Here is a 72,089-nt window from a genome sequence, read left to right as displayed (position 1 = left end):
AGGCATTATTGTCACTGGTAATGTCGGTTTATTCATTTTGTCTGTCATAAGTCCTTGTGATGATGTTTGATATTCTTGATAATTTGCTGCTGCTGTCGATTTAGCTGTGTTTTCGTTGTATTTTACTGCATGGTATAATTCGTCTATGTCTGTCTGTGATAGTCCTTGTGATCCTAAGTACGTCCGTGTAAATTCTGGATTTATTTGACCTGTTGCTGGTTCTGCCGCTGTTGAGTTTATTTGTACTACTGGGTCTGTGTTGTCTGTCAGTTTAGTGTCTGCTACCGTGTAATTGTGATCCTCTAATGCTTTTTTAACCTTAGATTGTAGGCATTTGCCTTTTTCTGTTGCTAATGTCTTAGTATTTAATTGTACTCCTGTCTTTTGTTGTTTTCTAGTGTCTTCAATTATGTAACTCGTCATTGGCATTACAAAGTCTTCGGCGTGTACACCGAAATTGTATCGTTCAATGTCTGCTGCTGCATTGTCAAAAGGATCGTCATATGGAAAATTAATTCGTTCACCTTGTTTACCCCACATGAACATATTTATTCCACAGTCTGGGCTATAATGAAATTCTAATGTAGTTTTGTAAGTACATTTAAATTGACCTCGTCTTTGTGCCCTACCCTTAGCTGTCCAATATGGCGCAAATCTCATGAATACCATATTTGCTGGCTTTATTGGATATCCATTTGTTTGTGTTGCCATATTTGCTTGAATTCCCCATACTGTATCTAGTAATTTATTTGCTAATACTAATGCATTTCTATTACATTGTACATCAGTCATATCTGCAAATGCACCTACTGGTATTCTACCTGAATTAATGTGATGTGCTACATTAAATGTTCCTCCTGAATGCCAATTTGATACTGTAAATAATCCATTATATAAATCAAATGCTGAATATTTACAGTCTTTTATTTTTTCTTGTTTTGTTGATATGTACATTTCTGCTGGAAATTGAATTTTTGCTCTAGGTAATAACCCCTCTTCCATTGTTTCAGGTTCTACAGTTCTAAACCCTTTATTTATTTCAAACAATGACCTTGTTCCTACTGGTATTATATTATGTGGTCTAAATTTACCATTAGTATCTTTGAATATTTCCATTGTATCTGGTTGTATTGTACTTACAATTCTACCATCAGCTTGAATTTCATCGCTACTACAGACTAAGTCAAAACATGTTGCTTCATGACTATGAATCTTATAACTATTTGCATATTGCATATATTTTGCTAAATTTCTTGGCTTAATTGCTGCTCTACATATATTATATGGTAATATACTTCCTCCAAAATCATAGCTATTACATAGTCTATTCTGATCATTTGTTTCAATTGTTGCTCCTGCATATTCTGTTCCTGGTCCGAGAAAATGAATATAAGTTCGATCAAATGTTACATTTACAGTTGTTCCTCCGTCTTCTTCTCTAGTATAATTAGTTGTTATTCCAATATTACTTGATACTCCTGCACCTACACCTAACTGCTCTTGTTGTTGAGTATTTTCTATTATTGTATTTAAATTTGCATTTAAATTCTTATTTTGATCATCTGCCATATTTAAAAAATTTATTTAGAGCGCCGTCGGGTATTTCCGGATACTTAATGTCTTCAAAGACATATTTGGGAAAACAAGTAGAATTTCGCGCCGCCATATATCCGAAAAATAAAAGGAGCTTCTTACCGGCCTTTGACTCTAGTTTCCAATATGCTATATAAACGGAACGCATCTGTAAACAGGGAACCATGCGCCAGTTTAATTTCGGGTAAAGTCGGATAGTGCGGGTAATCTCGGATACTAAAATTATTTTTAAACAAGAGCACCGCCTTGCGGGTGCTGACGCTCATCTGATTTTTTTTGTGTAATAGAAATATTGTCCTACCCATGATTTTCTAAGTCTAAAAAGGGCCATCATTCTTGCAAAAAGCAGGATAGAGTTATGTTTCTTGATGTACAGCGTCCACTTATGATGGTGAAAAACTGTTGCAAGTTTTAAAGCAATAGCTTTGATAGTTTATGAGAAAAGTTGACTTAAACATAATACTCAACCAAGAAAATGATTTTCTAAGTCCAAAAGGGGCAATAATTATTGCAAAAATCAGGATGGAGTTACGCTGCTTGCTGTACAGGGTCAGCTTATGATGGTGAACAAGTGTTGCAAGTTTCAAAGCAATAGCTTTGATAGTTTAAGAGAAAAAGTTGACCTAAACATAAAACTTAACCAAGAAATCTGATATTTTCTAAGTCCAAAGGGGCCATAAATCTTGCAAAAAGCAGGATGGAGTTATGTTTCTTGCTGTACAGGGTCAACTTATGATGGTGAACAAGTGTTGCAAGTTTTAAAGCAATAGCTTTGATAGTTTAGGATAAAAGCTGACCTAAACATAAAACTTAACCAAGAAAACTGACTTTCTAAGTCCAAAAGGGGCAATAAATCTTGCAAAAAGCAAGATGGAGTTATGTTTCTTGCTGTACAGGGTCAGCTTATGATGGTGAACAAGTATTCCAAGTTTCAAAGCAATAGCTTTGACAGTTTGGGAGAAAAGTTGACCTAAACATAAAACTTAACCAAGAAATCTGATATTTTCTAAGTACAAAAGGGGCCATAAATCTTGCAAAAAGCAAGATGGAGTTATGTTTCTTGCTATACAGGGTCAGCTTATGATGGTGAACAAGTATTCCAAGTTTCAAAGCAATAGCTTTGATAGTTTAGGAGAAAAGCTGACCTAAACATAAAACTTAACCAGGCAACGCCGACGCCGACGCCGACGCCGACAACCGCTCAAGTGATGACAATAACTCATCATTTTTTTTTCAAAAAATCAGATGAGCTAAAAATAATGTAACAAGTGTCTTTTAGAAACAGTGCAAGTATTCTATTTCTTAGTTAAACAGAAACATGATTTATGACAATAAACTTATACATTTCGTAGCTAAACAGAAACATGATTTATGACAATGAACTCTTACATTTCGTAGCTTAACAGAAATAAGATATGACAATAAACTTTCAATTTCGTAGCTTAACAGAAACCTAATTTATGACAATATTTTGTTCATTGTCCTAAGTCAACAGAAATCAGACTTATGACAACATTTCGTAGTTTAACAGAAACATATTTTAATGAAAATATTATTTTTCCATTTCGTTGCTTCATAGAAACATGATTTATGACATTTTTTTTTTCATTTTCGTATGTTAACAGAAACCCGATTTATGACAATACACTTTTAACGAGTTTCAGATATTCATTGCATAACACGGCTGCAGTATTTAACAGTAGAGACATTCAAAAGGAAACCCTTGAATCTCCTCCTCTGACATTATTTCAAACTCAATATCTGTACATTTTCTATGAAAGAAACGGAAACAACGCTGACAACCAATCCACCCAGAATCATCATCAGTACCATCGCATCTGTAACACTTGTTTGGGTCAATCGGCATGTTATCATCAGAGTCGTCCTGCACGGAGAAATCACTACCTTCGTCATCAGAATATACGACCTCGGCCTTTTTTATTTTTTTAATGATACTTTTCATTTTGGCCAATTTTTCCTTTTCCTCCTCCTTCTGTTTTTTCTTCAGAAGACGCTGCTCGGCCTTAATTTGTTTCTCCTTTTCCCTTTCAAGACGTTTTTGTTCCCTTTGCACTTTGCGCCTTTGCTTTTCAGCCTCCTCTTCCTCCTTCTTTCTCTTTTTTTCACTCAGTATTTTACGAAATTCTTCCCCTGTGATTGCTTTTGGCAATATTTCTCTTTTGAAACTTCTCTTCTTTGTTGTTTTAGGCTTCGGAATATTCAGGATCTTGCTCATTGGCGATGCAGCCCCCGATGTTGAAGGTTGCGGACTTAAACTATTATTAGTGGTGACTTTTACGTTTACTGTAATTATCGACTTTGGGTCAATATTCTCCTTCTCCTTCGATGCTTCATCTTGCTTTTCATTCTCAGTCTGTTTCTCTTTATTAACCATCTGACGGGTTTCATTCTGTTTTGCAACTGTTTGTTCTACTTGTCTCATCTGAGTGTCTGGTCTGCTTTCCTCATCTTGGGCTGTTTCTGTCTGTTCAGTTGTTCTATTATCTTCTGTTTCATTTGATTTACTTTCTTTTTGTCTGAACAGAATGCTTGTTTGAAACTTGTCAGTCTTTAATACTTTGTCTTTATCTAATGGAAAAAGGCCTGCGTCTCTGAATCCATTCACAGCATTCTCAACCTTTGATGCATTTACCCATGCCTTTTTGAATATCGCAGCAAATTCAAACTTTGTCACATACTGACCTACATGATCTATCTGCCATTCACGTAAAGAAGATTTCCATGTTTCCTTTAGGGACGAAAATAGTCTTAGATCACATGGCTGCATTAGATGACTAGCATGTTCCAGTAGGCAATATAATATGATCCCATTATCTTTACATACATCAGATGCTTCAATAGTCATATGTGTTTTATGTCCATCAACAAACAGAATTACTGGCTTTTTCACCTGCCTTTCTTTTATATCTGGGATGAAAACGGTTTTCAGCCACATGACAAACAATTCACTATCCATCCATCCGTTTTCTGACCTCCCCAATACTGCATCATCAAACCCCTCTAACATATTTCTGGTAAATCTCTGCCCAGCAAACACTATCATCGGGCGCAGATAATGAGCAGCGGCGCTCATTCCAGCCATAACTGTTATCTGTGATCTATCTGACGCAGTTATATTATAAACCGATTTTGCACCTCTTAGACCCAGAACATGCCCCGTTTTTGGACACATACTGAACCCTGTCTCATCGGCGTTGTACAGCCGCGTTGGGTCTAGAAGTATGACTGGATCAGGGACAGTATCCTTAATGAAAGACTCGAAATCTGTGAACCACTTTTCAACATGTTCAGGTTTAATGACTGCCCTTTCTTTACCTAACTGTCTCGGCGATCTTAACGAAATTTCAGGATGCCTGTTCATAAAACTGTAGTACCAATCTTTACCTGGTCTGTCATCTTTACAACGATTTGGTCTACCATCTGCCCGGATTATTTTTTGCACAACGTCCAGTAGCTCTTGTTTACTACGTCCATACCCTATTTTTGACATGTCTGTTAACCACTTAACGATCCGGGATTCCTCTTCCGAAGATAAAAGAGTTGGAGATCCCTGAAAGCTCTCAACGGATGATTTACCAACAACCTTATCATAGATAGTTGTTCTTGGGACACCGTACAATTTTGATGCCTTTAAATAGCCCATCGATTTTGACTTAACAGCATGCACTGCATTTTGCAGAGCTACTTTGTCGTATTGTTTCCCTTTCAATTGCCTACTCATCCTGTCGGAATAAAAAAGATAAATGTTAGCTAGAGAATCTAGCCGTATCTTACTTTAAATTACACATGTCTATATCTACTAGATCAAAATTATAGTACGTATCTAATATGTGCAAAAAAAATCACTTTTTATTATTATTATTTGTTTTGCAACAGTCAGGATGAAGATTTAATATCATTTTCAGTTTTGAAAAACAGGTATCCGGCAATACCCGAAACATATTACATTGTGTCGGGTCTCCGGATACCTACACTATTGTGCTTAAATGACCTTCAAACATTCCAGAATCTGGTGGAATCACCTGTTTACAAATAATCAATACACACTTTAAACTCTGATACACTGTAATCGTAGAAGTTGAATCAAACTGAAAAAATCAATACATGCAGTACGCTTAGCGGACGGTTTAAATTCGATGTAAAATATTACTGTACCTGTAACACTGGACCTTTCCGTTCCTTGTTTTTAAAAACTCCCGCTCGTAAAACTTTTAAACCGGAAAAGGAAAGCTATATTCTCTGCTCATGCGCACTGCAGGTTTCAAGTATGATTAAAATTAACGGAAACGCCGATTGGTTAAAACTATCCGAGTTAAAACTATATCCGAGATTACCCGACGGCGCTCTACCTTGTTTATCCTCCTTTTGAATAATTTTTATTAAATTTATCTCCACTTTTTTGATAGAAATTGAAAACACGTCTGCTCTCTGTGAAATCAGATCGTAGAATGAATCAAAACAACGGAAATTACGTGTAATTCACGTGAAAAAACAAGCTTTGGGCAGATGTTACGTCACATATCACATCTATTACGTCAAATGGTACTTTCATTACTTTTACCCGCCTTTTCCTATAATTTGGCGGGAAATTTTGTTAACTTATTGAGAGGACAATCTATATTTAGCGTCAGCATTGGGTGCCTAAACCCGAAGGGTACCCCTACGGGGTTAACGTACGTTAAGGGCTCCCGACGCTGACGCCGGGTTAGATTGTCCTCTCACTAATCTGGCCAAAATTTTTCCCGCCAAAAAAAATAAGGGTAAAAAAAACTAAGTATTTTCAATTTTAATCAATTTTATTTACAATTTATTTTACAAATAATTTCATTTTTTCTCTTGCTTTCATTATTTCTTCTTCTGTATATCCTTGTGGGTTCTCTGTAAATCCTGGGTACATCAGTTCTATATGTTTGCTTTTTCCTCGTGTCCTTCTAAGAATATTTGTATCACCTGTTATTTAGTTCGTTTCGTAAAACATTTATATAATGTAGGCGCCAAATGATAATAATATTGTTAGCCGCCTCGTCTGCTGGAACTAAAACATATTTAGAATGGAATTCTTGGATTTCTTTTTTCAGATGTCTTAAAGTGAACTTGGGTTAAGGTGGAAGTAGGTGCTCATTTGTTTTATAGAATTCAATACGGGAATCGACAATATTAAAGATATTACGTTTTTATGACGATAAATTATTTGGATCAGCATTTTCACGTCGGCACCATTTAACACAAAAACTTTCGATGGATTCTGCAATCTGACCACGACATATTTGACCAATATTTGAAGGAATTCTATATTAGGCCCTTTAAAAAATAAATTACGAATACGTTTGTCTTTGATAATATCAAAATTACCAGTGATGACATGGCCTGCATCTGAATAGCAAAATTTTGAGTGTTTACATTCACAGGAAGTTGGGAGTATTTGTATATACATCTAAGTCTGATACAATTTTACTGTAATTGTTTTTTTCTGTTACAGGTGTTTTATATTTATAACAGATAATCGGAACTTCAGAGTTTCTGAAATATTTAGGCACAGAATCGATGACACGTTCATCCCGAAATATATTAGGTACATCGATGAAGTCAATGCCTTTGTTTATAAAACATATTTTAAGGAAATATCTGTCATGGTCAGATTGAGTGTCGATATGTGGACGGAGAATATGTTGTGTATAACTTTGAATAAGATATGATACAGCGTAAAAAGGATATGTTTGTATAACATACTGGTCCGCTTCCTCGTCTAGTTTTTTAAGAAACTGAACAGATAAAGATATGAAAGGAGAAAGCATCGAGTGTTTACCGAGTTTGAAAGAATTAAATCAAGGTCTGCAACAGACATATTGACTTTAGATTTGCGCTCAATATTACCATTGCGTCTTATTCCATGAGATCTAGATTTACGATTTCTAATGTTTAAAATAGAAAAGATGTCAATATCAGGGTTTTCAGAGATATTACCGTCTTGATATATATTATCATTCAAGCCCAACGGAAACGGTGACTACATTTTTGATCCATTTGAATTCTGCTAACATTGTGTCTTCTTTTGCCACAATGTGTTCAAATGTCTGCTGCAACAGACGTCAAAACGCGTAAATACGAGGGATTGGGTCTTTGTCATAGTCACCTAGTTTTGACCCAACATGACTCAGATTCTAACTTGAACTAGAGATCAGTAAGACAAACAATGGTTAAGTTTCACACTGGAGGATTAATAACTGAAGTGTGGACATCCGCAGGATGCCGGACATATCGACCTGCGCAAGGATGACACGCAAATTCGTGGAACTTTCCATATTTTTTACATTCACAGATAGTGAAAAATTTGTTTTTATTTTCTCCAACGATGATATTGTCAAGGTCACTGCAAACCCCTGTTATAATATACTGCAATTAAGATCAAATATTCTGTACCCGTAGGTATTTTAGGTGTTTTTTATCATAGGCTTTTTAGGATTCTGTGTTTTACTTAACTTTTAATGGTAATTTTACTTAGTATTCTGTAGCCACTGATAATTTCTTTTATCTCCCAGTTTTATTTAAGAAATATATTTCATTTAGTAATATGTTGTCGGATCACTGTTTGGAGTTTTGATGCATAAGGATTGTTTCCTGAAGGCGTAGCCCGAGGAATGTAATGGTGTGCATCTGAACGACAGACAGTTATTTTGTCCGGGGGCAGATCACTGTTTTAGATAATACGTTTTTTTCTTTTTTTTTAACAGGTTAATAATAATTGTTAGCTTGACTATTCAAAGAATGGATAGGGCTATTGGACTCGCCCATGCGAAGGCGGTAGGCGTCGGCATCCCGATTTGTCAAGTCTTTGTATGTAAGCTGGTATGTCAGCAACCATTTGTGGGAATGGAATGAAACTTGACACACTTATTCACTGTGATAAATTGACTTACACTGCACAGGTTCCATAACTCCATAACCATTTTGCTTTTTTTAAAGCTGCTTTTGGTTAGGTTTGTGTATGTAAGCTGGTATCTCAGTACCCACTGATGGGAGTGGATTGAAATTTCACACACTGGATCATTATAATGATCTGACATGCAGTGCACAGGTTCCATAACTCGACTTGGCATATTTTACAGACTTATGCCCGTTTTTTGACTTAGATGTTTTTGGTTAAGTTTTAGCATGTAAGCTTGTATCTCAGTACCTGCTAATGGGAATTGATTGAATCTTCACACAATTGTCAATTGAGTCCTGTTTTACAATTTTACAAAATTATGCCAATTCATTCAGTTGACAAGACCGTCGAATAGTCGAGCGTTGCTGTCCATCGGCAGCTCTTGTTTAGATTTATAGCTAACATGTAATATAGTCAGGTTATTAACCTTTCAGCATTTTAGATATAATGTTGAAATTTCAGGAATGTGTGATAGAGTATTTTAATGTTTTACTTAATAATCTCTCATAATTCAATATTATGAATGGCATTGTACTTTTTATGACCTTTATATTTGTATGTAAATGAGACTCAAATAAACTATATATTATTCGGAAAAGCTCATCGTGTGCCATTGGCTTAAGTGAGCTAAGCAATTATAATGAATGACAAGTAACAGAATAAAATGAAGCACATTTTAACTTTCTGCTAACTTAAAACTTAATATAAGATAGAAAAAGTGGAAACTCCACAGGTCGCTCAACAAAAACTAATATGTTACAGGCTCGGTTTGATTGAGCTTGTTCATGGTAAGGTATATTGAATTATTTTCCAACTCTTTAAATCAAACAAATGTGGCTCATAGTGTTAAGAAGTTAAAATAAAGAAGACTTAACTACATAGCTGCCAGAAGGCTTCAAAACTTAATCATCTTATGTTTAATCACTGTTTAATATGTATCACTTGAATCCACCGACTTGCTTGAACACACCCTTGAATCCGTCGACTCGTTACTCTTCTGACTTGAACTTGGAAAACTCGAATTACCCTTGACTAAAACATAACACATAGACTTAAAGTACAATGTGTTCCCATGCATCACAGAATTATGTTCAAAGAGCCAAAATGCAGAACTATCTGAGAGTGAAATGGAATGTGCATAAACAGAAATTAGATATTTTACATGTGTTCTTGTAAGTAGGGCTGTAGTGATCAATATGATACGTGTCATGATACAAAATGACGAATACAAATATTAATTGGATTTAAACAAAAATTGTCGACTAAGAACTAGATATTACGGTGGTATGGTTTTAGGACACGTATTTATTTTTTTTTAAGATAAAATTATCTCGTGCGCACTACATCTTATCTCGAGCATACGACATCTTATCTTGAGAGATCAACATCTTTTCTCGTGCGCACGACATCTTATCTCGAGCGACCAACATCTTATCTCGTGCGAACGACATCTTATCTTGAGCGATCAACATTTTATCTCGTGCGCACGACATTTTATCTCAGGCGATCAACATCTTATCTAACATGCGCATGACATCTTACCTCGAGCGATCAACATCTTATCTCGAGCGATCAACATCTTGTCTCGTAAGCACACATTTTATTTCGAGCGATAAACATCTTATTTCGTGCGCACAATATCTTATCTTGAGCAATCAACATTTTATTTCGAGCCACCAACATCTTACCTCGTGCGTACGACATCTTATTTCGAGCGATCAACATCTTATTTCGTGCGCGACACATCTTATCTCGAGCGATCAACATCTTATCTCGTGCGCACGACATCTTATCTTGAGCGATCAACATCTTATCTCGTGCGTACGACATCTTATCTCGAGCGATCAACATCTTATCTCGAGCGATCAACATCTTATTTCATACTCGGTTAACTCATTCGTATCTTTTGAACAATGAAGATCAACCCGAATGTGTACCATGTCAAACACCGCTTTCTATTAAACATATTTTAATCAACTGTGTTGACTTCGATCAACAGCGCAATTCATATTATAATGTAGAATCGTTAAAGGAGTTGTTTGAACAAGTTCCTGCCGACAAAATTTTGCAATTTTTGAAACAAATAGGCATATATCATAAAATCTGAACTTTATTTGATTTTTATTTACATGTTTTACATTTTTATGTTTGCAATTGTCTTTTTACGCTATATATGTATATACCTTTTACTTTAATAGTTTTATAGATGCTTTACAATTAACGTAATTCATTTAACTTTTTTTCTCGGCGATATATGACCTTTTTGTGTCGATTCGCCGTAAAACCCAACTCACTCACTCTTATTTCGTGCGCACGACATCTTATCTTGAGCGGTCAACATCTTATCTCGTGCGCACGACATCTTATCTTGAGCGATCAACGTCTTTTCTCGAGCGCACGACATCTTATCAATATATATCAAGGCCCTTTATGTGAATTCAGATCATGCCACCGCTTTTGTTTTTGTTTCGGTTATACTTGTAACCGTTTCACGTGTTTGTAGGGTTATAATTTAAATACGCAAACTGATATAAAAAAGGCAGCAAACATTCAGTGATGATGCGAAGAAATAAATTTAAGTCCTTCACAAAAAAAAAAAAAATTAGTATGTAGGCTTCGCCCATATATTAAAGAATTTCCTTGTTTTCCCTTAATTCGTGCATGCAATTTTATAACTTTTCTGCGCGAATATATCGGTCGAACTCCAATTTATTGCTATTCTAACATTCAGAAAGCATTATTGGTTATGTTCATTTGATTTCGAAGATAGGATGACCAATTATGTGCACTGCTCTCCCAAATGATGTGATAACTTTGTACATGTACTTGTGGGAAGTTAAAATAACGTCAGAATAGGCGGGACCCTAATTAACAACTTGTCCGTATGTTTTACTGATGACCTAAATACACCCACAAAGGGCCTTAATATATATAGATAAGATGTCGTGCGCTCGAGATAACATGTTGATCGCTGTGTTGTACGCACAAGATAAGATGTTGATAGCTCGAGATAAGATGTCGTGCGCACGAGATAAGATGTTGATCGCTCGAGATAAGATGTCGTGCGCACGAGACAAGCTGTTGATCGCTCGAGATGAGATGTCGTGCGCATGAGATGAGATGTTGATCGCTCAAGATAAGATGTTGATCACTCAAGATAAGATGTCGTGCGCACGAGATAAGATGTTGATCGCTCGAGCTAAGATGACGTGCGTACGAGAAAAGATGTTGATCGCTCGAGATAAGATGTCGTGTGCTCGAGATAATTTAATCTTAAAAAAATAATTGTATGTCCTAAACATACCACCGTAAGATCTATACCCTTTACCTCGGGTTATAAACAGTAAAAAAATCTCTTTGTTTGGCTGAAAAAAAATGGCAGATATTCATTTGAGCCGTGTCACGGGAAAATGGGCCTTCGGAGATTTTCGTGAATTTCCGGAAAGTGTATATTTAGACTGTCCTCTGCATTTATGCATCTGAATTAGGATTAGAAAATTGCACCTTTAGGTAGAATAAGCCTTCTTTGACATTGCAGGGAACAGTATGGGCCCTGATCAGAATGCAGAGATGCGCAGGCTGATTTGAGTCCACTCTGTTCGCGAGGCCTTGAAGAAAGATTCCCGAATGCACATTTTCCCATGACGCGACTTATTTATTTAAACTGTTACTTAACAGAATGAACAGGCCAGTGTGGAAGAGAATTTGCAAAGTACACACACAACTGTTTGATTTCTGTCGAAAGGGGAATCAAAACTGTTAGTGTAACCTATCAAACCTACTCTAGGGGAATGGCACCAAGGGAACAGATCTGTTCGCGGGGAGGAAGTTGTTCTTTCTCGCTGTCGAATAGGTCATACACGTTTGACTCATTCGTATCTTTTGAATAAAGAAGATCAACCCGAATATGTACCATGTCAAACACTGCTAACTATTAAACATATTTTAATCGACTGTGTGGACTTTGCTACACAACGCAGTACATATTAAAACGTTCAATCTTTGAAAGAGTTATGGCTTCTCGGCGATATATGACCATTTTGTGTCCATTGGCCGTAACCCCCCCCCCCAATAGAATAATTATTTACCTCACGATTCAGCCCAGTGTCAGTGTCGAGGTTTCCTATATCGGAGAAAACAGCTAAGATTTTCTTTAAAAAATAGCAATTTCCTAGCAGAAGCAGCTCTGTGCTAGCTAGCATAAATAAACGAACCAGTTTCACGTAATCGCTATCACGCTATCATCTGTAGAATATAATACCAGCAGGAAGACCTCCCCTGTTGTCTACTTTCGGTTTCACGTGTAAGTATTTTTATACATTTGTTTAATTTGAAAATTCATCTGCTCCACCGCAGTGGTTAAGGTCGCCGACTTCAAATCACTTGCCTCTCATCGATGTTGGTTCAGGCCTCACTCGGGACGTTGAATTCTTCATGTGAAGAAGCCATCCAGCTGACTTACGGAAGGTCGGCGGTTCTACCCAGGTGCCCGCTCGTGATGAAATTACACACGGAGGGGCACTTGGGGTTGTAATGTAATACTTAGGTTTATAATTTTTTATTTTGGTATTTCTTTCGGATAATTAAGATTTGAACTGTACATTTCAAAAGTCAGACAAAACTTATCAACTCTACAGTAGCTTCAGGGTGTAAAACATCCGTTAATTAGTTTAATTACCAGGTGGACAGGAAATGAAATAATGTGTCTGCTGTGTTTTCCTGTATAATCCTTTATAAACTCAATATACTCTGTGATCGGAGAGAGGTGCCCAGGTGCGGGCTAAGGGACTTGTTCCCGCTCTCACGAGCTGAAACTTAATAAGCATTGTTAAGAGCTAGGCTGAAGTACATTTATAATTAAGAACTTACGTTTATAGAGTTGTTAACAGAACTGATTTAAAAAGCTTATTGAACATTGATTATATCTGTGAAATTAGACTGAACATTTGTAACTAACTGTGCATTGCTGTCCGTAAGAAATAAAAATGTTAGAACTGGCAGAATAGTGTTGTGTTTCAAGACAAGCTTCAATCAGGTACACAGACCAAGTGGTATGTTACAGGGTCTTCCTCTACCATCAAAGCTTGAAAGTCGTCATATGACCTATAATTGTGTCGGTGCGAAGTTAAACGCAACAAAAACAAGTTTTAATCGACTGTGTGGACTTTGCTCCACAGCGCACTACATACTATTACGTTCAAACTTTCAAAGAATTATTTGAAAACCCAACTCAATCACTCACTCCTTCAGGAATAATACAACATAAGATAATATACGAATGTGAAATACTGCTACTGTATCATGCAATTTACTGTCATTCAATGTAAAAAGCATGCGAGACAATACTGTCCGTCACTTCGTAACGCTGTAGTACGTCTAGTATAATTTTGAAGTACAAAATAGCTCAGTTAAACATCTAATTATCAAATCGTTTCATATGTGGTTCGAATCCTCATGAAGATTTTCTTTTCAGATCATTTGATTTTTTGCTTTCCTTTCTCTTACCGTATATCTTTCTTACAACTTGATGATTTGTATTTACCTTGTTTTTGTACATGTATATAAACTTTTATCATTCGCAATATCTGTTTCCGTTGTGTTTGTACAGAGAAAATGTTGAACACTAAAGTGAAGATAAAAATTAAAAAGAAAAGAAAATTAACTGCTGTCGTTGTGTTTCAAACTCACAGAGAAAATATTTGTTGAGCATAACCCGAAGCTTTACCACTAGCTAATTTGTAATGGTTACGAAATACAGAAATGTTTAGATTTTGATAGGTTAAAAAATGTCTTCATTTAAACATATCTATAGTATATTCGTAAACACCACATTATCGTTGGGGCATAGTATAATCTCTATTGAATGAGCGCTTGGTGGGTCTATTGTCATCATTTTTTACAGGTCTAATATTACTCTAATCCAAAACCTAATAACTGCGATCCACTTGCGGTAAACACATTGTAACCATTCGATTTTGCCACATGTGCGACAAACGAAATGTAACATTTTAAATAGGTAATGTTACAAACTAGATATATAGTATCATTATTATACCAGATATACACTGTAGATGTAACAAGTATTTCAGCGAATTTAGATATAAAGTACAAATTCGGATAATATATTAACTACACAGATACTGCAGTGATTCATGTAAGTATAATGCTACACTATGCGTTAACTTAAATGAAGAAAGATGATGTAGATTCTATTAGTTCAGTTGTACAAAAAAAAACATGTTCAGTTTTGTGTTGTATCATCAGTGTTTGTTTTGGATTTAGAATATTTTAAGTATCCACTACGGGACGGAATGGACAGATAGGTTGTGTTTAAAGACGTTGCTAGTTTTCTAAAACTATCTGTGGTTTTGTGATATACTGCTAAACCTTAACGCCGTTTTTCAACAGTATTTCAGTTACGTAATGGTGGGCAGCTAACCTAACCAGTGTTCCTGGATTCTGTACCCGTACACACCTTTTCTCCGCAAGTAACTGCCAGCGTCCCCACTTGAATGTGAGGTGGAGGACGAATGATATCAGACACAATGCCCTTTATCAAATTGTCACGGAGAACATACGCCCCGCCAGGGGATTGAACTCGATACTTCGCGATCCGTAGATCTGCGCTTTCGCTATTTAGCTAAGCGAGCGGGCACTGTATACTCAAAGTTGCATGGTTTGTTTTCATATAATCAGTTTACAGCTTAACACAAAACAAGACAAATAAATAAAAAATATTAAAATATTCATTTCTTACTTACAAGTGCAAATACCGTCATCTCAAAAGTAACCACAATATGCACCGGTGCAGATGCTGCGTGCAATAATTGAAAAATCGACTAAACGCTCCAAAACTCATGTGGCAGTAGGGATTAGGCTTTGCTCATTATTCGTACGATTATAGTTATTACACAATGTTTCTAATCAACCAGATATGTTTTCTTCTTATTGCACACTGGAATGAAAGCACTTAATGTTATGTTTATTTTTATTTCTTTTACATGCATATTCTTTTATGCTATTAGAGTGATAACATTTTACCATGAGAAATGTATTATATTGATATTTTGAATATAATCATTTTGCACAAAAAGATCTGATAATAACCTTAAACAAACGTACAATTATATAAAGAGAAAGGTAATAGGGAATGGTTCATAACACATGAATGAAAAGTAAAAATATTATCTACGTTGTTGTTTATATGACTTCACATATACACACAATAATAAGTCTTTACTTTCACTCCTTTTACTCTACATACGCGTTTTGTAGCATTAACACTTTTAGAGAAACAAAATCACTGTTGGATCAAAGTTCGAAAAATATGCCCTGTCTTATAAAAGTGTTTGTTTTTTGTTTGTTGGTTTAACGTCACACCGACACAATTATAGGTCATGCTTTGATGTGGGAGGAAGATCCCAGGTGCCACTCCTTACATTATTTCATCACGAGCAGGCACCTGGGTAGAACCACTGACCTTCCGTAGGCCAGCTGGATGGCTTCATCACATGAGGAATTCAGTGCCCAGAGGGAGGCTCGAACCCAGATCGATGAGGGGGGGGGGGGGGGGGGCAAGTAATTTGAAGACAGTGACCTTAACAACTCGGCCACGGAAACCCCAAAACTGTTTACATGTTTACGGGTAACTTGTCCTATATTTTCGTGTAATGTCATCTACAATGACTTACAATTATTTTTTTACTTTGATAAAATATTTGTTATGAAATTAAAATATGTATATAAAGTCGAGCTGCAATTTAACTTACTAGTGGGCATGTTAATCAGATATGTTAATCAGATATGTCAGAATATTTTGTCGGGCAATAATTGCCGGATTTCTTTACGCCGTTATGTGGTTAGAGTGGCACCTGCGGCATTGACCGGGCGATTTAAATATGAAGAAAAAGTGCTTTGATGAGTTTTGGTCAGTACTAAGTATAGTGAACACCTCTTAAACTTATACATATACAAAAAAAGTGCTGTTTTCTGTGTTGTTACGCAGTAAAGTTTTGAGTGAGTGAGTTCGGTTTTACAACACAGAATGGTTATATGTCGCCGAGGGTAAAGTTTTGAAGTAAATAGAAATAAATTTGCTTAATCACGTATTATATAGGCGTCATTTTCTAATAATTTTTATTATTATACCTCATATAAATGAACCATTGTAAAATCCTATAGGGTTTCATGGCATATTAATTGCTATATCCATGAAGTTTTATATGCAAGGGTGATATTATGCCGAACATGCGTATAACGATGCGCAGTGAATTTTATATCACCCTGAGGGTGATATAAGATAAAAATATCACATGCGCGAATTTTATGCGCGTAAGATAGATTGACAGAAGTCAGCTGAATTCTCCAGTCACGAGTCTAAAAATAGATAAACATGTTTATTGCAATCGAGTTTGAATCTAAAAATAGAAAATCATGTAAATTTTACAGTAAATTGTTTGTTTATGCATCTTTTCACGTTTTACAAGCATTATATTTAATGGTTTTAGATTAATTTCTTTGTGAGGATTTTTTCGGTATAATAAAATAAATATTGCAATCATGAGAGGGTGACATGAAAAACGTTCACCCCTCTGAACAAAAATATCAGCCTCGGCTATCGCCTCGGTTAATATTCTTGTTCTCGGGGTGAACATTTTTCATGTCACCCTCTCATGAATGCAATATTTATATAATATTATGGTGTACATGTTTTTGGGGCTTGCTATATGATGATAAAGCTCTATATAAATGACGAATATTTAAGTCATTGCATCTGCTGATTACACGGTTTCAGAGCAGTGTCATAGTGAACACTTTGACTCTAATCAAGTTGATTAATTTCAAAAAGGAATTGTATCAAGATTTTCAGCAACTGTTTGCCTAGAGAAACTTTTAATAATTTGGGGCCTATATAAATGCACACTTACACTATCTTATAATGTAGCATTTACTGAAGTTAATAGTTTTCCAAGTGAAAGGGGCTTATCAATTCCCATATTAATAAAACGTATTAACTTATTGAACCTGAAAAAAGAACCTACGCTTTTCAAATACAATTGTTCTTTTTTTCAAACCGTGGAATTCAAACCGAAGGCACATTTATATTTTCTGTCTACCAAAATATGAAGTATGTTTTCCAGACAAATTGACTGTACACATACACTCATAGACTTTTATAATCGGTCACTGTTGTAATGTAATTGCCATAACCTTTTTCTTTCGTGCCTTACTGAAATGCGACCCCATTTATTTGCCTCGTCAAATGACTAGTAAGGGTCGAAGCACATCCCCTAGTAGTCTTACAGATTACAAGGTATTTTAACATTATTACAATAATAGGTACATGTTATGTGCAAATACATTTTTGTAATAGGGGTTTTATTTCTTGCTTGAATAGAAAGCAATAGAGCCCAATTTACTTTTTTCCAGTGGTGATAGAAAAGAAAATTTAAACATTCAAAAACACTAAGTTAATTTCTTTTCTTAAAGATATGTTTATGTAAAATAATAATTATAAAAAACCTCTCACTCTTGTCTGCTTTATTTCTATTTATATATTAGCCCCTACCCTGCAAAATTTCTGTAACGAACTTGTCCATTCTCCAATTTAGACAGACCCATTAACTATTTGAAGGGGTGATTACCCAAAAAAATACTAACTGAATGGTGAAAAATGCAGATCTCGATCAGATGTGCAGGTTGATCATGATCCACACTGGTCCCGTAGGCAGATCTTATCGTGTCTAACATAAGGGTTAATCTGGTACCCTCTGTCCCTCCTTACCTTTACAAGGCTACATAATATCTTGTTTCATTTACATCAATAAATTGGCTGTATGGAATAGAAAAAAAAAAGATATTTAGAAAATCTAAAATAATAATAAAAAAACATCTCTTATATGAATTATTTTGTTATATTGGAGTTTATTTTACTTTTTCTTTCAGTCTTAATCAGCACAGCTTCGGCAAAAGATTTTTCATAGATTTCCATGTGTTTTTAAAATTTTTGATATTTTTATTTAGTGTTGCCGTGTCTTTTTCAATATTAAAATTGAATAATATGTAGTTCTTGACTCCTATTACTGTAGATGACGAATTACGCATTTTGCATTGATAAATGTAGATTTTGAAAAAAGATCAGTACTAGATTTTTGGCTGCTGACGATTCATCATTTTTGCTGGATCCAGATACCATTATATTTTCATTAAGGAAGAAAATAGGTGAGTTGTTGGTTTCAAGAGCTGATTTATAAGATTTTTGGTTTTGTCACATTTCCAGAACAAGTGTTCGATTGTTTCGTTTTCCTGTTTGCAAAAAGAGCACAACGGACTATCTTTATATTTCATCTTGTACAACAGATCATTTGTTCCTATAATTCTATGTAGAATTCGAATTTGAAACCATTGTATCTTTCTGTTTTTCGTGATTTCAAAAGGTAATTCGTAGATACATTTCCATTCGTTTTCGTCAAAGTCCAGATTTAACTTTTCTATCCATTTTTCTTGACTCGTTGGCTTTGATGTGTTTGCATTTAAAAAGTCATACATTATTTTTGACCCCTGGTTATGTTTTATTATAAATCTAATATATGGTGGTAACTTTGGTTCATAACTAGCACTTATGTTATTTACAGTAAAACCATATTTTTTTTTTAAAACAGTGTTTAATTGTATTTTGCATTCCTTGAAAAGCTAGGTATTTTTCGTTGAATTCTTCCACTGATAAAAAGGAACCATCACTGTTCAAAAGAACTTCTATGTAATGTACACCAGCGTTAAACCATGATTTTAGAAAAACACTTTTTGTACCTTTTAACAAATTATTGTTATAAAATAATGGAAGTTTTGTTTTCCAATGGAGTTTGCATCAATAAGAATTGATCCGATAAATGTAGAATTACCACAACTTGGTTAATGTTTAAATTACACGACTGAAATTTTCTCGATCACCTTTGTTCCAATATGCTATTTATTCCTGAGAGTTATTTTCCATTGAAATGGCTTAAATCAACCATGCATGATATACTTTATCGTTTTATTTTCAGTTTAGTCTTAATGAAAGGTATGAAAATCGTAGGGGACCGATCTTTAATGTCTACGAGTATATATCATAGTTTTCTCAAAATGTTTTTACGGAAAGAATACATTCAACAAGCCCGCCCGCTTAGCTCAGTAGGTAGAGCGTCGGTCTACGGATCGCGGGGTCGTGAGTTCGATCCTCGGGCGGGGCGTATGTTCTCCGTGACTATTTGATAAACGACATTGTGTCTGAAATCATTAGTCCTCCACCTCTGATTCATGTGGGGAAGTTGGCAGTTACTTGCGGAGAACAGGTTTGTACTGGTACAGAATCCAGGAACACTGGTTAGGTTAACTGCCCGCCGTTACATGACTGAAATACTGTTGAAAAACGGCGTTAAACCCAAAACAAAAAAAAAAAAAAAAAAAAAAAAAAAAAAAAAAACATTCAACAATAATGTTTGTCTCCTATAACCATCCAATTTATTCGGAGTACTTTTACATTTGCCAATACACAACCTACTCGTTCGGATGACTTTTGGTGGATTTAGCGTTCCATCGATGGATAATAAGATTAGAGACGATATCGAAATGTTTGAAAATAAAAAAGAACGACTATAAGTAATACAGTAATTTTAATTTGCAGGCGATGTTTGGTGTATTGTTTATCAATCATAGACACAGTTTCAAACTTTCTTTTTCAAGGATTCGCCTGAATATACAGTGACGGCCTGAAAATAGAGTATTGCATTATCATCACTGATGGATCGGACTTTAAAAACAGTCACTAATGGGCCTGTGGCACAAAAGGTATTCATTTAGTTCGAACACAGGATTTAGCTTTTGCAGGCAGATGTTGCTAAATTATTTGTTTAATACCTTGCATTTTCAATGTTAAAGCATTATATCATTGTTTTATCTTGCACTTAATTATTGTAAGTTCTTCGACTTACATTTTTATTGTGTATATTTCTTTCTGTTTGTATTGGTTCCTTACGAATTAAGAACAAGGATCTTCAAATTGAAACAAAAAGAAAAAGACATGTACTCAGATTGATCATAATAAGTAAACATAACCATATTTTTGACATTCAGCAAAGAAACACAATCTGACAATGGACATTTTACGACGTATCGCCTTTACTTGTATCGAAATGATTTATACATGTATGAAATATTTGTTGTTTAAGGTCGTCTTATTGCTATGGTTACTCTGCGTGATTTCCATCTTAATCGTGTATCAAGTGTCAAATGGAAAAAGAAATTTGTCACCAATTAGCAACCCACAGCCAGTCAGTTGGATTAACCACCGCAGCAACAGGAGGTAAGATAACTGCAACTGTACGAGCTGATAATATGCTGGTAAATGTAGAAGAACATTTGTAAAAAATTCTTTGGAAGCATAGAAATCAGCCAAGCAAAAAATAGCAGACTCGGTTCGAGTGAGTCTGTTCATGAGAAGCAATGGGAAGTGCAACGCCTCTCGCATTGCACATGTTGCACAAATGATTGATACGCGTATATAAAATAATTCATTTTTATTTCAACACATGTCTTAAGAAAACTACAAGTTATTTACATAAATTAACTATACACATTTAAAACATACTTTTTGTAAAATGAAATTGTTAACTAGTAGATGTAGAGAAAGGCCAGATTTGATTTATAGACAACTTTTTATGTAGATAGATATTAACTTAAAGTACACGTACATGTACACGAGGAAACCTCTCATTTATCTTCAGACGTACAATTAGCAGCGAATTGCTAATTCATAAAGTATTGACTATTGCATAGAAATAAAAGGAAGGCAAAAAGAATTTTACAAATAAATTTCATGAACTCATTTACAATGGTATTTATCAATATTATAATAGTGTAAAAACAAGGATAAATAACCAACAGAGAATGTGCCGAGTTCTAAAACCGCAGCCCCCTCCCTCCCCCACCCCACCACCCTCAAAACAAAAACGCACCTCACCGCATAAAAACTTGCACACGACCAACAAACACACGTACATACCAAAACGAAAAAATAAAGGAACACAGTCCGGCACCGTCATGAAACTGTCGGTTGCACAAACACCGCTGGGGGGGGGGGGGGGGGGGGGGCTTAAACCAGTTTATGGTGCGCACATAACCCCACTCTTCAGTCCCGGAATAGTGTAAATAAAAGTAACCCCGTCAAGTGAAACCTAACACGCGCTATGACAACCTGAGGCATATGGCATAAAAAACACAAAAATGATCTTGCATAGTTATATGAAAACACCCTTATAAAAGTGCCCGAAGTGTAAAACTGGTCAGAAGACAGAAATTAAAACAGTTCAGTTCCGATGGGAATTAGAAATTGCCTATCATAGATCCATCTTCCTCTTCCGTCAGGAACATATCGTCAACCTAAAAAAATTACTAAACAGAGTTAAAAATTACCAAGGCAAAAAAGTCTACGAAGTTTGTTAACTACATCTCCATAAAAATCGGATTCTGGAATGCATTTTGCAGAAGAATTTTAAGTTATTTTTAAATTTCGAAGGTAAATTAGCAACATATGTACGTAATTTGTAATAACACCTTGCTGAAGAAGAGTTTTTGTTACATATTGATTATTTTCATTGAAGTCCTCGACACGACTACCGATTTAAATAACTGAATATTCATATCCCATTAGATGTAGCCTTGCTGCCCATGAACAGACTCAATCTAACCGAGTCTGCAATTTTCGCTATTTGCCTTGTTCTCGGTGCTTCCGAGGGCTCTACTTTCCAGATTTTATTATTGGATACAAATGGGGGAAATTTACAATACTTAACAGCTTATCAGAAAACTGCATTCCCAAACTTGACGTTAATATTGTTATAATAATAACATTATTTTAAGAGTATATTATTTTGCTGAAGCCAGTCCAACATGGTTAGTCTGGCTAATCTGTAATAACGTAAAAATCATCCTAGTTATGTAATGAATACAGTGAAGTGAAAGGCATTAACCGAAATAACGTTTTATGAACTGGCATAAACAGTATGTTGTACATGTATAATGAAAACAGTAAACAAGAGGACCATGATGGTCCTGAATCGCTCACCTTTTCCCACATGACCCAGTTTTGAGTATGACGTCGTTTTTTCTATTATTTGACATAGTGACCTAGTTTTAAACTTGACCTAGGTATTATCAAGATAAAAATTCTGAACAATTTTCATGAAGATCCATTGAAAAATATGGTCTCTAGAGAGGTAACAAGGTTTTTCTATTATTTGACCTATTGACCTAGTTTTCGAAGGTACGTGACCCTGTTTTGAACTTTACCTAGATATCATCAAGGTGAACATTCTCACTAATTTTCATGAAGATCTCATGAAAAATATGGCCTCTAGAGAGGTCACAAGGTTTTTCTATTTTTATACCTACTGGCCTAGGTTTTGACCGCACATGACCCGGTTTCGAAATTGACCTAGATATCATCAAGGTGAACATTCAGATCAATTTTCATGAAGATCCATTGAAAAATATGGCCTCTAGAGAGGTCAAAAGATTTTAATAATTTTAGACCTACTGACCTAGTTTTTTACCGCACGTGACCCAGTTTCAAACTTGACCTAGATATCATCAAGATGAACATTCAGACCAACTTTCATACAGATCCATTCAAAAGTATGGCCTCTAGAGAGATCACAAGGTTTTTCTATTTTTAGACCTACTGACCTACTTTTTGATAGCAGTTGACCCAGTTTCGAATCTGACCTTAATATCATCAAGATGAACATTCAGACCAATTTTCATACAGATCCCATGAAAAATACGGCCTTTAGAGAGGTCACAAGGTTTTTCTATTATTTGACCTACTGACCTAGTTTTTGAAGGCATGTGACCCACTTTCGAACTTGACCTAGATATCATCAAGATGAACATTCAGACCAACTTTCATACAGATCCCATAAAAAATATGGCCTCTAGAGAGGTCACAAGGTTTTTCTATTATTTGACCTACTGACCTAGTTTTTGATGGCACGTGACCCACTTTCGAATTTGACCTAGACATCATCAAGATAAACATTCAGACCAATTTTCATGAAGATCTCATGAAATATATGGCCTCTAGAGAGGTCACAAGGTTTTTCTATTATTTGACCTACTGACCTAGTTTCTGATGGCACGTGACCCACTTTCGAACTTGACCTAGATATCATCAAGCTGAACATTCTGACCAATTTTCATGAAGATCTCATGAAATATATGGCCTCTAGAGAGGTCACATGGTTTTTCTATTTTTAGACCTACTGACCTAGTTTTTGACCGCACGTGACCCAGTTTCGAACTTGACCTAGACATCATCAAGATGAACATTCAGACCAATTTTCATCGAATCCCATGAAAAATATGACCTTTAGAGAGGTCACAAGGTTTTTCTATTATTTGACCTACTGACCTAGTTTTTGATGGCACGTGACCCAGTTTCGAACTTGACCTAGATATCATCAAGATGAAAGTTCTGACCAATTTTCATGAAGATCTTGTGAAATATATGGCCTCTAGAGGTCACAAGGTTTTTCTATTTTTAGACCTACTGACCTAGTTTTTGATGGCACGTGACCCAGTTTCGAACTTGACCTAGATATCATCAAGGTGAACACTCTGACCAATTTTCATGAAGATCTTGTAAAATATATGGCCTCTAGAGAGGTCACAAGGTTTTTCTATTTTTAGACCTACTGACCTAGTTTTTGATGGCATGTGACCCAGTTTCGAACTTGTCCTAGATATCATCAAGATAAACATTCTGACCAACTTTCATAAAGATCCCATGAAAAATGTGACCTCTAGAGTGGTCACAAGCTAAAGTTTACGGACGGACGCACGGACGGACGGACGGACGGACGACGGACACCGCGCGATCACAAAAGCTCACCTTGTCACTTTGTGACAGGTGAGCTAAAAATGAAGATAAAATTATGTACAAGTGGTTAAAGAATAAAAGTTATTTGTAATCTGTAATCACGAAAACTCTAAAACCTCTTGTAATTATGTGAAAAGTACGGGAAAGCGTTGGAATAAAATTATTATGTCTGCGGGAAGCTAAACACAAGAAATAACAGAATTAGACTAAAGAAAACAATAACACATCATATGAACATGTGAATACTGCATGGGTAGATCATCAGGTTTTAAAAATTCAGAGCGAAAGAGTCTTGACGAAACACCTTGAAACAAATAGTATTGTAGTACTAAACAGACCTTTCTGATTAGCTAGTAAATAATTAACAAGAGCGCCGCCAAGTGGGGCAATATACGTCCGAAGGGTTACATCAGAGGATGGGAGCAAAATTTAGTAATTCAAAAAAAAAAATCTTGTAAGACAACAAAAAGGGATCTGCCAAATAAAAACAAGAGCACTGCAATGCATAGCAATATACACAAAGCAAAGTCATATATGACCTTTGACCCCTGTGACCTTGACCTTGAAGCGAGTCATCCAAAACATGTGCTATGCACGTCGCCTCAGTGTGGTGAACATTTGTGCCAAGTTTCTTTGAAATCCTTCAAGCAGTTCAAGAGTTACAGAGCGGACACAGCAAATTCATATATGACCTTTCACTCCTAAGTGTGACCTTGACCTTGAAGCTAGTCATCCGAAACAAGCGCTCTGCACGTCGTCTCAGTGTGGTGAACATTTGTGCCAAGTTTCTTTGAAATCCTTCAAGCAGTTCAAGAGTGGACACGAAACACACTCATGACCTTTGACCCCAAAGTGTGACCTTGACCTTGAAATGAGACATCCAAAACATGCGCTCTGTACGTCGTCTCGATGTGGTGAACATTTGTGTCAAGGTTCTTTGAAATCCTTCAAGGGGTTCAAGAGTGGACACGAAATTGCTGACGGTCGGTCGGACGGACGGACACCGGGACCATAACATAATACGTCCCTTCGGGCGTATATACATGTACGCTATTAATTTTTTTATCAACAAGGCGAAGAAATATTGAAGCTATCACATACTACACAAAAATACATGAGCCACTGAACATGTTTACGTATACCACCAGAACTCACAGGGTACTGCAATTAACAAATTCATGTCTCATGTTTTAGATATACCACGACACACGGAAGGGAACTGAATGCCAATAAGGATTCAGTTAAAAACAATTGGGGCTCAAATTCAGATTGTTTTACTATCAACAAACGCTTGAACGAAGTTATCAGCGAAGAAGAAGCTTTACAATACGAGCCATGTAAGGATATGAAACTGGCGGCAGATCACACTTTATCTACACTAATGATTTTAGGTAAGTATCTTTGTGAGTAATCTATTCTAAGTTTCTACCAACATTCTTTCAATAACAATGGTTAACTTCTGGTAAAATAGTGAGATGTATTGAAATAAAAGACTAGTTTGTCTATCATTACATAGCTAATTACATGACAAAAAAAGCCAACTCTGAAACAGCGCAATATATCATTTACGATATCTTAACAGAAAAAGGGAGGTATTTTACAAAATAATTGAACACTATATCATTTAAGGGGTTGTTCGCAATTGCTTAATATTTCATGAAAAAGAACTTTGATACATTCAAGTTTTGTAAACCATTTTGAAAAATAGTGTTTTTGCTTTGTTGATATTGATCATAGAATTGTCTAAAAGTATATACTTCTATTCTTCAATTCGTTTTTTTTTGTGTGTATAAAATTAACAGAAGTCAATTTTTGTATATAAACAAGAGCTATCACAGGAGATAGCGCGCTCGGCCGTGCTGGATAGCAAAACAGCGCACATCTAAGGAGGCTGAAGCTGCCACTAATGTGTTTATTTACTCCAACGCGGATGAAGATATTAGACAGTAGCTTAGGTCTGTGTCAAATGCGTTTAGTAATAACAGAGATAGAGAGGGGTATCAAAACATTAAATAAGTATTAAAGGTATATAATTTAACGAAATTTCTGCAAAAGTTATGCACCATGACATATCATGTGGCTAATTTTGTGAAGCAAGTATTTGAAGTTTGAATCAAATTAGTGAGATAGAACAGAAGTACATCACAACTTGAACCTGAAATTATTGAAAAAGGGGGGCATAACTGATAGCATTTTGGTACCAGCATCATGAACATTGTGACCATGTGGAACAACCGTTTTAAGGTTGAATAAAATCCATTTAGTAACAACAGAGATAAGGTGAAAAGCATAAAAATTAAACTGAAATTCTAAGTAAAAAGGGGATATAAGTCACTCAATATTTGTGTCTGAGTTATGAACCTTGTGTCATATGATGACGACGACGATGGGAAAGATCTATTTTAAGTTTGAATCAAAATCATTAAGAAATAAGAAAGATAAAGTGCAGCAAAATTAACCTGAAATTCTAAGTTAAAAAGGAACATAATTCATAAAATAGTGGTGACATATCTTTGACCCTTGTGTCATATGATGAGGGCGATGATGCTCAACAATTGTTTTATTTAAAGTTTGAATGAAATCCATATAGTTGCAAACAGAGATATAGTGAAAAAGCATAAAAAAATGAAATTCTAAGTAAAAAGGGGCATAATTAACTAAATAGTTATGCAAGAATTATGGACCTTGTGTCATATGATGAGGACGACGATGTAGAACTATTTTAAGTCTGAATCAAATTCATTAAGAAATAACAAAGATAAAGTGAACTTGTACCAACATTAACCTGACATTCTAAGTAAAAAGGGGTATAACTCATGAAATATTGGCACCAGAGTTATGGCTCTTGTGTCATATGATGTGGATGATTATGTGCTACAACTATTTTATGTTTGAATCAAATCCGTTTGCTAATAACAGATATTGAATGACAGTGCATCAAATATTCAACCTGAAATCGAATGTACAAAAGGGGCCATAATTCATGAAATATTGGTGCCAGATTTATGACCCTTGTATCATAAGATGTGGGTGATAATAACAAACAATTGTAATAACAGAGATATTGAAAAAAATGCATCAAAATCAACCTAAAATTATCAGTAAAAAGGGGGCAAAATTAATTAGAAATTAGTACCAGAGTTATGGACCTTGTGCCATATGTGGGTGACGTGGAACAGCTATTTCAAGTTTGAATCAAATCCATTTAGTAATATAACCGTCTTGGTAGCCTAGTGGTAGAGCGTCCGCTTCGAGTGCGGGAGGTCGTGGGTTCGATCCCCGGCCGCGTCATACCAAAGACGTAAAAAATGGTACTAGCAGCTTCCTCGCTTGGCGCTAAGCGTTAAGAGGGTAGTGCTAGGACTGGTCAGCCCGGTGTCAGTATAATGTGATGCGGTGAGATATCATGTCACGTGTCTACGGCGTGATACTCCAGTGAGGCAGCACTATAAAGTTGGGCATTGTGCTCACTGCTACAACCGTCGTTATATGACTGAAAAAAAGTTGAAAAAGACGATAAAACCGAACACACACATCCCATTTAGTAATAACGGAGACAGAGTGAAAGTGCACCAAATATTTAACCCGAAATTCTAGAAAACAGTGGCGGATAATTCATAAGATATTGGTGCAAGAAGCTGTGGATAATGATAAGAAATAACCATTTTAAGTTTAATGCATATCTATCTAGTAATTCCAAAGATAAAGAGAAAAAAAAAGAAAAAAATGCATCTAAACTTCAATTATACAAGTCTGAAACCATAGTTTTATCATATAAGAAATAAGAAACGGTTAAACCTGTGTACGATTTTTTTTATTCATAGGTTCTCAAAATAAGGTGTATGACATAGGAGACAAAATATATGTGCAAGCTACATTATATGACTCCTATGGAAGACAGAAAACGACTGGAGGAGATCATCTTCGTGCAAGGATATCAAATGCAGCTTTAAAAGCCTTCGCACCAGGAGTGGTATATGACCTTAGAAATGGGTCGTACACTATTGTTTTCGAAGCTTTATGGAGCGGTAAATCATATATATCAGCAACTATAGCATACACCAGGGAGGCAATAACGGCTCAGTATCGAATAATTTCAACTGTAAGTATATTTGTGTTACAGCGGCTTTTCTACATATTAACGCTATTTCTTTCTTGAAACGTAAATTGAACCTGAAAATATTAAAGATTTTAATTATACACAAACCCATGGTGCATATCCATATCGGCGGACTCTGCACAATCTGTTATATCGGCGGTTTCTTTGCGTTGGCACCGGTTATTCTTTGCTATAAACAATGTTCAAGTCGGTAGAGGAGGCGAAATATTGAGTTGCCATCCATGATATAAGTTTTTCCAACGGCAGCTCACCGTTGTAAAAATTCGGCCGCCATTGTTCGGGGCATAATTTTATAACAATTAAAGGTATTTAAGCACAGACAAAAGCAGATAAGCGTCTACTTAAGTTTTTAATGATTGCCTGGCTGTTATTAAAAAATCATTCAACCGTGAAATCGATACAGTAAGTTTGCACGAAATTCTGGCTATATCTTCTGCGCGACAGTTGCATTGTAGCACCCGAACTGCGTAATTTGATTCAGTCGTGCCATGCAACCAACAATGTTTTTTTTTTTACTTTGTGCTGTTTTTTGAGTGAGTCAATCGTCAAAGAATATCGTTAGTTACACGCGCACGTTAATTTTATGCAAAACGGCTAACGTGGGACTACTGACTTAACTATTGATTGATTTTTTTTATTTACCACGTGAAATTCTTCCAAGTGTAATGTGGTATGAAGAAAACAGGTTAAATTTATAAATTTAAGTTTTTTATTAAAAAATACGCCAGTTATACATCTGGTATAGTTTCTTTTGCTGTTCAGTATATATATATATATATATATATATATATATATATATATATATATATATATAAGTGAGATATTAAAGAAAAAACATCAACGAAATGCCTTTCAAACACACTGGATCCCGGAAGGATACAAGAACATAAAGATAAAATTATAGAGTATGAGAAAAAATATATGTTCAAACAGTGTCAAAAGTTTAACTATAAACCCGAGCGCTTTCGGCTTTTTAAAAAAGCCTTTTTCAAGGGTAGCATAAATCAAAACAACACAGCAACGGCGTAAATACCGCCTGTATAGTTCGATATATAAATGCTCAATGAACATATGAGTGATAAATAAAAATAGCGGTTTTATAAAAATAGAGCGTTTTTGATTGGTTCCCTGTATTTTTCCTGAGGATTTCGTTCATTGGTTTTGTGTTTAACGCCGTTTTCAACAGAGAAGGTAGCGGCAAAAGAAAATCTATGCTGTGGTCGATGTTAATTTAAAACTTTGTCCGATTGCCTGAAGTGATTTAAAATGAACTACTAGTATCTGTGTTTTTAATCTTAGTGGGGAAAATAATGCTTCAGCAGGCTAATCTAGTCTCCCTTATTGATGCCTATAGGTTGTAAGGTGTTGAGACGGCGGATCCAGTAGGTTTCTCTTTCCTTTCTTTGCTTATCCGTTCATCTGTCATTGAATTCAATGCAACATAGTAGGATATCCGCAAAGGTGTGACCCTCCATGTTAAAATGTTTAGCTACCGGCGACCGATTGAATTTGCGTGTTTTCCAGTCAGATCTGTGGAGATTCATTCGCTTTGCTAGCGTCTGTTTTGTTTCCCCGACATATTTTTTGTTGCACTTCCTGCATGTCATAAGGTATATGGCATTTTCTGTTTTGCAATTAGCCACTCCTTTAACTGCAGATTTGCTTCCATTGGAGGAAAGGAATGTACTGGTGCTTGGCATGGTAGTGCATGTTTGGCATCTTGGGGCACCACAAGGACCTGACTGGCCTGAACTGGTTGTGTCAGTAGCCGACTTGACTTTGGCCCGAACTAGAATGTCTCGCAGGCTTTTAGGCCTTCTGTATGCGATGAGGGGTTTCTCAGGGAACATACGACTGAGCCGCTGTGATGACTCAATTGTCGGCCAGTGTCTGTCAACAGTTGCACGTATGTTTGGCAGATTTGGATAGAACGTGACCACAAAAGGTGTGCGTTTGCTTGATTCAGTTGTTTTGTGTTTGTATTGTAGCAGTTCTTCCCTTGAGAATGCAAGTGCTTTATATATATATCGCTATATTAGCTATGTTTCGATCGATCCAATTTCTTGATATGCCAAGTATTTTACCCATCCGCTTGTGACTTCAAGCGGTCGATAATTTACTTAACGACACATTTTTAACAAGACTAACGCGGAACGCAAAACGTCTGCTCGAAGGAACCATATCACGAAATTCATATATTTGTCTTCAAATTAATTTTGATACCCTTTGATAAGCAGAGACAAGATTCTATGTTTCAGAAAAGGTTATGTTTTCAGAAGAAAAAATGTCGAATATATTTGACACTTTTCCTTAAGCAAGCAACAATGTTTAATTTACAGTTAAAGATTGGCATAGTCGGTGACCCGTAGCCTTATACCTTATTTATGTGCGGATAAAGTGTAAGACTAAATGACATTTGTCGTTCTGTATTCGTAACCTCAATACCAAAAACAAACGTCATTTATTTTAAACCGGTTATGTTAGGTGAATAAGGCACGTAACTCATGTGACAAATATTCCTGTGTAATTTTGTATTCATTTTACCCAGCAAGTTGGACTGAGACCCATTTTGGCTAGATACAAAGATCAGCAGTATCATGAAGACGTTGTGTGTCACCCTGATAACAACTATTTACTTGCACGTACCAAGTATAACGATGTGTGTAACCTTACGAGTTTGAATTCCGGAATGCCTTGGTACTGTGGGAAGCCATTAAATCCGAAGTTACAGTGCAGTGACTGGACGGTAGTGAAACATGTACGTCCGGAGTGGCCGAAATCAGTCAGTACTTGCGAAAAAAAGCTTTTAGGTTCTAGGTACGCTAGACATATTGCAAGTTTGTTGATTATTTGTATAAATTTGATATTACAGCCTACTTTTCGATTTTCAAAATGTGAGAAAATGAAGATTTACAGACTGCATGTAGACAAATGAGGCCTTGCGTCCTTAGTTTGTCTCTTACCGTTAAAAAGCGGGAAACATAGGTTTGCCTTCCTTCCGTTTGTCCGTTTTCTGTTTGCATGATATAGATCCTGCCACAACTTCAAGTACACGGTATGGTGATACAGGACCTTTTTGAGAGTATGCAAGCCTTACCACTTTGTTGCAAGTAAAACAATCGTGTTGCTATGGAATAATAACGTATAAAATTAAAATTAAATGATGTTTGTCTTGAAAATGTTGATAACTTGAGGAGTATACAAGTTATTGCCATAAAAACTGATATAGTGATGAGGGAACAGATTACCTATGTCCTTTTATTTTGATATCCCCCGCCGAAAGCGGAGGGATAGTTTTGGCGTTGTCCATCCGTACGTCCGTGAGAGCCATATCTAGGAAGTGGTTTGAAATGTTTAAATAAAGGCAGAGACACCGAACTTATTCGCCCGGAACCGGTTCTCTAACCAAAATACCGTGCATAGGCTAGGGAACCGGAATTGTTTAATACTGCCGAAATCCACTCTGTTTCTATAAGTATCATGCATATCATTATCTAAATTAATTTTACCATTCCCTTTCATTTATCTGCGTTTACTGTCTCCAAAAGTGTACCCGCAGCATACCGTGTCCGTCATATTGGAATGATATAAACTAGTACGAAATGAATGCATGAAAACTACTTTGTCGTCTTTAAATGTTATTTGTTTTTAACATGTACAAGGTTTGAATTCTTTTTAAAAAAATAATATTAATTTGTTTTTGCGTCATTACATGTTTATAAATGTACAAACTAATTTATTTGCCATTAAAACTTCATGCAGATTATCTGATCACTTTATTGCTGGTTTGAAACACCTCAGCATCACACGTTCAAAGATACGTGATAAATACTTTAAATTAACAGAAATTACTTAGTTTGTTTTAATTGTTTCTTTTATTGTATTGTAGCTTTTAAGTTTAAATTTCAGGTTTATTTTGGCTTCCTCCAATGCCGACGATTTCTGCATTCATTCGTACTAGTTTATTTTATCATTCCAATACGGCGAGTACACTTTCGAAGACAAAGTAAACACAGATAAATGAAAGGGCATAGCTAGCTTGCTGAAATGGTGAAAATAATTAAGATAACAACATGCATGAGACTTTCCAAAAGAAAAAAAAATGAATTTCGACAACTTTATGCATAGAAATAAAATTCCGGTTCCCTAGCCTATGCACGGTAATTTGGCTAGAGAACCGGTTCCGGACGAATAAGTTCGCTGTCTAGGGAACCGATTCCGGTTCTCTAGCCACTGCCTTAAATAAAACTTCATGTACATGTCTACCACTATAGGGAAATGCGAAGTGTCAAGTTTCAGTCAGATTGCCAAAGTAACGCCAGAGTTATGACCCATATTAGTGTCTAGTGTTTGTCTAGTGTTAACTATATAGGGTACTATCAATATGAAAATTTCTGCTTCATAACTTGTGATATATTTAAAAAACTATGAAACTTTAATTGAATTTAGATTTCCATAATAGAATAGGGAGCATACAATTTCTTCAGAGTTAATGCATTTTAATTCTTTAAAATTCAAAATATTTGTACATAACAAACTAATCAATTAGTAGAATTTCATTAAAGTCATTTCTTTTTTATTAATTTTCATGAAAATCTATTATCAACATGTACATGTAAAGTTGTTTATCCTCCCCCCCCCCCCCCCCCCCCCCCTCACACACACTTCCACCCCAATCCCACATGTTTTTAACCTTAAACCTTTTATGAATATTTATTAACATGAAAAGTTGTACCCTCCCCATGTCCCTCCTCCATCCAGTCAGCGCAACCGTCCCGATCATGCACCCCCAACAAAATGGTTTATTCATGTTTTATTTCCCAACAATATTTATAATCAACATGTGGAATTGTGTACACTCATCCTGTCATCCCCGTCATCCCCACTCATCTTCAAAATATTTTTTTCTCTTTTTTTTTTCTTTATTTAAACCCTTCCATGAATATTTATCAACATGTGAAGTTGTGAAACCCCACCTGTTATCGCCCTCATTCCAGGTTTTTCTTTTTACTTGATTGCGCTCTCTTAAGGACATCTATTCTTATAAGTTCAAATTTAATGAACTTATTTGCTCTTAGTAACATCCTTAAATTTTTGCCGGACATATTTATTTACCATTTCTCACCACAAACCAATTCGGTTCGGCGGGGGATACCAATTCATCAAACTTGCTAGTTGTAACGTATACTCATCTGGTAGGAAAAATATATTTTGAAAATGAGGACAAAAACTGGATCCTTCAGTTACTTAAAATGCATACCTCTGATGTCTTAAAGCTGAACGACTTTTTAGCTCACCTGAGCAATGCTCAGGTGAGTTTTTCTGATCGCTCGATGTCCGGCGTCTGTCTGTCGTCTGTCGTCTGTCTGTCCGTCAACATTTAGCTTGTGTATGCGATAGAGGCTGTATTTTTCAACTGATCTTCATGAAAATTGGTCAGAATGATAACCTTGATGAAATCTAGGCCGAGTTCGAAAATGGGTCATCTCAGGTCAAAAACTAGGTCACTAGGTCAAATCAAAGAAAAACCTTGTGTATGCGATAGAGGCTGTATTTTTCAATTAATCTTCATGAATATTGGTCAGAATGATAACCTTGATGAAATCTAGGCTGAGTTCAAAAATGGGTCATCTTGGGTCAAAAACTAGGTCACTAGGTCAAATCAAAGAAAAACCTTGTGTATGTGATAGAGGCTGTATTTTTCAGTTGATCTTCATGAATATTGGTCAAAATAATTGCCTTGATGAAATCTAGGCCGAGTTTGAAAATGGGTCATCTGGGTTCAAAAACTAGGTCACTAGGTCAAATCAAGGAAAAACCTTGTGTATGCGATAGAGGCTGTATTTTTCAATTGATCTTCATGAAATTTTGTCAGATTAATTACCTTGATGAAATCTAGGCCGAGTTCGAAAATGGGTCATCCGGGGTCAAAAATAAGGTCACTAGGTCAAATCAAGGAAAAACCTTGTGTATGCGATAGAGGCTGTATTTTTCATTTTATCTTCATGAATATTGGTCAGAATGATTACCTTGATGAAATCTAGGCCAAGTTTGAAAGTGGGTTATCTGGGGTTAAAAAATAGGTCACTAGGTCAAATCAAAGAAAACCCTTGTGCATGCGATAGAGGCTGTATTTTTCAACTGATCTTCATGAAATTTTGTCAGAATGATAGCCTTGATGAAATCTAGACCAGTTTTGAAAATGGATCATCTGGGGTCGAAAACTAGGTCAAATCAAAGAAAAACGTTTTGTATGCGATAGAGGCTGTATATTTTAATCGAGGTTGATGAAATTTAGTCAGAATGATTGCCTTGATCAAATCTAGGTCAGATTTGAATATAGGTCATCTTAGCTCAAAAACTAGGTCATTAGGTCAAATTGAAGAAAATGCTTGTTTACACTTAAGAGACCACGTTTTTGATCCAATCTTAATGAAAATTGGTCAGAATATTTGTTTCCATGAAATCACTATGTCAAACATGTTAACACTGTTATGGTGTTTTTATCAGGTGAGCGACCTAGGGCCATCTTGGCCCTCTTGTTTCATAAAGGAAGGAATAAATAAACATGATGGTTAGAATGTATTTATGTCCTTCTATTACTTCAGATCCCATCAGGTTTTAACCAATACAATTACAGTGGTGGTTAAAGAACACGCACAATACAATGGGTCGAAAATCATTAAGTACTATCAACCAAGTATTTCCTGTTCAAAATATAATACCACTAAACTTTGGTATGAAAAACATACTACTGGATTTTTCTTCGAAGGACATTGGAAGCTACGAAACTGTAAAGGTAAACAGTAAATGTGAACCGCGCCATCTGAATATTAATCTTAGCCATTTGCTAAGAATGTTTCATATTTCTGTGCTTCATTTTCTGTATAATTCAGAAAAGTTGTGTTTTTATCTATGAAATTGGCAAAATACAGTTCTGATATAGATAAAAAAAAGTGAACATTGAAGACGCATCAAGGGCAAAAAGCAATTACTGAAATTTTCGTGAAGTTTTCGTGAAATTGGGCCATGGAGGTTTAGATATGTGCCCTTGATTTTTAACAAATTTTATTTCAATACGTTAACTCTCTGAGACATTCATTTTTCAACAGAACTAATCATGCTCAGATAGAATACAAATTGACTTGAAACCGTTTAGTTTGTGTATAGTGCAAGACGGCCAAATAAGATATTTGACCGACCGCTCCCTTTATTCTTGAAGGCATTTATAAGGTCTGTTAATTTATTTTCAGGGTTTCATCCAGCTAACTTTCAAAAATGTTTGAGGAACAAAAGACTTTACCTCATAGGAGACTCAACGACACGACAATGGTACGAAGATATGTTGAAACGGTATAACTGTACGCAGTATACAGAACAATGGAAGTATCCTAAGTGGAAAAAACCTTCGGGCTGTAGGGTTGCAAGCAATAACTTCACGGTTATCTTCGCAACTCATTGTCAACCATTTTATATCGGAAACTCTTGGAGAGACCCAATATACTCTCTAACATCTATTCCAAGACGACTTGAATTTATAGAAACAAAGGAAGAAGCAATAGTTTTAATTCATATATTTACACACATGGTACCATTTCACCATAAATATTACAGGAACAAAATGAAAGAAATTCGGGCTAGCGCTGAGAAACTCCTTAAAAGAAATAACAAAGTGAAAATTTTCATCAAAATGCCACATACATATACTAGTGTAATCGGTGCTATAAATGATTTTCCCGGCTATATTTTCTCACGAATTATATTTGAAACATTTATTGGGTTATATGATAAGGTCGTAATATTAGATAATAAAGACGCGACTATTTCAGTTGCATCAGAGCTTGTACACCCGCTGCCGTTTGTAGTAGCTCCTATGGTTGATCAGTTGTTAAGCTTCGTTTGTGAATAAGGAGAGAGTAGGAAGTCAGCTGTAGAAAATTTGTCCCAGACCACCATTGAAGTTAGAAAGCTGCCTATACACATGACAACTTGCCTTGTGTGTAAATACAAGGACTAAGACTAATGGGCACCGCAACCTCTAAAGAACGCTGGCCCTGAAAACAAAAGCTACAGCCATGTACATATTTATTAATAGATATGTACACCAAAATATGAGAAAAGTGTATGAAATAGACAATGACAACAACAACAAATAACGGAATACAATGGGCATCGCATTTGAACTTCCAGAGGAAAAACAAAACATTTAGTCAAAATTGTCATTAAAAATAAACTAAAGTGAATTTAAATAATGCATGCAATTTCTTTTTATTTTACATTACAGCTATTTTACATCTTTTTACTGTAATTCTACATTCACTGCACACTGTTTTAAGTTTAAAAGTTCGCCACAAAGTAAAGTCACCCGAGTGATTATTTTAGCTAAGAATCTAAAACAAGAGGGCCATAATGGCCCTATATCGCTCACCTGTTATCATTGCACTTAAGGACAAAAAGGTCAAAAAATCATAATCAAGATCAATCAAAAGAATCATGAGAAAATATAGTTGACATTTTCTTAAAGGTACAGATATGTCAAAATACACCTAACAATTGGAGGTACCATCCATGTTGTACCACAGAAAAGTGGTCTCGGTTTTTCCTTGTGGCCAGTAATAAAAAAAAGTTACTAAATAAGCTATTTATGGTAACATAAAAGGCGGTTAATTAAAAACAAATTATTGTAAGTGAACAAAAGAAGGATCTGCCAGATAAAAACAAGAGCACTGCAATGCAACGCAAATGCAGAGCAATAAACACACAAAACAAAGTCATATGACCTTTGTCCTCTAAGTGTGACCTTGACCTTGAAGTGAGCCATCCGAAACATGCGCTCTGCACATCGTTTTGATGAGGTGGACATTTGTGTCAGGTTTCTCTGAAATCCTTCAAGGGGTTCAAGAGTTACAGAGCGGAAGGGAAATTGCTAACCAACAGACAGACAGACAGACGGACACTAAGGCGATAATAACATAATACGTCCCTTAGGGCGTATAAAAAAGGAATCGAGATCTTATGGTATTACAAGTTGTGTGCAAGTTTGGTTAAAATCAAATCATAAATGAAGCTGCTATTGTGCAGACAAGGTAAAAATAGCTAATTCTGGCCCTTTCAGGGGCCATAACTCTGGACCCATTATGGGATCTGGCCAGTTCAAGAAAGGAACCAAGATCTTGTGGTGACACAAGTTTTGTGCAAGTTTGATTAAACTCAAATCATAAATGAAGCTGCTATTGTGAAGACAAGGTAAAAATAGCTAATTTTGGCCTTATCAGGGGCTATAACTATGACCCATAAAGGAATCTGGCTAGTTCAAGACAGGATCCAAGATCTTTTGGTGATACAAGTTGTGTGCAAATCTGGTTAAAATCAAATCATAAATGAAGCTGCTATTGTGCAGACAAGGTCAAAATAGCTAATTTTGGCCCTTTCAGGGGCCATAACTCTTAAACCCATTATGGGATTTGGCCGGTTCAAGAAAGGAACCGAGACCTTATAGTGACACAAGTTTTTGTGCAAGTTTGATTAAATTCAAATCATAAATGAAGCTGCTATTGTGCAAACAAGGTCAAAATAGCTAATTCAGGCCCTTTCAGGGACCGTCACTCTGGAACCCATAATACAATCTGGCCAGTTCAAGACAGGAACCAAGATCTTATGGTAATACAAGTTTCGTGCAAGTTTGGTAAAAACCAAATCATAAATAAAGCTGCTGTTTTGCAGACAATGTCAAAATAGCAAATTTTGGCCGTTTCAGGGGCCATAACTCTGGAACCCATAACGGGATCTGGCAAATTCAAGAAAGGAACCAAGATCTTATAGTAATACAAGTTGTGTGCAAGTTTGGTAAAAATCAAATAATAAATAAAGCTGCTATTGTGCAGACAAGGTCAAACTAGCTAATTTTGGCCCTTTCTGGGGCCATAACTCTAGAACCCATGATAGGATCTGGCCAGTTCAAGAAAGGAACCAAGATCGTATGATGATACAAGTTGTAAGAGAGTTTGGATAAAATAAAATCATTAATGAAACCACTATCGTGCAGACAAGAAATTGTGGACGGTACGGATGAAGGGCGATCACAAAAGCTCACCCTATCACTACGTAACAGGTGAGCTAAAATAATTACAGTGATAGCATTCTTATACACAATATTCTGTATTATTTTCTTTGAACCTGGTTGCTAAAGTAATTCCTGTTCTCGTAAGTATTGTGACAAGTTACGAAATGTTGCATAAAGATACAATGATATTCTTCAAAATTAATATGATATGCAAAAAAAAAACATTTAATATAGAGTGAAGTTTAGGTTGACAACATTGAATGCTTGTAGAAAAATTAACTGGATAAAAGCTAGTTTCGGCGTCACAGAGTTCATTTAATAGCTGTGTAAAAAATGTCCGACTTATACCGGTGCTAGTGGTGTGATAGGCGTTGCACTTTTCATTACATCTAATGAACAAATTCAATCAAACCGAGTCTGTATTTATTTTGCTTGGTTGCTTCCAAAGGATCTTACAGACCTTATTGCCAAATTAAACGTAACTGCAATGCAAAATCAACAACGTACGACCTCTAGAAAAGTGTGTTACAAATCTAATATCAAAACAAATATCTCTTGGAATATGTGTTACCAATGTAATTGAAAAGAAACAATCATGTATGTTACCTGTAAGCTCTTGAAAGTATGTTGTCAATGTAATTGTAATCCAAAAATCATGCGACCTACGGTCTCTTGAAAACAGCGTTGTCAATGATATTGTAATGCTGCAACTCATATTTGCGAGCTACGACCTCTTTCAAAATGTGTTGCCAATGTAATTGCGATGCACAAGTCATGCCTGTGACCTACGACCTTTTGCAAATTGTGTTACCAATATAATTGCAAATCATAAATCATGTCTGCGACCTACGACCTCTTGAAAACTGTGTTGCTAATGTAAGTGCGATGCAGCTATCAATTCTGTGACATAGACGTCTTGAAAATGTGAGATGCCTATGTCATTACAATGCAAAATTGTGTCTGTGACACAGACCTATTTTTAAGTACGTTACCAATGGAATTGCGTTGCAGCTGGCATGTTTCTTAAAGGTGTGTTGTCAGTGTTATTGTAATATTTTTATTATAATACAACGGTCATTTCTGCGACCTATAATCTTTTGAAAAACGTGTTTCTAATGTAATTGCAAAGCAACAATTGTGTTTGCGACCTACAGTCTCCTAAAGCTATGTTTTGAATGTAATAGCAATGCAGTTATCATATCTGCGACCTATGACCTCTTGAAAAGTATCTTAACATTGTAATTGAAAGGTCTCTTTGAAACATCGTGTTGTCAAATCAATAACAATACAATAGTCATTTCTTCGACCTTTGATCTCAATAAAGTGTGTTGCCAATGTAATTTCAATGACGATTTGTTTATTGCAGATGTCGTAGCAAATGTCGTAACAAAGCAAGTACCATATCTGAGACTTACGATCTCCTGAAAAGAGCGTAACCAATATTAGTACAATGCAAGTATCATATCGGCGACCTACGACCTTTTGAAAAGTATGATGCAAATGTAAGTACAATGTAGATTTCACATCTGCAATCTATTGACCCTTTCAAACTAAGTTGACAGTGATACTGCAATCCCATTATCCGGTCTCCGACCTAGGATTTCTTGAGAGGTGAGTAACCAATGTAATTGCAATGCAACTGTCGCGCCTGAAAAGAATGCTTGCGGGACACCTAGAAACTCTCACCGCCAGCAGAAATGAAAACAATTTAAATCGGAATATATATATTTTTGACATACTTAGTTATTTCTAAAATCTTTACATCCAGTTTCGGCGAAGGGTTTTTTCCCCATATGGACAAAAGAGCTGAATAATAACTTCGTAATAATTTGCAATAGTTATTTTACAAAAAGAAAAATGGTAATTTACATGATTTTGCAAGCTTATACTTCTAGCGTTGTAAACTATGACTGACAAAGAAACTACGGCTCTGGTCCCGTCGTAAGCACTGTCTTAGCTAAGGCTTGGTCGTACGGCCGTTCTTACGTCCACGTCGCGTTTTATCAAAAGAATCGTAGGTAAGACGTACGTCGTAAAAAATAGTACGACTTTACGACTGGTTCTTTCTAGTCTTAAGTTGACAGGTAAGTCCTAAAAATAGCGGCTACACATGCAGCTCAAGCCTTGCGTCGGCGCCGGGCTGCCCGTGTCTTTCGTGCCAGTTTTGGGGAAATGCGAGGTGGACATTCTGGCATGGTATTGGCTTACCAGAGAAGCTATAGAATTCCTTAAGGAAAGACTTCGACCAAATTTAACGCGAGTGGCAAGCAGGTCGCATTCGATCCCCGTTTTGATTCAGGTATAAACACCTGCAAATAATTAAATTCTTCGTCAATTAATTATTTGCGTAAAATTTCACGTACAGTAGTAGACTATAGTTGACAAATATATATTTAAAGATTCAAGGGACACTATTTTAAAGGTTTTGCTCTTCAGGATCATTTCATGTTTTAATGATACCAGCACAGGAGCTTGATAATTAATGATTATTAAACATATTATGCACGCTAGAAATATTTCTCCGTGTATTCTTTATATGAAAGGTACGTCTGATTTGTTTTACTCGTAATGAGTGTGCGAGACTAACTCGGTTTTTAACGTACCCAAATTTATTCGTACTCGTAGTCATGTCTTAAATTGTAGTATGTTTACTAAAGTGGATTTTCAAACCTAACGATAATTTGTATTTGTTGCATTTTACATGTTTAACTTTAGAACTGAGCAGAATATACAAATAATTACAATATGAAGTGGCTAGGGGTCCGGTAATCAAAATACTTGTAATGTTATTACCAGTGTATTCCATAATGCGAGCGGAAATCTGTAATTAATTGTCATAAAGTTGCCGTTTTTACGTATAGTATAGTATATACACTCAACAAAATTCCTAATCGGTCAGTTTATATTGTATTACTATTGTGTTAGTATTTTGTTAGTAATGCATGTATTTACACGAAATTTCACACAAGGACATTTGAATTCCGACAGCTCGATCGCGTTGCTCTCGTGTCAGTTTCACCAAGATACGTGTTTTTCTAGTAGAACTTTCGTCAGTAATGCCAAAAGTGTAAACGAACACGTGCATGTTGGTGCACAGGCAAAATGTGCTATATCGGTTACAACGCACAACGCGGTTACTTTGGCTGTGATTCGGCCAAAAATAAATCAATAATTAGCTGCAGTACCTATTCAAATGTCGGTGTGTGAAATTTCTTGTAAATACATGCATTATTAACAAAATAGTAATACAATATAAACTGACCGATTAGGAATTTTGTTGAGTGTATACATGTAAATAATATTTTGGTAAATATTTTTCAGAAATTTGGAAACGCATTGAATATGAAATTTTATCGGCGATTTCCGTTAGTCAGTGTTTACTTAAGCCGTAAAACAAAGCCGGCAATTTATTTGCACAATCCATATTCTTAGACATTAATTCAAAGCATAAGCTAATTTATTATTTTAATCCTTCAATCCCGGGAAAACGCATTATTAAGTACACACAAATGGCTAATTATTATTAATAATTTATCAAACTCGCGATGGTTAAAGGATTATAAAACACTTTTGTATCCCACCACTTGCAATGTATTTAAAACCACGAAAAGAAAAACGATAGCAAACTTGAAATCAACACTTGTTTTGCTGTTTCCAGGTCCTCCTCTGCAAAACCATTCAAGTATTTATATTGATTAACGGACCTCTACACAGCCCTACACGGATTGTCTAAGGGTCCGGTAACCGGATCTCTAGAATCCGGGCCTAGAGGTCCGGTTACCGGACTCCAAGCCACTGCCATAACAATAACAAGCTTTTGTCTTCTATCCGGTCTATACATATTGTTTTGAACATATCAACATTGTACGATTTAAAACTGAAATATGTTCTGTGAAATGGATTATATCAAAGACTTAAAAGGACAGATAACTGGCTAAATTCAGTGTTGTCAGTGTCTGCAGACAGTACTAAGAATTGCCTGATATTGTATATATTGAAACATATAGCAAATCTTACAACTTCTGTAAGTAAATAAATCATTTTGGAATTGTCACTTTCCTATAATTATGTCACTATTACTGTCAAACAAATTTTCTGTGGTGTTATGAATTAATCATCACCTTTGTTAATTAAATTGTTACTGGAGTACATTATTTCAAAGATCCAAAATTAGTATATTATATAAAATTAGTATAAGTAGTCTGGTATGAAAACAAACCAAAACTGCTGTCTATTTTTAGCTCACCTGAGCAATGTGAGTTTTTCTGATCGCTCGACGTCCGGCGTCTGTCGTCCGTCGTCTGGCGTCTGTCGTCTGTCAACATTTAGCTTGTGTATGCGATAGAGGCTGTATTTTTCAATTAATCTTCATGAATATTGGCCAGAATGATAACCTTGATGAAATCTAAGCAGAGTTCGAAAATGGGTCATCTCGGGTCAAAAACTAGGTCACTAGGTCAAATCAAAGAAAAACCTTGTGTATGCGATAGAGGCTGTATTTTTCATTTAATCTTCATGAATATTGGTCAGAATGATAACTTTGATGAATTCTAGGCAGAGTTCGAAAATGGGTCATCTCGGGTCAAAAACTAGGTCACTAGGTCAAATCAAAGAAAAACCTTGTGTATGCGATAGAGGCGGTATTTTTTAATAAATCTTCATGAATGTTGGTCAGAATGATAACCTTGATGAAATCTAGGCCGAGTTCGAAAATGGGTCATCTCGGGTCAAAAACTAGGTCACTAGGTCAAATCAAAGAAAAACCTTGTGTATGTGATAGAGGCTGTATTTTTCAATTCTTCTTCATGAATATTGGTCAGAATGATAACCTTGATGAAATCTAGGCCGAGTTCGAAAATGGGTCATCTCGGGTCAAAAACTAGGTCACTAGGTCAAATCAAAGAAAAACCTTGTGTATGCGATAGAGGCTGTATTTTTCAATTGATCTTCATGAATTTTGGTCAGAATGATTGCCTTGATGAAATCTGGGCCGAGTTCGAAAATGGGTCATATCGGGTCAAAAACTAGGTCACTAGGTCAAATCAAAGAAAAACCTTGTGTATGCGATAGAGGCGGTATTTTTCAATTTATCTTCAAGAATTTTGGTCAGAATGATTACCTTGATGAAATCTAGGCCGAGTTCGAAAATGGGTCATCTGGGTTTAAAAACTAGGTCACTAGGTCATATCACGTAAAAACCTTGTGTATGCGATAGAGGCTGTATTTTTAAATTGATCTTCATAAATTTTGGTCAGAATGATACCCTTGATGAAATTTAGACCAAGTTCGAAAATGTGTCATCTAGGGTCAAAAACTAGGTCACTAGGTCAAATCAAAGAAAAACCTTGTGTATGCAATAGAGGCGGTATTTTTCAACTGATCTTCATTAAATTTAGCCAGAATGATTACCTTGATAAAATCTAGTCCGAGTTCGAAAATGGGTCATCTGGGGTTAAAAACTAGGTCACTAGGTCAAATCGAAGAAAAACATTGTGTATGCAATAGAGGATGTATTTTTCAATTGATCTTCATGAAATTTGGTCAGAGTGATTGAGTTGATGAAATCTAGGTCGATTTTGAATATGGGTTATCTGAGGTCAAAAACTAGGTCACTAGGTCAAATTAAAGAAAAATCTTGTGTATGCGATAGAGACTGTTTTTTTCAATTGATTTTTATGAAATTCGGTCAGGTTGGTTGCCTTAATGAAATCTAGGTCGAATTTGAATATGGGTCATCTGAGGTCAAAAACTAGGTCACTTGGTCAAATCAAAGAAAAAACTTATGTATGTGATAGAGGCTGTATTTTTCAGTTGATCTTCATGAATTTTGGTCAGAATGATTGCCTTGATAAAATCTAGGTCGAGTTTAAACATGGGTCATCTAGGGTCAAAAACTAGGTCATATCTAAGAAAATGCTTTATCGCAAGAGACCAATTTTTTGGTCCAATCTTAATGAAAATTGGTCAGAATATTTGTTTCCATGAAATCACTAGGTCAAACATGTTTTACACTGTTACGGAGTGTTTCTTAGGTGAGCGACCTAGGGCCATCTTGGCCCTCTTGTTAAATATTAAAATTGCAGGGAAACAATTACTTGAAAAGAACACTAAATCATCAGAGATTTTCAGTTTGTTTCAGATTGAAAGAGAAATAATCCTATTTTATTTGCTTTTATTTTATTTATACAAAATGAAGTTAATGAAAGTTTCACCGCTTTTATAGATTCATAATAATTTTGTTACCTACCAGTGCATAATACAAATTATTTTATTCATAAATAATTTCATTTATTTTTCTCGGAGAACCCGTTTTTGATGCGTTGCTATGCATTTGGTTACCCTCGGTACGTATCGTTAGGCGAACGTCTGGTTCCAATCAAGCATACTATACCTTATCGTCTAACACCGCTTGGCCGGGAATCAACCTAAAGTCATATATATATACCATGTCATTCGTGCAACTGCCACTTGGTTCAATACCGTTTAGCTGAACACAACAAATCTAGCTTACTCACACATAATTCGTTTTCTCTCCCTCCCAGCCGAGTTGTTCTCACACATATTGTCATGATAGTTGTTTGTTTTTTAAGGTTCATTGTCTTGTGCTGCTGCGTTTTTTTTTTTTAACTTTTCAGTTCCTGACCTTTATCAGAGCTGCACATGCTTAACCTTTCAAGCCAAGGAAGGTGCCAGAACAATGTAACTGTGGAACATAAACTTTCAACGAACAGTGCAAGCAATTGTAAGATACAGAATCAGTTTTGCGTTTAGTATCGGTCGTTTAATTGTGTAAACAGATGCTGGAAATATGCTGGAAAAACAGTTTGTTGAGTTTTACTTTGTTACATAAATATTCGATTTAAAAAAGAGAATTTACAAATGATGGTAGAAAGAAGGAAAATAAAATTATGTACATAAACATTAATTTAATACATGCACAGGCAATCGGCGTGTGACTTTGACCCCTTATGAATGATGGACCCCCAACCCTGTTCTCTACAACCCAGATCCCCAACATAATAACAAAAAAAAACACATTTCCAAAAAAAAAAAAAAAATGCTATATATAAAAAAAATAAAGGTATGGTACTTTACTGCCAAACATTAAGCAAAAAATGGTATGGCCTCAGTAACGATCTCACTGCGTACACAATTTTCGGCCGATTTTTGAAAATCTGGTCTTAATCAACGCATAAAGCATAAATCTTAACGGTAGACGTGCACTTTGGTCTCAAGGCTGCATCATTTTGATGCAGCGAGACGCTATTCTTTGACAAATATCATCTCGTACACGATGTGACCTAACCCGTATATTTCTCGGGTCAATGGACAAGTCAATGGCAGCCACCTATTCCCTTCGTTATTTCCAAGCACAATCGTGGCCAGCCTTTAGAAACATAAATAATTAGTCGCTTACCTATAATTACTTCGTCCCGTTTCCGTCAATAACGATGCATCGAGTCAATTTCCCAACGCGGTATTCTTTCAAAACATCAGCTGCCATGTTTATACGGTGACCCGGAACTGGTTTACTGCGTAACCTTTTTGCGATTGGTTCGATTCTGGAGGTGTGTTCTCCACGTGAGCTGGTACCCTACTTCTTCGTTATCTACCGTACGTAAGCCTGTAATCAACTTCCCGCAAAAGTGTCAACATGGCTTCGTTCAACATGATCTCGTTAAACGCACAACAAAAAAGAGCGTTAGAATTCGTTTCTGGGGGTCACAATCTAGTACTGTTGGGTCCGGCAGGCACCGGTAAATCCTTCTTGGTGAATAGAGTTGTAGAAATATGTTCTACCATGGGGAAACAATGTGCAGTTACTGCCACAACAGGGATTGCATGTTCTGTGTATCCTGCCCAACTCAAGCCAATGACCATACATCGTTGGTCAGGGATAGGTGATGGTCGTTATGACTCATCTGAAATGAAAAGAATTGTGAAAAATAACGTCCGTTATAAAGACGTGATGGACAGAATTTTCAACACAGACGTTCTGATCATTGATGAATGCTCAATGTTTAGTAAAAGACTACTTGAAACTTTGCATGAAGTATGTTCTTTAAAAAATCCACAACTTTATTTTGGTGGGATCCAAGTAATACTTGTTGGTGACTTCGTGCAACTTCCACCTGTGCCTTGTGCTACATACAACGAGGATGGTTCATATTGCTTTGAAAGTGATATTTACAGAGCAGCTTTCCCTCACCATATTATTCTTAAAGATGTTATTAGACAGAAAGACAAATTAATGGTTGAGGCTATCCGTGAAATATCTTTAGGTGAAGTTTCAATCGACACTATCTCTTTAATCAAGCAATTAACACGCCCGTTAAATGGAGAAAGAAATAAAACTTTTTGCAACTAATGACTTGGTTGATGATTATAATCGAGACCAAATACTGGATTTTCCTGGACATCTTGTTGAATTTAAATCAAGTGACACAGGAGATAAAAAGTACCTCAATGACACGCTGGCTGCAAAAAATTTGTGGTTAAAAATTGGAATTCCAGTTGTGTTAATTAAGAATTTATCCGATGTGTTAGTGAATGGACTTATGGGAGAAGTTTATGATATCTGTGATGACGGGAAGATTCTGGTGGAGTTCCCAAAAATGAATGAGAAAATTTATGTTGACAGGGTCAAATTTGAAGGTAATAAATTGTTTTTCAGCAATTTGATTTTGAAAGTAAATAGCTAAAAACCCATCTGTAACACTGAAAAATATGTATGTAGAAAGAAAATGGTAAAAACTCATTTTGAAGGAAGTAAAGACATGGCATATATAATTTTATTATATATAGTCTAAAGATTATCGAACAAGTAATCACAAATCTATTTATTCTCAGCTACAATGCATTCATACTTTAAATGATGCTAAATATACTTTAAGAATATCTGTCAATAATTCAAGAAGTGAGCTATATATTTTTGCTTGCAATAAAACAAAGTACATGTAAGTTAAGATGGTGCACCAAATTAGCTGTGTCTTAAATCATTCTTGTATTTAACAATCCTCAAACATCAAGATTTTATAATGAAATTGTTTCTTCATTTTTTTTCTAGTTTTTGATCCCCGGAAGAACAAAGTTGTTGCTACCCGAGAGCAGTTGCCCCTAAAGCCAGCATATGCTTTGACAATACATAAAAGTCAAGGAATGACCCTTGAAAGGTAAGTTAACTTTCAGGTTTTTTTCTGATGTACAAGTATTATTTTTCAGATTCTCATTTGATAACTTGATAGATGTTTAGCTTCCATAACATAAGCACATCTAGTAAATAAGTGTTCTCTTTGAAATTTACTTGAACAATTTTGTGTAATGGGAGGAGAAAATCACAGAAAAATCATCAAGCCCGATACAGGATTCGAACCCCTGACCTAGAGAGAGACAGTCCAACACCTCGACCAAGTCGCTAAAGAGCTAGCCCAACAGTGAGACTTTTGGAAGAGTCTTATACATTTTTTACACTATAAACACACTGTAACGTATGTTTCCAAGAGGTAATTGTCATTATAACAGATTTACAAAAGTTATATTATTGCATGCTGAAAATATTATGTGTCATTTACAGAGTGGAAGTCGACTGCAGGGATATTTTCAAACAGGGACAGCTTGGTGTAGCCATTGGTAGAGCTCGTTCCTTAGATGGACTTAGAGTTATAAATTTCAACAAGAATGCCTGTATCAAACAGCCAGAGAAAATCCAGAGGTTTCTCACTTTAGAAGATTCTATTGAGACAAAGGATGATAGAAGCTGTTGTAACAATTATGCCAGGTTAGACATGTCTAGTTTAAATATATAATATATATACTTTTAAGATGTTTACACACTTGATAGAGAGATACAGTATAACCTCTCTTTGAGCAAACTCCTCTTTACAAAGACATAATTATGTCAACATTTGGTTGATTATCCTCTCAAGGGCAATAGATCACATATTGAATTAGTGTCATAATTAGATTTGCACTTTACCTTTTATTAAAGAACACTGAAATAAGCAAAATTGTTTTGGTCAACCTTATGTACAGCTCGGAAAAAAATGTTTATTTTATCTTCAAGTTTATTACTACGGTACATTTTGTACTAGTTGTTATATCTTGACATGCATTTAACTTAATAGTTACTAATTTAAGTCTCAGATCAGATAACCAAGTGAAAGAAGTAATGAATGACAAATCATTATGAGATGTATAGTTATTGCTTAGGTGTTTAAAATTACTTTACCTGTCAATTTTCTTCTTTTGTTGGGGTAATTCTTGACAGAAAAGTTGTATGGCATAGCAGCGTCACGTCCTTTACCAGCATTTGCCTTTCTTGATACAAGGTTTTGCCCCAAGATGACACTATTTAGGGTTCTTTTATACTGTAACGCATTTGGATTGGTGTTTGCACCATTGTAGGTGGACCTTTGCTGATTAAACGTATTCTCTACTACATCTGAGTTTATTAAAGCTGGCGTCACAAATATTTCTTTTGTGGACTCAATCACCATTTTATTTAGTTCAATAAATCCAGTAATACATGACTGTATGTCTTCATGACACTGATATGACATTAGACTGGATGCTTTTTCTTTTTGTGAAAGATTACTACTGGCATTAATGTCATCTTGCCAGGTCTTGAACCAAGTACCTATTTCTGATAATTCCTGAATCCTTGAGTCTTCAATGTGTGAAATAGGCCTCATGTCCTTAAATATGTCTATCAGTTTTGAAGTTTGTTTCAAAAACTCAATGACTCCATTCAGAATTTCACCGTTTGATCCCAGGGATAACTGATAATTTATCATGGTGTTTAACATTTCTGAATTTAGAATATCTTCTGCTAAGTGGTTGCGCATTTTTGAATGACACGTTAAATAAATATGTTCTTTTGTAAGTTTCCTGTGAAGTTGTAGGCAGTTGTTTTTGTCCCAGTTGAAGCAATCAACAAACATTTTCCACTGAATAGTATATGAAGATGGTAGAGTCAAAAGTCTTGTTTGTTTTTTAGATTTACCTTCAGTGCCACTACTAAAAATATTATTCCGTATCTTCTTTATCACATGGGAAATATCCATGATAAAGACAACATCATTAAAGTTACATGGACATGGTGTTTTAAATGATGTATTATTATTATCAAGGTTATATTTCATGAAGTTTCTATTACTCTGTGCACCATCTAAACTAGTGTAATATACTTTAAAGCCGAACATCTGAAGCTTATCAACTGCTTCCCAAAACAGAACGTATAGCTCAGCGCCTTGGACCCCATTTGTAATGAAATGTGCAAAGGGAAATCTGAAGCCGGTTAAACCTAAAAATACAAATTGTAATGCATATGTTCCTAGTGTTTTTTCATTTTTACCAGTTCTTAATATAGTGCATGCATTTCCCTCATCTCCAACATTAGAAAAGCCACACAGTTCCACAACATCTCCATTTTTTGATATCTGAATATCTGACTGTATAGCCATTTCATCTATAACGATTCCACCTACCCATCCATCTTGGTGAATTTCTTTCCTAACAGCCTCATTGTGCATCCATTCAAGAACATTATCATCAAACCCGACTTCATGCTTTACTTTATTTTTATAGAGCACTAGTGTAGAGGGACTAGGTAGTATGAGCATTTTTGTTGCACGAAAAGACTCATAAGACTGAGGGCTTCTGCAGTACCATTGTAGGCAAACAGAAATAATTTTTTCTGACCATCGTCTTCCTCGTGGATCTCGGCTGATATTCTCTGCCTGACTTAAAATGAGTTCTGCAATATCTTCTGTTACATCTGGGATCAAATGTTTAATGTCATCTAAAGTTATTTTTCTTTTCGGCATTTGGTCTTGATTTTTAAAATTTTCAGTATTATTTTGTGACTCAGGATTAACATTTTCCTTGTTTACAGTATGCTCATTTAATGTCATTTTTTGGCATTTTCTGCAAGTCATTTTGACACTATTTAAGGGAACAACTCTGTCACACAATAGTTCTAACAATTCTATGTTGAATGCCCTTGTCATTTTTAAGATGTTCAACACTGTGAAATCTTGTAACTATAAGGGATTTATTTACTGCTACACCTTCACACAATTTCAATCTTTTGACAATTTCACACACTACTAAGATGCTTTGTTTAGTGTTCTGATATTTATTTGACACATATAAACTGTCAAGGTTGACTTGCTTTCCACAGATGCTAAGACTCCATGAATTATCTTTTTGAAATGTCACAATTTGTAAATTGGTTGGTCATGTAATGAATATCCACTAATTATTTGGCATGATATTGACAGTTCCTTTTCTTTCAATATAATAAAGTCTGATGGCAAGTGATTCTTAATGTCTGACAGTTCTGTAAAAGTAATGTGCTGTTCTTCGTGTGGTAGCCTAACCTTAATGCCTTTGTAAATTGTCCTTGTTTCATGTGCATTTGTCTTCCTTTCCTTTTTCACATTAGGATACACCTTCTGTATGTGTTCCGAGAAGGCACGTTTCTTAATATCGAATGGTAATCCAGCTTCCTTGGTCTCAAATTCAAATATTTCAAGTAGCTTATTTATGTCAACTTCAGAATTACCATCTTCTTCCACCCTAGTCAATAGCCTGAAAAAATAAATGCAAGTAAATGTACTGAAATAGCTATTTTTTAAAGAATTTTTTTTCAGATGTATTAAATGTATAAGTTTGATAATGAAAAATGTCCCTTATAGCAGAAAAGATGGGAACATTTAGCTTGTTAGAAATATTTTTGCTGTCATCAACAAGTTTTCTTAACAAATTTGCATTTTTTTTTGCTCATTTGAAACAATTTTGGGACAGAAGCCAACATTTGTTCCATTTACTTGACACAATGACCAAGTCTTGTCCAGTGCATTTCTGTTCCAGTAGTGTTGTAAGCTCTTCTGTAAAAATTAGTGTTGGAATGCTGTTGTCATGAATTTCAAATAAAAGGGACTGTACGCATAAAAATGGTCAAAAATTATTCCAATACATGTAGAGGTGGAGACAATTAAAATTTAAGTCTTTAAGTTGTTTCTGATTTTTGTGTTAATAGTCACAGCTGGCTAGTGTCAAAAAGATGATATGGCTGTACCACAGTATTTTTCCTGTAAGTTAAACATGTTAAACAGACATAAATGGTGTCAAATATTCAGTAATTTGTTGTAATTGTGAGAACCACTGTATGTGTTGTAATCCAAATTATGTACTGTTTTTTCTTGTTGGAATGCTATACTGGATGAATTTTAAAAAAAAAATGGAAAAAAAAAAAAAAAAAAAAAATTATGCCAACGCAGTAGAAGTGGTTACTATTACAATGCACTTGGATGTTTCCGTTTCTTTTCAGTTAGTGAGGCAGAAGGGTGTCAAAAGGATAAAATAACTATTCCACAATCTATATCCTGTGAATGGTGCAATTTAATCAAGTCAAAAATGCTAAGAATACATAAACCAATGAGATATACAGTAATGCGTTGTAATTGGAACCACTTCCTTATACGTTGCATTTAACTTTTTTTTTTTTTCTTTTTTTTTTAATGCATTCAGTGCCATTCAATCTGACCATGAAGATAATGAATTTGTTTGATAGCATCATACTAAAAAGTGTTATGCAAACACAATCAGATTTTTTGTACATTCTTACATCTTTTTATAAATTTTACACATACTGCACACAAGTGTGTAAATAACTGGTGCATTTTAACAGTGTTTGTTGCTAGAAAGGATCATATGCAGGCTTCTTTGTAACATGTTAAAAGCAAACTCAAAAGAAAATATACTGTTGACAGCAAAAATACCTTTATCAAGCTATAATTATACTGTTTACCCTGAAACCACTGTTTCTGTGAAAGTAAGCTTTGGCCTGTATAAAATTTTTGTAATCCTTTTCCATTGAACATCAAAATTTCAATTTTGATTGTTTCATTAATCTTACACAAGCTTTATTTCATCTGATTTTCTTGATTATACCATTAGACTAAACATTTTATGTGAAAATTTTGTTGTATTTCTGCATCATCTGTGAACAAATTGCTTTACAAAAAAAAATTCAAGCTAAGTTTCTAAAATGACTGTCTTAAATATCAAATATATTTTTCCAGGGGACATTGCAGTAGACAGGGAATAGTAACAGTTGATGATCTTCAGGAACTTGAATACTTGTTTGATGCAGATGATGATCTTTCGCCAAATGCAGAAGATCTTGAAGATGACTTTAATGAAGTAATTGCAAATTTAGATAATGGGGACTATCAACAAAGAAAACTTCCTGAAGACCTAGATTTAAATGCTATCATTGACAGATTAACAGTGAAAAAAGTATTGACTCCAATGCAGTTTGAAACAAACCAAATTTTATCATCAATGGATAAATCAAAATTGGAGTATTTTGCCAGAAATGAGTTCTATAAGGTTAGTTCTATAATGGATGAGTGCAATTCAACCAAAACAGGTCAAATTGTTTCAAAAGATCTTGGTTCCTTTTATTCAAAAATTCACCAACATGCAAACAGTTTAGAGTTTAGAATGAACTGCTTAAAATTGTTTCAAAATGAACAAAGTTATACTGTCAGTCACCAGCATATTTGTTTCAACATTTCTGTGGAGCTCAGAAAATACATTTTAAGTAAACAAGCCGAAAAAGTGACACCATCATCTAGGCAAATATCAAAAAGGACCATAACCCAAGCTTCTCGTGCTCGAGTGAGGTATGTTGGGGGATATTGCATAGCAAAAGTTCGACACAAGTTTGTAAAAAAAAAAAAAATCTCATAGATATTCTGATAAACAGACCGATAAAGAAGAATATGAAGAAGCAAAATGTGCAGTGAAAATTTTAAATGATCTTAGAATTGAAGAGCAGAATGTTTTAGCCAGCACAGCAGAGCCAGATTCTCTTTTGGATATATCAAGGCGGCAGAACTTCAACAGAGGACTTACAAACATCCCAGACAGCTTGTTTAATTTCTTTTTGAAGTTAACTGAAAAATGCTTAAACTTGTTCATAAATGAAAATTTGAATAAGATGGAGAGTCAAATGTTCCAGGAATGTCAGAGTGAAATTTTATCTTCTGTTCCGCTGTATGAAGAGTTTGTGAGGATTTGTTCTCAGCAAAATGAAGCGTGTGAAGAATTTCTTCAATCACAAGAGTCTGTTGATGATTTACTGAAAAGTATGACCTTACAAGTGTCTCAAATTGAAAAAAATTACAGATGTATTATAAAATACTATTTGATGGTAATGCTAAACCAATTTAGAAAGGATGTTCTCGACAGTTTCAAGGTGAGAAAAAGATGGCTCATAGAAAACAGGTCAGAGTGTCTACTAAAGTTATATCTACAGTGAACAGTAAAGGAAAGAGCACTGCTCTGAAGCGATCTAAAAAACAACAGGAACAACCGCCATCATTTCAACAAGAGTTACCCACTTCATCTGAAACAGTAGCAGTTGCATCTGCTGCTAGTACTTCAGTAATTCCTCAAGATATAGTTACAGAGCCTGACCCATTATCTGATAATGAAGATAATGTAAAGTGCAAAATCTGTGATAGCCATGATCAGGGAATAGAATGGATTCAGTGTGATAGCTGTGATTCATGGCTACATCGAAACTGTGCTGGACTAAAACACCACATGAAGTGGAAGAAATATCAGCGGAAAGGTGCAAGCTTCTACTGTTCAGAGTGTGCATAACTATTTTGAAAATATCTGTACTAGAAGTTACAAAAATTATGAAATGTCTGATGTACATACCCAAAAACATTGCAAACTAGGTAACAGTATTGTTAATAAGTTTGTTTTAAATGTTACTTCAACTTTATGATGTCACTTTTTCAACATAACATATATACTACATATATACTTATAAATGAGAACTATTCTAAAATTCCATAATTTGAAATACACAAAGGTGGAAACTCCTAAAATCGCTCAACACAACAAATATGAAAAAAATGCAGAAGCAGTTTGATCGAGTCTGTTCATGGACGGTAGTGGAAATGCAAGCTACCATTAAAGCCCTGTAGCTCTGGTGGAGCAGAACACAACATTTAAACATGCAAAAAGTACAAACGGAATTAAGATTCATTTGCAGATATTATTCGTATATTAACTGTTACCTTCATTGTTCTAAATTGGTGTTCAAGGAAAGTTCCAACAGACTGAGAATCAAACAGGCAGTTATAGCATAACCTGTTCACCACTAGGCCTACCTGATATGAAATTCTAAAAACAGTGAAAATGTCTTTAACAGCAAAACTGAAATTTTATAATAGTGCATGTAATCATTGGCATTATTAGACCAACAAATGTATTGTTATATGTTACGTAACTGCATATTACATCGCTTGAGAAAAGGGAAAAGATACTTTACCATGTTAGTAATGACATGTTGTACACATAACTGTTTGATTGCGTCGAAAACTGTATAGTTCGGAAAAAAAACACGCTACTTTTAAAAAGTCCGCCAATGTTTACTGTTTATGTTTACCGATGTGTACACGGTAGATAACGTAGAAGTAGGGTACCAGTTCACGTGGAGAACACACCTCCAGAATCGACCAATCGCAAAAAGGTTGCGCAGTAAACCAGTTCCGGGTCACCGTATAAACATGGCAGCTGATGTTTTGAAAGAATACCGCGTTGGGAAATTGACTCGATGCATCGTTATTGACGGAAACGGGACGAAGTAATTATAGGTAAGCGACTAATTATTTATGTTTCTAAAGGCTGGCCACGATTGTGCTTGGAAATAACGAAGGGAATAGGTGGCTGCCATTGACTTGTCCATTGACCCGAGAAATATACGGGTTAGGTCACATCGTGTACGAGATGATATTTGTCAAAGAATAGCGTCTCGCTGCATCAAAATGATGCGGCCTTGAGACCAAAGTGCATGTCTACCGTTAAGATTTATGCTTTATGCGTTGATTAAGACCAGATTTTCAAAAATCGGCCGAAAATTGTGTACGCAGTGAGATCGTTACTGAGGCCATACCATTTTTGCTTAATGTTTGGCAGTGAAGTACCATACCTTTATTTTTTTATATATATAGCATTTTTTTTTTTATTTTTTGGAAATGTGTTTTTTTGTTATTATGTTGGGGATCTGGGTTGTAGAGAACAGGGTGGGGGGTCCATCATTCATAAGGGGTCAAAGTCACACGCCGATTGCCTGTGAATACATGTATATTAAACATATTGTTAGGGTGGACCAAAGGCCAAATGCTAAATAAGAAAAGCAATAAAAGTTTACTATTTTTATTTTTACACTCAACCTGGTGTAAAAGTAGGTCAATAATTATTTAATCAACAACAATATATAACTGTAACCATTCATTGAATAATACCTGTATCTTATGAGTATTGTTCATGCTAGATATATTTTCTTGTTCTATCTTTATCTTATTCTATATCAATTCTATCTTCTACCATTCAGATCAATCTCCAGTCATCAACTGATAGCCATTTAAAATTCAGGCTATTTATATGAATGTTTTTGTTTACATTGTGATGTCATCTAAAATCAGGTTTTCCCGTAAAAACTGGGTCGCCCTTTAGAATTCTGGGAAACAAATGGCGGACATTCATAACATTGTTGCAGGAGCAACTTTATACAAATAATACAAATGAATGAATGAATGAGTTGGGTTTTACGGCGAATCGACACAAAAAGGTCATATATCGCCGAGAAAAAGTTAAATGGATTACGTTAATTGCAAAGCATGAATAAAACTATTAAAGTAAAAGCGTATATACATAAATAGTTAAAAATCAAATGCAAACATTAAAAAGTACAAAAGTGGTGAATAAAAATCAAATAAGGTTCAGATTTTATGATATATACCTATTTGTTTCAAAAACTGCAAAATTTTGTCGGCTGAAATTTGCTCGTACAGCTCTTTTAGAGATTCAACATTATAGTATGAGTTGCGCTGTGGATCGAAGTCTATACAGTCGATTAAAATATGTTTAATAGTAAGTGGTGTTTGACATGGTATACATTCAGGTTGATCTTCATTGTACAGCAGATACATATGAGTCAACCGAGTATGACCTATTCGACAACGAGAAAGAACAACTTCCTCCCTGCGAACAGATCTATTTCCTTGGTGCCATTCACCTAAAGTAGGTTTAATTTCACGAAGTTTATTGAACGAAGCATTGTTCCATGAGGACTGCCATTTAGTTAAAATGTATTTGTTGATATTTGACCTAAAATCAGTATATGGTAATTTCAATTTACTAGATTGATTTAATGAAAGTGATTTCTTTGCTGCAGTATCAGCATCTTCATTTCCATAAATACCAACATGACTAGGAATCTAACAGAATATGATGGACTTCTTAAAAGATAGTTCATGAAACCTGAGAAGAATGTTTTGAATGAGAGGATTTTCTGTATTACGGTTGTGTATTGATTGTAATACAGAAAGTGAGTCGGAAAAGATGATAAACTTTTCTTCATTATATTCTGAAATAAAATTAAGGGCCAAATCAATACAAGATAATACATAAATGCTTGAAATAGTAAATATGGATTATACTTAATAAGGTACCTTTCTTCATGTTGTTATCAATAATGGTTACTAAATATTTCCCGAGAAGTATTATTTTTGATTGAAAGGACATTACATAAAGTAGGTGGGGAACAGCACATCAATATGTTTGACTTTAGGATTAATTATCTTATTTATTTATTTGGGTTTTACGGCGCACCAACACAGTATAGGTTATATGGCGCCAAACATGACTACAAATTTTGGTTTCATATCTCATTTACATCGAAATAAAAACATGAGGTATGGAATCAAAATTTGCATACCTGCTGGAATCACAGAGTTACAACAAAACCAAGTGTTAAGACCCTATCAGTCGCCTCTTACGATCGTGCAAGGGTAAGGCAGTGGTTCCAATTCTTTTCATACACAGATCGTCCCAGAACCACATGGGGCTAATTATCTTAAACAGTCAGTAGCATATACAGTCAGTAGCATATACTACTGTTCATAAAGTTGCAACTAAAAGCTTCTTTTAATTATTTACTATTTTGGATAACGATTTGTTTTTTTTTTCATGGTACCTTGTATCTATGCTCATTATATGAATAGCATTTCAATACCAACTTTGCTCAGAGGTTGTTGCCGTTATTAATATGAGGGTTGTTTTCAGGTACTTACTGGTTTGAGATACTTGACCAAGGCTGTTGTTTGTCTAAAGTGGCAGATTTTCATGGAGTTAGTAGGTAAATGGACATTTTCTTAATTTTTCACCTTACTGACAGTATAACTGTTTTAATCAAACTGAATATGATTCAAGATTGTCAAAATCTAACATTTTGATCTTAATTGCCAGTCTTAACTTTGTTTTATAGTGTTATCTACATATTCTCTTTCATATCTTTTTTGATGCTTGGGTTATCAGAGCAGCTAAAGAACAATGACCATGTATGTAAAGATCGAAACATTACTTTTGTTGCTTAACTTTAATATCTTTTGTTATATGAAATGTCCTTTTCAGGTCCAGTTTATTTATTTATTTGGGTTTTACGGCGCACCAACACATAGGTATAGGTTATATGGCGCCAAACAGGACTACACATTTTGGTTCCACATCTCATTTACATAGAAATAACAACATGAGGTATGGAATCAAAATTTGCATACCTGCTAGAATCACAGAGTTACTGAAAAACCAAACGTTAAGACCCTATTAGTCGCCTCTTACGATCATGCAAGGGTAAGGCAGTGGTTCCAATTCTTTTCATACACAGATCGTCCCAGAACCACATTGGGCTTTTCAGGTCCAGTGCATGCCATATAATTGAGAGATTTGTAGAAGCAGTAAATGATAGAGTTGAAAATATCAGGTGAGGTAAAAGTTTAATTGTGTTTGTAAGGTTCTGTATAGCAAGGAGACTTTTAACAGGTTTAAGTCAGCAGCACTCAAGCATAAATCATTTTGTTCTGAAGCGACACAACTGCAGTAAATTTACAAAGAAAGTTACCATTTGCAGGGTCTGCATGGCTGTATTTTCAAGTTATATTGATATATTTGTCACCAATTAAAGGAATACACGGAAAGTAATAAAGCAAATAACATAATCTTAAGATATTTCTATTGCCCCAGATTCCCAGGAGGTATGGATTTGGTCGATATGAAAAGGCCTTCTATAGAAAATGCTACATTCCCAGGAGGTATGAATTTGGTCGATATGAAACAGGCCTTCTATAGAAAATGCTACATTCCCAGTACGCCCCTTGCCGGCGGCGGATAGAAAATGCCGGCTATATCTCCATGCAGGGGGGTTTATGACTCCGCAGAAAATGGAGCCGCCCGTTTGCTGTGGGTGGCGGCCCGTAAGACGGAGAGTAGGGTCCTGGATGTTGAGGTGCCCCATGACACCCCGGGGAGGTGATGCTTGCTTGTTTACATGTGTGCATCAACTTTTCGGGGTGTAGGTGCCAACACACGTTTTTGGCCTCTAATTCGGTCTAGACGTTTTTGGCGGTCGTATTGCCCGATACGATCAATGGTTTAGACATGCCAAGCCCTAGGAAATTTCACTTTAATAACCCTTACATTTTCTTATTCATCATATCAAATTGGATCTGTTTTTCCTTTTGACAATGCACAATTATCCATCTTTATTTTTGGCAAATTAACGTCACACAAAATCAAATGTACTTTCCTTCTATCGTCATATTTTACTGCGTTCAGCAAACTTCATACTACGTTCACACAAATTATTGAACACGTCAATGCAATATGTATTACAATTTCTATTTCCTAGAAGGCGGTGGCTTAGGGTCAATAGTTTGGGTAAAGTAGCAATCCCTTGAATCCCATTGTTGCATTTTTGCAATACAGCGCTGGTGATATAAACAAGATTGTGAAATACCTGGCCGAGTATATAACTACAGTATCCCTAACATGTTTGAGCTGGATATCCGCTCTGCTTACATGTTCCCTTGTTGGACCCTGCGGCGAAAGGGGGCTGCGAGAGACGAATTTTAACAAATTCAACATCAAAAATCAAAATAAAACAAACGACCGCATACCGAAACAGACTCAGACGGCACGGAAGGTGAGAATCCCTCTCACCTACCATACACATCCAACATGGCATTTCCAAGATTTCTATTAATTCAGTCAACTGATGAAACTTTTAAAATGACAAGTCTTTCTCCATTCTAATTGAAAACTAGAATGTGTATGTAGGACACAGGGTGTGTCCCCCACTGGTACATTACATAAAGTAGGTGGGGAACAGCACATCAATATGTTTGACTTTAGGATTAATTATCTTATTTATTTATTTGGGTTTTACGGCGCACCAACACAGTATAGGTTATATGGCGCCAAACATGACTACACATTTTGGTTTCATATCTCATTTACATCGAAATAAAAACATGAGGTATGGAATCAAAATTTGCATACCTGCTGGAATCACAGAGTTACAACAAAACCAAGTGTTAAGACCCTATCAGTCGCCTCTTACGATCGTGCAAGGGTAAGGCAGTGGTTCCAATTCTTTTCATACACAGATCGTCCCAGAACCACATGGGGCTAATTATCTTAAACAGTCAGTAGCATATACAGTCAGTAGCATATACTACTGTTCATAAAGTTGCAACTAAAAGCTTCTTTTAATTATTACTATTTTGGATAACGATTTGTTTTTTTTTTCATGGTACCTTGTATCTATGCTCATTATATGAATAGCATTTCAATACCAACTTTGCTCAGAGGTTGTTGCCGTTATTAATATGAGGGTTGTTTTCAGGTACTTACTGGTTTGAGATACTTGACCAAGGCTGTTGTTTGTCTAAAGTGGCAGATTTTCATGGAGTTAGTAGGTAAATGGACATTTTCTTAATTTTTCACCTTACTGACAGTATAACTGTTTTAATCAAACTGAATATGATTCAAGATTGTCAAAATCTAACAGTTTGATCTTAATTGCCAGTCTTAACTTTGTTTTATAGTGTTATCTACATATTCTCTTTCATATCTTTTTTGATGCTTGGGTTATCAGAGCAGCTAAAGAACAATGATCATGTATGTAAAGATCGAAACATTACTTTTGTTACTTAACTTTAATATCTTTTGTTATATGAAATGTCCTTTTCAGGTCCAGTTTATTTATTTATTTGGGTTTTACGGCGCACCAACACATAGGTATAGGTTATATGGCGCCAAACAGGACTACACATTTTGGTTCCACATCTCATTTACATAGAAATAACAACATGAGGTATGGAATCAAAATTTGCATACCTGCTAGAATCACAGAGTTACTGAAAAACCAAACGTTAAGACCCTATTAGTCGCCTCTTACGATCATGCAAGGGTAAGGCAGTGGTTCCAATTCTTTTCATACACAGATCGTCCCAGAACCACATTGGGCTTTTCAGGTCCAGTGCATGCCATATAATTGAGAGATTTGTAGAAGCAGTAAATGATAGAGTTGAAAATATCAGGTGAGGTAAAAGTTTAATTGTGTTTGTAAGGTTCTGTATAGCAAGGAGACTTTTAACAGGTTTAAGTCAGCAGCACTCAAGCATAAATCATTTTGTTCTGAAGCGACACAACTGCAGTAAATTTACAAAGAAAGTTACCATTTGCAGGGTCTGCATGGCTGTATTTTCAAGTTATATTGATATATTTGTCACCAATTAAAGGAATACACGGAAAGTAATAAAGCAAATAACATAATCTTAAGATATTTCTATTGCCCCAGATTCCCAGGAGGTATGGATTTGGTCGATATGAAACAGGCCTTCTATAGAAAATGCTACATTCCCAGGAGGTATGAATTTGGTCGATATGAAACAGGCCTTCTATAGAAAATGCTACATTCCCAGTACGCCCCTTGCCGGCGGCGGATAGAAAATGCCGGCTATATCTCCATGCAGAGGGGTATGACTCCGCAGAAAATGGAGCCGCCCGTTTGCTGTGGGTGGCGGCCCGTAAGACGGAGAGTAGGGTCCTGGATGTTGAGGTGCCCCATGACACCCCGGGGAGGTGATGCTTGCTTGTTTACATGTGTGCATCAACTTTTCGGGGTGTAGGTGCCAACACACGTTTTTGGCCTCTAATTCGGTCTAGACGTTTTTGGCGGTCGTATTGCCCGATACGATCAATGGTTTAGACATGCCAAGCCCTAGGAAATTTCACTTTAATAACCCTTACATTTTCTTATTCATCATATCAAATTGGATCTGTTTTTTCCTTTTGACAATGCACAATTATCCATCTTTATTTTTGGCAAATTAACGTCACACAAAATCAAATGTACTTTCCTTCTATCGTCATATTTTACTGCGTTCAGCAAACTTCATACTACGTTCACACAAAATTATTGAACACGTCAATGCAATATGTATTACAATTTCTATTTCCTAGAAGGCGGTGGCTTAGGGTCAATAGTTTGGGTAAAGTAGCAATCCCTTGAATCCCATTGTTGCATTTTTGCAATACAGCGCTGGTGATATAAACAAGATTGTGAAATACCTGGCCGAGTATATAACTACAGTATCCCTAACATGTTTGAGCTGGATATCCGCTCTGCTTACATGTTCCCTTGTTGGACCCTGCGGCGAAAGGGGGCTGCGAGAGACGAATTTTAACAAATTCAACATCAAAAATCAAAATAAAACAAACGACCGCATACCGAAACAGACTCAGACGGCACGGAAGGTGAGAATCCCTCTCACCTACCATACACATCCAACATGGCATTTCCAAGATTTCTATTAATTCAGTCAACTGATGAAACTTTTAAAATGACAAGTCTTTCTCCATTCTAATTGAAAACTAGAATGTGTATGTAGGACACAGGGTGTGTCCCCCACTGGTACATTTGTCACAAGTAAGGGGCAATAATTCAAATGTTTGCAGTCTCAGTTTGAGGGTATAGCCTCAACAAACATTGTATGAAAAGGATTCATTATTCTAGGCCATATACTTTTTGAGCTATGAGCATCACAAACAAAAAATCCACTATTTTGTCTATTTCAAGGTGTGCAAGTTTATATCATGATAAAGACTTAAGCAAGTTTTCAACCATTTATATTAAATACTTTTTGAGCTAGGTGCGTCACAAGGTGAAAATGTACATTTTTGACTATTTCCGGGGCCACAACTCTAAAAATAGGGGGCGGACCCAAAAGAAGGAGGTGCGCAAGTTCATATCATGATTAAGACTCATGCAAGGTTTCATGAATTTATATCAAATACTTTTTGAGCTAGGCATGTCACAAGGTGAAAATGTGCATTTTTGACTATTTCAGGGGCCATAACTCTGAAAATAGGGGGCGGAGTCAGATGAAAAATAGGAGGTGCACAAGTTCATATCATGATTTAGACTCATGCAAGGTTTCATGAATTTATATCAAAGACTTTTTGAGCTAGGCATGTCACAAGGTGAAAATGTGCATTTTTGACAATTTCAGGGGCCATAACTCTGAAAATAGGGGGCGGAGTCAGATGAAAAATAGGAGGTGCACAAGTTTATATAATGATTTAGACTCATGCAAGGTTTCATGAATCTATATCAAATACTTTTTGAGCTAGGCGTGTCACAAGGTAAAAATGTGCATTTTTGACTATTTCAGGGGCCATATCTCTTAAAATAGGGGGCGGAGCCAGATGAAAATAGGAGGTGCGCAAGTTCATATCATGATTAAGACTCATGCAAGGTTTCATGAATCTATATCAAATACTTTTTGAGCTAGGAGTCACAAGGTGAAAATGTGCATTTTTTACTATTTCAGGGGCCATAACTCTGAAAATAGGGGGCGGAGCCAGATGAAACTTAGGAGGTGCACAAGTTCATATCATGATTAAGACTCATGCAAGGTTTCATGAATCTATATCAAATGCTTTTTGAGCTAGGCGTGTCACAAGGTAAAAATGTGCATTTTTGACTATTTCAGGGGCCGTAACTCTAAAAATAGGGGGTGGAGCCAGACAAAAAATAGATGGCGCGCAAGTTCATATCATGATAAAGACTCATGCAAGGTTTCATCAATTTATATCAAATACTTTTCGAGCTAGGCGCGTCACGAACTTCGTACGGACGGACGCACGGATTAGACCAAATCTATATGCCCCCACCACTCATGGGGGGCACAAAAACACTTCAAGGTGTAGCTGGTGTACCGAAGTGTCAAAAAATTACGCACAGGGGATCTGCTCGTTCTAGTAGAAAAAGCAGCACATGTTCACAATTTACTTAAATTAACATCCTTCTTCAACCGGCCATGTAAGTGCATTGCACACCGCACTCTGAATTCCTCAAGCGGGGTCATCCGCTGTCCTGATCTGGCTGGAGTTTCGGAGTCGGAAATTGTGCACGGCCTTACTGATCAACATGTCACAGCTGCTAGACGAATCAAAATTAAACGATTAGGAAAAGAAATTAACACAAACGCTATCATTCTTACTTTCGGCATACCTTCCCTTCCTTCAGTTAACGATATCAACGTATCGACTAACCTATGCCTCGCTATCTGTCACCATTGAATGGTCGGTCAGTTTAAAAAATCATAAAAAACCTATTTCATATTCCTGTCTCTCCATTTTTGTTGCAAATGAATCGGCTTGAAATGAAGTTTTTAAAGGTACTAATATCCAATATTTGTATAATCAGATAACATGCGAAAACATCGGTTAATTTTGATGCACTTCCCGTTTTTATGTCGAAGTGGCCGTCGCCATTTTTGTTTTTGTTTGGTGGTCATGTGCTTTGGATATTAATATCTCCGTTTCTATTTTAAGTACCGAAATGATACTTAATTACATCATTGAAAAGGAGAGAGATTGAGCTTTCTATTGGTCAGATTTTCATACTGTAACATTAATATTAATTAAGTACGTCAAAGTCACATGGCATTTTGACTCTTCCTTATAAGGGATAGTCTCGCGTGAAGTGTTACGTTTACTGATTTCCACTACAACCTTGACTTTCTTTGATCTTTTGGCTGCAAATTCAACTGCATTTCTCTAAAATCCCCTGCAGCGCCAAACTGCGCCGGCTCCTCCAAAACATAACCTAATTGCCTTGTTTCCGCTAGTAATCGGTTATCTCCGTAGCTCCGTTCGGCAAGGCCCGAATCCTACTTCGGCACTATTCGGTCAATCGACAAACAGTGAAACACGCTTACTTCCCTTGATATCGAGCGGTTTTCAGAAAAAAAAAACGAGAAAGAAAATCATTGTTGTTTGTGGTCAGAAGTGGTTATGTAAGCATAATTATCCCGTTTAATACAAGTCGTGAACATTTTCTGCATTGTAAGACCGTCTTAAGTCGACAGAACTTTTTTGATGCAATAATTATTTGGCCGTTTGATTTACGATCACATCACAATTTCGGACAAGGAAGAGGTATTCGGATAAGATTTGTCCATTCACACACATCACATCTGTCACATTCTGTGTACAATATTTTTCTGCCACAATTAAATTACCACTTGCTGATTAGGCCTACAACTGGGAGATAACAAGTACTGTACATTGATATCGTTAGCACTGGACTATCGGTTACAATATTTACTAACACAACTTCACAAGTGATAGTATCACTGTGAAGTTGTGTGAATATTGTAATCAATTTTCAGTAATATTTTCTGAATCTGTTATTTTAATATTTTGGACTGAACCAAGATTTTTTTATTGAGAAAACACAACTATTTCACAGGTCTGAAGTCATAATTATCAGTGACGAAGATGATGACAGTGGTTGCTCTTCAAAGTCAGTGTCATTGTTAGCTAGAAGTAGAAAAAAGCGACCAAAGTTGGATCAGGTAATTTGAAATCTGTCTGGAGGCAGATACACACCACTTTTGAATTTTAAACCTTCTGATGCTGTAAAAATTGTCATCGGCTTAATTTCTAAAATTAGATTCATTCGCTAAATTTTTGGAGAAATTATTGACCGGGTGTCTGGATCCAATGCAGTTTGCAATGGCCTCTGGTCGTGATTAGCAGGAGAAGGGTTAACTTCAAAATGTTGTAGCGTCCGCTCGTGTACCAGTCGTCGATCAGTCTGCGTGATTTTGCAGCTGCGAACTTACAAAGGCAATGAAAATAACAGAGACTGGTGCGCTTTTACATTGCGGAAATAAGTGCAGTGTTGACTTACTGTTTAACTGGCAGTGACTTTTTACAAATTTTTCATAGAAACACATATGGGAGAGACATATTGTTTTTGCCCTGTTCGTCCGTCCACTCGTCAGCTTGTCACAATGATTAATCAATATAAAATCATTGGTAAAGGAAAATAATCAGCAGCAGTAATTTTTAATTGGTGATTTATCGTGATTAAAGATCGGGTTTTGCAGATTATTTCTGTATTCTAGTGATTTCAGATGTATTCTTTTTTCTGTTGAGGTCATGGCTGCAAAAAAGAGACAGAATCAATATCTTGAGGTCACAGTTGTTCCTGTCCCAAAAGTTATTACTTTATTACTGCCGATGAGCAGGCTGATCTAGGCCCATGCTGGTCGCAAAACCATTAAGATGTCTGAATGCTCTTTTTCCCATGACGCGGCTGATATGTTATACGTGTGGGTGGCGAAATCCTAGAATTATTTACTTGTATGTAGGCCTACTGAACGACAAGACAAAATTGACTGTGTAAAGTTCTTGAAAGATCCTCTTGCCAATGCCGGTTTCTGGACAAACTGGGCAATGCCGACAATTGATCTGCCCCTGTATTATACAGTAATTATTAGCTCACTTGACCGAAGGTCAGATATATGAGCTATTAGGATCATCGAATGTCCGTCGTCAATCCAGCAACAATTTCAAACCACGTCTTCTCCTGAACCACTGAGCCAATTTTAATCAAATTTCATCAGAATGTTTCCTGGATGGGCGCATTTCAGAATTGCGGAATTTTTTAGATTCCATAAAAAAACATGGCCGTCAGGGGGCAGGGCTTTTGCCATTATATGTCTATAGGGAAAACTTCGAAAATCTTCTCATTTCACCGATTTGGAAATAATTATGGCCCAAATGTACCTTGGATGACCACCTCCATTGCCCCCCGCCCCCCCATATTTTTTTTTACTTACAAATTTTTTACCGAGCCTCCAACCAACCTCCCCCTCCCCCCGGCCCCAAAAAATAAATTTGTTTCTTTACTTATCACGTTCTACCCAGCTGCTGACCAACCTCCACCCCCCCCCCCCCCTCCAAAAAGTTTTTACTTACAGATATAGACAGGTGAGCGATACAGTGGCCATGATCTCTCGTTTATGGTATAGTTATGTCTCGTTTATGATAAAGTTATGACATTGTTACGGAAACTGAGAATTTCATACCAAATTAACAAATGTAGATCTAACAGTACTTTGTAGTAGTAGTTCAGGTCAGGGGTTTCCCCAGAATTTTTTTCAGTAGTGTTCATAGCAACTTCCACTGGTTAGAACTGGTTTGGTAATATGCAGATGCAAAAGACAATCGATATCAGCTGTATGTGAATCCATTAATGCTGAGGACTAAGCAGCATTTTTTCGACAATTAATATGTTTCTTGAAATTCAAGTGCAGAAATAACCATTTTGTGAAATCCGCACAAAAACATGCAACACTTAAATGGAAACCCCTGCTGGCTACTTACTAACTTTAGCGACTAGCATTAGCATGTAATGACTAATTTTTTCAGCCATCATCCTCACTTCACTGTAGTCAGCAGTCACAGGTGCCATCACATACCGGTAGTTTGTATTTTAATACACCAGCAGACCTGTCACATAGTCTGAATTTGAATACGCCATCACAAAGTTTAAATGAGCCGTGCCATGGGAAAACCAACATAGTGGGTATGCGACCAGCATGGATCCAGACCAGCCTGCGCATCCGCGCAGTCTGGTCAGGCTCCATGCTGTTCGCTTTTAAAGCCTATTGGAATTGGAGAAACCGTTAGCGAACAGCATGGAGCCTGACCAGACTGCGCGGATGCGCAGGCTGGTCTGGATCCATGCTGGTCGCAAACCCACTATGTTGGTTTTCCCATGGCACGGCTCAAATATCAATTGGAAAAATTTGGGAGATTTATCAGATTATGAAGATAGCTTTACGCTTAACTCAGAATCAGGTCAATCAGTGTCACATAGCTTTACCCTTAACTCAGAATCAGGAAGCATTTCAGTGTCACATAGCGATTGTTCTCAGATTGATGCCAGAGTGGAACCATCACAACAGCACTTGAATGTTGAACAACAAATACATGTAGATAATAACTGTGTCAATGAAAATTCACAATCATTATTTAGCAGTGATGAATCAACACAAGACAGTTTAAGTTCATGTCTTTCTGAAATTGTAGCTACTCAGACTGAGGAAGCAGCTACTCAGACTGATGAATCAGATGACCTTAATGTAGAGCTTACTTATTATGATAACAGCTGTCTTGTAGACATATGCTCATTTTTTTGGTGTGCAACTATGGCCGATGAAGAATTACCGGCCAGATTCCCCATTGAACGTGCCGCGCAGACTCAATTAATAGGTGTTTTGTTTAAGCCATGTGAAGCCGTGCAAACTTCTGAGAACATTGAAACTCTAACATTTGGCTTTAAAAATGTATTCTGCGGTAATAACTCCGGCAGTTCACAAAGCAATGAGGCTTTTTCACAGACAGTTATTTCTTTAATAGTGTGATTTGTAATTCATTCAGAATGACTGAAATTAAGAAGAAGCAAATCATTGACATTTACTTAAGTGAAGGCAAGGATGCCAGTCTGTCTTTTTTAAAAAAAATGGTGGATCTGAATGCAAAGAACAGTCTTTATCAAAGTCACTGGAAAAAGTTTTAAATGGTTATAGGGCTATAAATAAGTCAAAGGGGAAACCATCATTTGCTGAAAAGATTAACTCATTCTTAAGTGAAAGTTATACATTCCCCCAACGAAAAGAAATTGTAAAGAAGACTGCTTCTGAAAAAATACATGAAAATATGTCACAGGAGACCGCTTCATCTGTTACCATGACGCTTTAGATTTTAAAGAAATTCAGGATAAGTGCGAGATGGTTGTTAATGAAAACAAGGAACTTAAAAGCAAATTAGGCATTAGACAAGCAAGGTTGTCACGTTACAATAGCTTACTGAAAGACAAAAGAAATTTAAAGAAAAAAGTGTCACATTTAAATAGACTTCTAATTACCAAAAATACCACTCTAAAGCAAATACGTTTATCAAAAACTTATGCACTGAAACAAGTTGAGACACTTAAAGCTCAGGTAGAAGCGCTGAAAAACAGGAACAGTGAACTTGAAGAGATTATACTTGAAAAAACTGTAACATCAGATGAACTTTTTAAGACTCTTAATGAAACTGTTGAATCAAATGAGTATCTCATGTCTCTTCAGAATAATGATACCGTTACTTTGTATGATGAAGATGCCAAAGTTTATAATAGAGATGCGCAACAATGCATTTATGCATTACTTGGCTTGAATGTCACTACCAGTAAAATTACGCTAGTGATTGAAACAGTTTTGAAGTTGGTAAATTTAAAACCTAACAGATTGCCTTGCCTCTCTACTGTGAACAATATGAATATACAAAGATTAATTTTATCTCAAAAACAAATGGCTGATGTATTAGCGCAGAAAAGTAATATGTGCCTCTTAAGTGATGAAACTTCCAAATTTGGAAAAAAATTGGAAGGTTTCCACATTTGTGATGATGAGGGACAACTGTATGTACTCGGGTTAAGACAAATGGTTACAAAGTCGGGCCAAGATACTTTGTCAACCTTACAGAATATTTTGATAGACATTGATTGTGTTAGTGAAAAGACTGTTAATCCAGTTAGTAAACATATTTTGCTAAATATTGTTTCAACTATGTCCGATCGCGCAGCAACTCAAAAGAAGTTTAAATCGCTGTTAGAAGATTACAGAAAGCTTGTATTAGTGGAAGAGCTTGGCCAAGCATGGTATGAAATGTTATATGCTGAACAGTTGGCTGTCAGTAAACTCAATAACTTTTTTGCGGATTACATGCGCTTGTGCATATAGCCCGAGACTGCAAATACTTCAGTGCAACTTGCGGAGCAAGCTTTTTTTGATGGTTAACCTCCTATATCAGACCCACACTTTAAGACAGCTAAAGGGTCAGGCACTACAAGATTAATCAGAACTGCAAGTAAGGCATTTTCTTGTGGGGGAGACGAAAAGTGTGGGGTTTATGGCAGTTTCAAGGTTTTTGTGAAAGACTTCTTGAAAGAAAACAATCTGCATAGTATTCCTATTCAGAGGTTTCATGGAAACCGTTTCAATATTTTATTTTCTAATGCTTAAAATGTTTTCTTTCTACATGAGAAAATTACTGATTACCTAACAGGAGACTGCTCAAATGGCTTGTTGAAATCTATATATCATGACATTTTGTAAACCAGAATATTTGGCTGGTGTTAAGGCACTAGGACTCATTTCTCACCTTATAACAACACCTCTTTGGGTGTATTTGGAAGATAAGGAAATTCATATTTTAGACAGTGCAAGATATTACACTGATATCATTGTCTTCATTGAACAAGCTGTATTGAATGTGCAAGACTTTATTGATGGTAGGCTGGTACTGTGGTTTGCAAATGAAGATATACTGAACAACTAGAAATGTGTCCATGGGACACAGATGCCCCCACTACATGACATTAGTCAGGGGCCAGAACCCCTACAATACTGAATGAATCCGGATGCGAAACCCAGGTGCACAACTACAAATGCTGACCAACATTCCTGTAAACTTTGGTGATTCTAGGTCAAATACTTTTGGGGCTATGCGCGACACAACATTAAAATGACCAATTTTTTACTAAGTCAGGGGCCATAACTCCTACATGACTGGATGAATCCGGACGCGAAACCCCAGGTGCACAACTACACATGCTGACCAACATGCCTGTAAAGTTTTGTGACTCTAGGTCATATACTTTTGGAGCTAGGCACGACACAACATTAAAATGACCAATTTTTACAAAGTCAGGGGCCATAACTTCTACATGACTGCATGAATCCGGACGTGAAACCCCAGGTGCACAACTACACATGATGACCAACATTCCTGTAAACCTTGGTGATTCTAGGTCAATACTTTTGGAGCTATGCGCGACACAACATTAAAATAACCAATTTTTTTACTAAGTCAGGGGCCATAACTCCTACATGTCTGGATGAATCCGGACGCGAAACCCAGGTGCACAACTACACATGCTGACCAACATGCCTGTAAAGTTTTGTGACTCTAGGTCATATACTTTTGGAGCTAGGCACGACACAACATTAAAATGACCAATTTTTACAAAGTCAGGGGCCATAACTTCTACATGACTGCATGAATCCGGACGTGAAACCCCAGGTGCACAACTACACATGATGACCAACATTCCTGTAAACCTTGGTGATTCTAGGTCAAATACTTTTGGAGCTATGCGCGACACAACATTAAAATAACCAATTTTTTACTAAGTCAGGGGCCATAACTCCTACATGTCTGGATGAATCCGGACGCGAAACCCCAGGTGCACAACTACACATGCTGACCAACATGCCTGTAAAGTTTTGTGACTCTAGGTCATATACTTTTGGAGCTAGGCACGACACAACATTAAAATGACCAATTTTTACAAAGTCAGGGGCCATAACTTCTACATGACTGAATGAATCCGGACGTGAAACCCCAGGTGCACAACTACACATGCTGACCAACATTCCTGTAAAGTTTTGTGACTCTACGTCAAATACTTTCAGAGCTACGCGCGACACAACATTTTCGGAAGGACGGACGGACGGACGGACGGAAGGACGGACGGACAAGAGCAAATCTATATGCCCCCCCCCCCCCCCCCCCCAAAGTGGGGGCATAAAAATGTGATGTTTAAGAAATAAGTGGAGCTCTGGGAACATGATGAAAAGGTTATCACAATACTGAGTACATTCCTGCAAGCAATACTGGACGCTGTGAAAATATTATTCAGTGATTTTCTCCAACAGGGTGAATGGGCAGATGTTTCTCCATCTAAACGTGAAAAAACAAGAGGTGTACCAAAAAACAACAAGTTTTCAGAAACAGTCTTTGGGCATGTTGATAGGATTTTGCGTGAGAAGCCGAACATTAGCACTATAGCCGAAGAAGCGTATGTAATATTTTGTCATAATAAGACTCTGAAGTGGTTGGAAAGTAAAGAAGAAATTGTAAAAGACAAGTTAATGACCGAAGCCAGAAAAGACGTTAAGAAAACTAGGTTTTTGTTCAAACAGAGGAGAACTGAAATAGAAGAGAAAAGAAAGGCTCTTTTAACAGAAAAGTTTCTAGAAAGCCAGGCAAAGGAAAGGAGGAGAATTGAAAAGTTGGAAAATTGCACAAATAACATGTTGGACTGGGGCCTTTGGCAAACTGTTGAACAAGTAGATCAGCACATGTTAATGTATAAAACCAAGAAAGACAA

At 36.0% G+C, this 72,089-nt stretch overlaps 3 protein-coding genes across 3 annotated transcripts; 2 read left to right on the top strand and 1 right to left on the bottom strand.

Moving 5' to 3' along the window:
* Window positions 1–3,286: 3,286 nt before the first annotated feature.
* Window positions 3,287–5,335, bottom strand: LOC128558075 (uncharacterized). Its single transcript, XM_053546878.1, has one exon. The coding sequence runs from the start codon at window positions 5,333–5,335 to the stop codon at window positions 3,287–3,289; it is 2,049 nt and encodes a 682-aa protein (XP_053402853.1).
* A 40,957-nt stretch (window positions 5,336–46,292) lies between these two features.
* Window positions 46,293–47,006, top strand: LOC128558074 (uncharacterized). The gene has a single exon (XM_053546877.1). The coding sequence runs from the start codon at window positions 46,293–46,295 to the stop codon at window positions 47,004–47,006; it is 714 nt and encodes a 237-aa protein (XP_053402852.1).
* Window positions 47,007–47,147: 141 nt separating this feature from the next.
* On the top strand, window positions 47,148–54,316 carry LOC123530709 (uncharacterized). Its single transcript, XM_053546876.1, has 5 exons — window positions 47,148–47,293; window positions 47,706–47,811; window positions 48,213–48,416; window positions 52,726–53,374; window positions 53,882–54,316. The coding sequence occupies exons 1-5, from the start codon at window positions 47,197–47,199 to the stop codon at window positions 54,314–54,316; spliced, it is 1,491 nt and encodes a 496-aa protein (XP_053402851.1). The 5' UTR covers window positions 47,148–47,196.
* Window positions 54,317–72,089: the final 17,773 nt, after the last annotated feature.

This window comes from Mercenaria mercenaria, chromosome 6 (assembly GCF_021730395.1).
Source record: "Mercenaria mercenaria strain notata chromosome 6, MADL_Memer_1, whole genome shotgun sequence".
Taxonomy (NCBI): Eukaryota; Metazoa; Mollusca; class Bivalvia; order Venerida; family Veneridae; genus Mercenaria; species Mercenaria mercenaria.
The sequence above is the reverse complement of the archived record's forward strand: the minus strand, read 5'-3'. Positions and strand labels throughout refer to the sequence as shown.

Excerpts from the sequence above, each read along its gene's own strand:
- LOC128558075 (XM_053546878.1), bottom strand. The coding sequence starts at position 5,335 with ATGAGTAGGCAATTGAAAGGGAAACAATACGACAAAGTAGCTCTGCAA.
- LOC128558074 (XM_053546877.1), top strand. The coding sequence starts at position 46,293 with ATGGCTTCGTTCAACATGATCTCGTTAAACGCACAACAAAAAAGAGCG.
- LOC123530709 (XM_053546876.1), top strand. The coding sequence starts at position 47,197 with ATGGGAGAAGTTTATGATATCTGTGATGACGGGAAGATTCTGGTGGAG. Across the intron at positions 47,812-48,212 it reads CAAGGAATGACCCTTGAAAG|AGTGGAAGTCGACTGCAGGG; the intron begins GTAAGTTAACTT and ends TGTCATTTACAG. Across the intron at positions 53,375-53,881 it reads CAAAAGTTCGACACAAGTTT|AAAGGATGTTCTCGACAGTT; the intron begins GTAAAAAAAAAA and ends AAACCAATTTAG.